The 72,089-nt window shown below is 40.3% G+C and overlaps 1 protein-coding gene across 7 annotated transcripts; it reads left to right on the plus strand.

The window, feature by feature from the left end:
• Positions 1-11,099: 11,099 nt before the first annotated feature.
• On the plus strand, positions 11,100-43,723 carry ZNF793 (zinc finger protein 793). 7 transcript variants are annotated; one of them, XM_057493497.1, is made up of 8 exons: positions 11,343-11,691; positions 12,266-12,407; positions 19,211-19,331; positions 20,195-20,310; positions 23,528-23,573; positions 35,264-35,393; positions 35,909-36,004; positions 39,104-43,723. In XM_057493497.1, the coding sequence occupies exons 5-8, from the start codon at positions 23,559-23,561 to the stop codon at positions 40,072-40,074; spliced, it is 1,212 nt and encodes a 403-aa protein (XP_057349480.1). In that variant the 5' UTR covers positions 11,343-11,691; positions 12,266-12,407; positions 19,211-19,331; positions 20,195-20,310; positions 23,528-23,558; the 3' UTR covers positions 40,075-43,723. The 7 variants fall into 7 exon arrangements, with proteins under 7 accessions (XP_036741711.1, XP_057349479.1, XP_036741716.1 ...); XM_036885816.2 differs by lacking the exons at positions 11,343-11,691; positions 19,211-19,331 and adding an exon at positions 11,100-11,207; XM_057493496.1 differs by lacking the exons at positions 11,343-11,691; positions 19,211-19,331 and adding an exon at positions 11,102-11,237.
• Positions 43,724-72,089: the final 28,366 nt, after the last annotated feature.

The raw sequence follows: 72,089 nt of genomic DNA on the forward strand, positions 1-72,089 counted from the left end.
GCTTGTATGAATGAAGACTTCCAGATCTGGGTGGGATGTAACTGTGCCCTGGATCAAAGTAGATCCAGTGAGTAGCCTGGAATGAGCAGAGGCCACACCCTCTCCTGGTGTGTATGTGTGTATGTGTGTGTGCGGTGTGAGCATGGGGGTCATGAGTGAAATTAAGTCTCAAAGTAATTCAACAAAGTCTCAACAAAATACTGACATGGCACTGACTGCAAGCATAAGACCAGACCTAGTTGGTTTTTATCTTTTAATGTAGAAAAAAATTTAAACATTCATAAAAATAGAGATTAATCACCATGTATTCATTACCCAGATTGAACAATTATCAACATCTTGTGAATTTTAAGAAAATTTATTAAAAACTAGGAAATAAGGAAACATTACTCTGTCATCTTGTACACCTCTTTGAGGTCATCCTAGACCACGGTGTAAAAGCCCGCCCAAGGTCTAACAAACCATTCTAGAGAAAGGTTTCCTAAATTCAGCACTGTTCACATTTTGGGCCAGATAATTCTTTATTACGGAAGGTTGTCCTCTCCATTGTAGAATGGTTGGAAGCATCCCTGGCCTCTACCCACCACATGCCAGTAGCATTCTGTTCTGTACCTTGCACCCCTTACACACATTGTGATAACCAAAATTTTCTCCACACATTGCCAAATATTCCCTGGGGATTAAAACTGCACCAGTTTGAGAACTCATTACTCTAGAAGAATGTACCTTTGTGAAATTGGCTTTTTATTACTAATTAGGATCCAGACTGATAGATGTTAAATTTGCAGACAACTGATCCATTTCATATATCTGTCTGTGGCAGATGCAAACCGATTCTGTACAAAAAAGATAACCTTAAAGGTTTTGATTATATTGCCTTATAGGACATTAGTTTTGTATCTAACTTTGTAATCTTATTCCAAGGTTCTTTTTTCCACTGACTATATACATCCTTGTTTATTTTGAATCAAATTTCCAAGCCTCCTAATTCCCCTCATTAATAAATTGATCTTTGAATATCATGTTTTACTTTTGAAAATTGTACTTTGTGACTTATTTCACTCATGACCCCCATGCTCACACCACACACACATGCATGCACCAGGAGGGGGTGTGGCCTTTGCTCATTCCAGATCTGGATCTACTTTGATCCAGGGCATAGTTACATACCACCCAGATCTGGAAGGCTTCATTCATACAAGGACAAAGCCCTATTACTACTCAGGTCAGGACAGAGTCCTTTCTGCTCCAAAGCAGGGAAGAGCTGTTAGACCAACTTGGGCCCTGCATTCCTTTAAATGACAGTGGCCAGGCCTACCACATCTTGTTATTGTCATCAGGCCAAGGGAGTAAATGAGAGCTGGCGGTCAGTGTAGGCTGGGTTAGCTCAGAGCTTTTAATTTGTCAAGCCATGAATCCTTGGAGGCTTTCTCTAATTCCTCTGCCTAGCAGAGACACTGTCATAAGCCACAGTGTAGATAATGGACTTGGCAGTCCCGTGTTTCCAAACTATGGTAAAGCTGTCACTTCTGTCACCCCTCTCTCTGTTCCCTGGCCCACATAACCACTCAATACTCTGAACACTGCTTTTTCTTTTTAAAATTAACATATAATTTACATATAATAAAAGCACAAATCCTAAGTGTTCACTCTGATGAGTCTTGACAATTATATAGACTCATGAGGCCACTACCCAAAACAAGATATAGAACATTTTCATAACCCCAAGAAACTCTCTTCAGTCCTAAGTCCCTAGCATCAATTGCTCTTTGATTTATAACTCAATAGATTTGTTTTGCCTGTTCTTGAGCCTCACATGAATTGAACCCTATAGTGTGTATTATTTTGTACATTTTTTTTACCCATTTCCTATTTCCATGTGTACTCTTTCCCCAACTAGACCTCAGCTCTGAGTATCCTCAATTTTTATTGGAAACCTCAGTTCCTTCTTTGTTCCCTAATTCAGTGCTTTAGATATACTCAAGTTCTAATATATTTTTAGTAAAATTTAGTAATGGTGATCCGTAGGTTGCCACCCATAGATGATTCTGTTTCTATGGGAATTGTTTGCCTTCCTTGTTGTCTGTGGTGCATGCCGCAGCTCACTAAATCTAAACCGAGATCTGTTTCTTGTTATCTCTACCCCCTCATTGCCTGGCGCCAGGGACGACTTGCCCCAGCGACCTGGAGGCAATTACATTCCTGGAGTAAAGCATGTTAATCATTGTGTCTAGAAACTTGTTAACCCGCTCAGGAATGTGATGCCTGATCAATAAATATGAGAGGCGCCTTTCCAGCACCACTCTTGAGCTGGTATGCCTTGAGTCCCCTGGCTGCCCTACTCAGTCTTTGATATCTCATCACATCGCCTCCTCTGTCTGTGGGTTGGAGACGGGGAGGAGGACAACAAGTGGCATCCGAACAGGGACCTGAAAAACTGACAAAACTCAGGGTGAGAACCTCTGCTCGGCGGCACTTGCAATTCAAGGGCGGGAAAAAGCTCCGAAGATCGTTGATCTGGTAAGATTCCCAGGAAAGTGTACATAGGGAACAGGATGGAGATGTCAGAGACACTATAATGGGCCAACATGAAACCAAAGCAGATAAACCGGAGGATTACTTAAAATTACTCTGTGCCCTCCTGAAAACACCAGGAGAGAAAACTTCTAAAAAGAACTTTGCTCAACCTTATAAATATATTAAAAGGTATTGTTATCAGTTGCCTCCACAGGGAACCCTCAGACAAGCTGATGGGAGTAATGCATTAAGAGATTTCAAAGAGGCTCACAGACAGGGAAACATTATCCCTGTGCCTGTTTGGGTGTGTAGAACCTGAAGAATCAAAAGTTAGCATAAGCACAGCCATTTTAAAAGCTCAAACACTATTTTCTAACCTAGAAGGAGAAAAATTACTAGAACTTTGAAAAACAAGTTAGTCAGCCAGTGTTAATTGTAGTGACCTTTAGTTAGCCAACTTCATTCAGTTAAGCTTATCTTGCTAGAACCACTCTAAACATTCCGAAAGTAATTTTATCTAATCAGACTCTCAGGATGAGGCGTCAGCCGAAAATTTATGTGTCTATGAAAAAAAACACTGTATTGTGACTGTAGAAAATACTGCCCCTTTGAAAATGCTATAAAAACTTCTGGCTTTGTGAGTTCGGGGTCCTCGCTGAGACCCACTGCGTCAGGCTAATGCATGGACCCCAGCTAGCTGGCCTCTGAATAAATTCCTCTTGCTTGTTGCATCAAGAGACGCCTTCCGTGAGTGATTTAGGGCGGCGTCCTCCTCTGGGAGAATCCAACAGGTGGATCAATAGCCCCTTAATAAAGAAAAAGTGGCATTCTTACACAAGTTAAAGAACAGCTTCAGCTAGATAGATCAGAATTTTCAAGCCCGTGGAATTCCCCTGTATTTGTTATAAAAAAGAAGTCAGGAAATTAGAGACTCTCACATGACTTAAGGCAAATTAATGCGGTTCTTAAACCTATGGGACCTTTACAACAAGGCCTCCCTTTTCCGGCAATGATTCCAAAAGACTGCACTACGGCTATCATTGACCTTAAAGATTGCTTTTTTACCTTGCTCCCCATTCAAAGCAGTCCTCTTAGGCCTGCATTACTTTCTCCTGTGTAATGTAAATAACAGTCTGTGAAGTAATCAAGCTGAACCCTCAGAACAACATGTAAATAGCTCTATTCTATTAACTGCTTCCCTTAGAGGCAGTCATCTTGGAGCTGAGCATTTCCTTGTCTGCAGCCCCAGGGAAGCAAAACAAGCTTGTAACTCAGATCAAGGCTCTAGTAGTGACAGTCCCTGCATTTATCAGACATGCAGGGGCCTCTCGAGGAATGACTAAAACTCGGGCAGAAAAAACTAGGAAAACTAACTGAGAGCAATTCAATCCCTAAACTCTAAAAAAGAAGTATCTTATCTTCTGCACACAAACCTGGCCCCAGTACAAACTCTCTGCTTAGAGAGGTTTGGCCCCTCAAAGAAGTATGCAATATAATGTTATGCAGCTAAATATATTTTGCCACAAGGAAAGAAAATAGTCAAAAGTCCCATGAACTACTACAATATGGAACTAGTTTTCTAAATTCTTTTAGTGAAAATCTATTCTACTTAACTTCATTGTTATCTTTGAAGATTGAGAAGCCTTAAACTAGACTCCCTGAGATAGAAGAAATTTATCTTCTGCAATACAGCCTGGCTTTAAATGACTGGAGCCAGAATTGTACTTGCATTTCATTTCCAGTCCCCTGGACACACACAGTGCCTATCATCAGTTCAGAGCCTTCATTGGCCCTGTTAGTCTGGGGCCATCTAAACCTTAACCCAGTTATGTAAACTGCTCGCCCTTAGAGTGTATTCTTGAAAACTGAAGTACTTTTAATCAAGTAAGCTAAAAGGAAAGAAGGCAATTAAATATTAGTAACTCAAATCTTTACATCAGTTTGTCTGTCTGTGTATATGTTTTTATATGAAAAGTGTTGCTAACTGTAGTCATTACGTCTCAATTTGTATGTTTGTGTGTCTAAGTGTGTAAATGAAAAATATTTTCCTACCTCCGGATGGTATTAATAAAAATTGATTTAAAAACAAGCGCTTGTGAAAATTGGGCATTCTAAAACTTTCAGAAAATCTAATAAAAAATATTAAGCATTAATGTTAATTTAAGTTTAACTGAAATGGACATATCCTTATAGTTATCAGCTGCCAAAGTTTACCTAAAGTCATTTAAGTTGATGTTACCTGTTAAACATTTCAAGAAGATGCTTAAAGAAAAGCTTGACTTTGTCTAATGTTTGGTAAAAGTTTTGAAAGTAATCTAGCATGGTTGCTAAAAATAAGTAAACAAGTGTAGCAAATAAACATCTTAATAATACTGTATTAATGTATAACAGTGTATGTATATGCAAACAGCCTGAGATTTTTTGTGGTAACCAAAGTTCTTAAAGTTTGCTAAGTTATATAGATATATTTTGTGCCTAATGAGAAATTGTGCTGTAAAGCACATTTCCAAAAATGATAATATATGTTCATAGATGTATCAATCTGAAGAATGCTAGTGTAACAGTTTACAGTGGCCTATTTTTCAGTGTTCACTGAAAGTTAAAGTATCAAATGGTTTTAAGTTCTAATGAAAACTACTTAATATAATAAGGAAAATAATTCGGTATGCTAAAGATGTGTGTTTTAATAAGAGAAAGTATAAAGAATGGAAATTCGTTTTGTTGAGGGTAAAAGAAGGTAACTGTTCTAAATTAAAGTATTTATTTAAAGGGGGAGAACACTGAAGGTAAAAAGAAAGTTGTAGAAAGCTTGTGGAAAAATTGATATAGTCATGCTATGTGAAATTAAAGCAAGTGGGTCTTGATATCAAGTACACAGCAAAATCAGAATTTTGTTTTCAGTTAAAAAAACAAAGTTTTCTTAAACTGTTAGTCTGCTCTTAATGTTGAAAGATTGCAAAAGGTTTTCTAATTGTTTTATCAAAAGTTTCTCATGCTTAGTCTCAATGAAGTGTTTGAGTATTTAAGAAAATGAGATTGTAATATTAAAAGACTAAAAGTTAAACTTTGCTAACAACTGTGTAAACTTCTGTATCTGCCTTTGAAGTATTTTGTTGTCATTCTAGTTAAATAGATAAGTATTACTTCATGGCAACCTATAATCTTATTTAAGCAAATGCCAAAGAAACTTTCTTTTGACAACTTTCCAAAATCAAATTCAAAAAGGTGCTTTTACCTCTAGTTAACTCTGATATTTTCCAGAGGGCCCCTGGAACATGTCAGAAGAATTTTTTCTCCTCATTGGGAAAATATTTGGCTAATTTGGCTTATTTATCTCATATATATTTACCTAGAAAGCACTGTCAAAAGGAATGATGCTAAACTTTGTTACTGAATGTTTTATGTTACAAAAATATCCAAATTTTCTTATGTCAACTATCTTATGTAAGTTCTCATCAAGTCTTTAACCATTGTCATTTGTAAGTCTTTTGTCATTTAAAGTAACTGTTTTATTACTCCTAAACTAGTAAAGAACTAGATTTCAGCAGAACAAGTATTGGTTACATAAGATTATGTAAACTAAAGAAGACGATTTTGTAGCTTTTTGTTTCAAATGTTGCTGACAAAATGTTTTAAGCTTTTTCTCTTAAGCTGACTGACAATGCTCCACTTTACCTCTCCTCTACACTAAAAAAATTTTTTTTCAGCTATATAATATCACTCATAAAACAGGTATTTCATACAATTCTACAGGCCAAGCTCTAATTGAACATTGCCATCCTACTCTTAAGCATTATTTTTTAAAACAAAAAGGGGGGTTACTGCCCTATATGATAAAATTAACTGCAAATCAATGATTAACACATGCTTTACATATCCTTCCTTAATTTTGGTCTTTCAAAGGGTGACAGACAATCAGCTATGGAAGTTCATTTTTCTAACTATTTTTTTTCGAAAGCAGCAGCAGTTCCTGTATGGTGGTCTCCAATAGGTTCTTCACAATGGTATGAAGGTCATATTAAGGTGTAGGGCAAAGGGTTTGTTTGTGTCATTACAGAGGACCAACGCTTGATCTGGCTGCCTAGAAAGCAGATCAAGATACGCTATAAAGAGGAACTCCCAGCAACATCGCCATCTGAGATGGCTGTCCCAGGTGATGTCCCTCAACCGGTTCCGTCACTGGAGGATCCCTACATGATAATGAAGTTTTTGATTCTAATCTTTATACACATATACATAACCCAGGCCTGTACTATTACTGCTAGTATTAGCAGTCCTCCGTACTTCAGCCGGGGAGTAGTACTTTATTGTATCTCCACTTGTTCAACTCCTGTAGGCCCAGTGATTTGGAAAAAAGATGGTAATGAAATATATAGACAGAAAGAGAGGGAAACTTGGTTGGGATAATGCTACTGATCAGTCTAAAAGAGACAATACCCGCTATGATATTTATAAGACAGTTTTAACCCGGAATGATATTGGCAATTAGTCTTGTGAAAAATTCCAGAAGGGAAGCCCTGATCAAATATATAAAAGTAGTTATGTTTATTTGGATATTTCACTAACTGCCGAGAATGAGTATTCTTCACCCAATATGTGGTTGCAATTGGCTAATCAAGGGCTTAACAAGACATCTTTTTGTGTAGCAGGTGATTCCTCTATTAGTGGAATCTTAAGGAAGAATTTGATAGGCAGAGGACTCCCCTTTTCAGGGTTTACTAATATTTCTGGAATAAATATTACTTTAGCCCCCAAGATTCTTATTCGAGAAATTCAACTGAATTTACCAGTTAGCACTACTATAGTTTCTAGTTGTATATGTATCGATGGCCATATGGATATAGACTCCCAAATGGCTGGGTGTTTTTGTGTGATAACAAAACCTATCAAGCCTTTTCCTCACATTATCAAGGCGTCTGTGGTATAGGACGTATTCTCCCAGCCCTTATAGATCATCCTGGATTTAAACACCGAAGAGTGACCCGAGTCCTGCCTCCAGATTGTGATGACAACTTGAAATTGTTGGACCCTGTTGCCGTTGCAGTCGCAGCTGCGTTTGTATTGCCTGTACCAGGACTCATTGTAAGAATGCAGAAGGAAATATCTACGCTGTCCTGTGCCTACAGCAAAACTACAAATCTGACTGCTTCCATACTGTCGGAACTTAATCAGGAACTTGGAGAAGTTCGAGTGGCAGTGCTTCAGAATCGTGCTACCATAGACTATTTGTTGTTGAAAGAACATTTGGACTGTGAACAATTTCCTGGAATGTGTTGTTTTAATATATCTGATTTTTCACAGACAATTCAAAACCAGTTGGATGATATTCACCATATTATTGATAAGTTTTCACAGTTACCTGGATTACCTGGTTGGTTCTCTTGGTTTCACTGGCTATGGCCAATACTTGTAGGCCTACTTCTTTTATGCATTTGCCTTCCCGTTTTGGTAGCATGGGTGCGCCATCTAATTGCTGGCTTAATAAAGCCAATTCATGCATATGCTATATTTCAAGAAGTCATGGCAAAAAATTAATAATTGCATGTTATCTTCTTGAGAGTCTGTGTGACAGATCACTGTATATTTTTAAATTCCGCAGCAATTAAGGAGATGACAAAGTGTTTGCATAAATCTTTTGTATGCCTCTTTGCTCTATCGCATTTATTCCCTGTAAGGCCCCAAGAGATGACTGGCTAGCCAGAGACGGGTAAGATTCCTCACGGGAGGAACAACCTAAGACAGGCACAGTCACGGGGTTCAACGGGTCGAGAGATGAGGGGGTCAACTTAGCACTTCACCCCCCCAGACGAGGCATTTCTTGTTGCCCCTTTACCAAGCTGCGGTCGAATAACGGACTTCTCTTCCTTTTTAATTTAAAAACGGGGGAAATGTAGGTTGCCATCCATAGATCATTCTGTTTCTATTGGAATTGTTTGCCTTCCTTGTTATCTGTGGTGCATGCCGCAGGTCACTAAATCTAAACCGAGATCTGTTTCTTGTTATCTCTACCCCCTCATTGCCTGGCGACAAGGATGACTTGCCCCAGTGACCTGGGGCCAATTACATTCCTGTAGTAAAGCATCTTAATCATTGTGTCTAGAAACTTGTTAACCCACTCAAAAATGTGATGCCTGATCAGTAAATATGAGAGGCGCCTTTCCAGCACCACTCTTGAGCTGGTATGCCTTGAGTCCCCTGGCTGGCCTACTCAGGTCTTCGGTATCTCATCACGTTGCCTCCTCTGTCTGCGGGTGGGAGATGGGGAGGAGGCCGACAGTGATAATCCTTTACCTTTGTACAAAACAGACATACCTGGCTGATTCCTTTTTTTTACTTACTGACTAAGAGACTATGGACAGGTCACCTCACCTCTGGGATGCAATTTCTGTAGGACAGTGATGATAACACTGTTCTCACAGTGTTTGTGGCCTTCTTTAATGTTGTTCCCTATATATTTCTAGCACTCCCCATTCCATGCTTACGGTAGGATTGTATTTCTGTCATGTGGTTGGGGGACTATTCAAAGAGTGAGAGGAAATGCCATCATGTATCACTTCTGAGGCAGAGCATTTAATCCCCAGCACAAATCCCTCTAAGGCTCTCTTTCCCTTTGCCTTTGTAGAATGAGAGCAGTTCTTGAAGGCAGCTGACCAGTAACAGACCAGGCATGTAACAGGCACTCTACAAATGGTCATTTTCATTAATCACTGTAATCACTTCAAATCACTGTCACATAAGCCACTTGTATTAATTCCAATGAAGCAAGACTCTTAAACTCTTTATTAAATGTTTAAAATCTAGCAGAGCCACAGGCATTTAATTTCTCCATCATGTAGGAGAGGAAACTGCTAATAATCCCAATTTGACAGAACAACCTCACAAGTTTAGGAAATTAAGGAATCTACGAGTATCAGTTACAGCATTTTTACCACAGCACTAAAGTTATCTATTGCTGCATAGCAAATTACTCCCAAGCTCAGAAGCTTAAAGCAAATATTTAGTATCTTACACAATTTCTATAGGTCAAGAATCTGGGAGCTGCTAGCTGCATAGTTGTAAATCCCTCATGTGGTTGCAGTCGATCTGTTAGTGGGGGCTGCAGAATCGGCTTCCAAGACAACCCACTTGGATATAGGAGGGCAGCAGTTCCTCCCTGGCTGTTGGGTCTCAGCTCCTTGCTACATGGGCCTCTCCATAGGCTGTCTCGGTGTCCTCATTGCACGGCAGTTAACTTCTCCCTGAGTACGTAGTTATTTGAGAGGGAGAGCAAGCACCTCCAAGGCAGAAGCCAAGATGTTATTTAGAACCTAAACTCGTAAGTAAAATGCCATTGCTTCTACTGTATTCTACTAGCCTCACAGACCAGCCCTGATGCAATATGGAAGAAGACTACCCAAGGTTGTGGTTACCAGGACAGGAGTCATTGGGAGCCATTTTGAAGGTCAACTGTTATACCAGTTGGTATGACAACCAACAGGAGTTGTGGTTTTTAAAAAGGTAGTTTCATAAGGCAACCATTTCTAGAGCTGTTCCAATGACTGTGATGTGTAGGGCATTGCTCTGATGGTATTAAACAAGCAGGACTGTTAAAGGCTGTCGATAGCCCGCCGCTTCCCTGGGCACTCACCATTCCCTTGTGCCGACAGCTGGCTTCTCCTTGCAGGCACCTACAGACGCTGCCTGAGGCCTGACCATGAGGCAGGCTGTAAGTGCTGGTGCTTTAAGGTCCCTTCAGTAGCGCTCAAAAGTGGGAAACAGGAAGATGATGTGTAAGTATCTAAGTTTCATCGGCCCACGTGTGGGACAACCTGGAGGTGGTTTCTGCACATCTACTATGGTTCCCCATCGGACTAAGAACCCATTGCTCACAGGGGTAATCTCATTGGTGCACTCTGTCCTGGTTTCCGTCCATCCCCTCGCACTTCCCCATCTCCTACCTGCGAAATAAACGGCCGGTATTCACATCCTTGTCTTAAATCGGCTAAAGTCACCTAACGTAAGTCCCCGCTTTCCGCAGCTCTTCCTCTCCGCTGTCTTTGTCCTTCCTCAGTGGGCCTCCGGCTCTCAAGGGAAGAGCCTCCCTCCTTTGCTGCTCTCCAGCCCCTACAACTGAACCAGAAAAAGAATTACCTGGCTTTACAGGAGCTCCTCTGAGAAGATGGCCGCGCCCATTTCCTGTAAAAACTGGTATACATGTACGCGGCCATCTTACCTCACTACTTGCGCTTCTGGAGACAAAGTTCAGCTTCGAGGTCCGTCATATTGGTCACAGGTTTGGGTTTCTGAGATGGAAAAGCAGCAGCAGCGGCTGTGTTAGGGACCCAGGAGCGCATGCTTCTCCCCGCCCTAAAACAGCCCAATCCTCCGGTTTAGGAAAGGCCCCGGTCATCCGCTGTACGGAACAGACGTAAGCAAGACCGCCCCTACAAACGCATCGCCAATAGGGCGGGGTCATCACGTCTCATTAAAATTCAGGAACCCAGAATCCTGTTCTCCGGAAGGTTGCCAGGTGGCGGCCGACGGCTTCGAAGTCGCGACTGAGTCTGCGCACCGGCCTTTCGCGCTAGGAAGTTTGTAGCGTCGTGAGGCGGCATGGTACGGAGAACAATTTGGGGTTACGGTCGCGCATCCAAGAAAAATGGGCAAAGTCACCGTGAGGAACAGTCAAAATTCAGGACCTCTGTAGGATGGTAATCGGTCGACTACGGTGGCCCGACTGGGTCAGTTATGGGTGCTCGTAAGAGTCAGAGACAAGGGGACTGAAGGGTTAAGTGGGCGTCTGAGCCTCGGTGGGGGTCGTCTGTGGTGGCGGGCAGAGGTTTGTGGGAGTCATTGGCAGTATCGTGAAGAAGATGGGTTGGGAGTATGTGGGAATCAATAAATAAGGGTTCTTGCTTTCTTGATTGGCAGAGTGCATGGGGTCAGTTTTTGGTCGTCTTCAGGGGTCCAGGGGCCAAGTGGGGTTCTTCAAAGACGCTGGCTTGAACGGCATTAGGGCTAAGTGTACAGAAGCCTGAAGGGGTCAGTGATTGGCGGTTCCAAGTTCTGTTTGGGTACCTGGAACTGGCGATTATGGAAACTTTGAGGTTTAGTGAGGGAACCAATGTTTGGAAAAGTGCTTTAGGCCGTCAGTGATGAAGACTTCCCTTAGGTCACCGATGGGAGGATCTGAAGGTATTAGCGATTGGACTTTTGTAGATCAAGGAATAGGGAATAGAGGAATCAATGGGGGTCAGCGATTGGGACTGTCAGTAGTTGTGGGGGACGTAGGCTTGTGGGGGTTAGGCTTGTGATGTTACTGGAGATATGTGTAGTCTACTGTTAGGCAATCAGAATGAATTAGTGAGCTTTGATACTTGGATATTTGGGGATATCAGGGACTAAAAGGACCCCGGGGGTTTGTAGACTGGGGACACCATGTATCTCTATGATGAGAAGGTTTAATGGTGTTGGTGTTCAGGTCCGGGATAGGGGAATCAAGGATTTGAAGCTGCAGCCCTGCGTAATGGGAACACACCTCACTCATGTGACGTACCTCAGCTGATGAGCAGCCAGTTTGGTCTAGTCCCTCAGGGCCAAAGACCATCTCAAAACTCGTTTTGAAACCTCTCTCCCCCTTTTTTATTTTTCCTCACATTAATCAAAGTGCATTGAAGGGATCAAATGTTAAACTTACCTAAAGTAACATGTTATTACTGTTGTTTTTGCCAAGGATTTAATGCATAATTCTTCTAATGTTTTCTTTAAGGTTCTTTCTGGCAAAGGTAATGACATGTCCATCTGTGACAGCATCCCGAGAGTAAGGCTGGTTTCTGCAAATCTATTCCGACTTCATGGCAGCTAGGATGGATGTGACCTTGCCTGTGGTTAGAAAACAAAGAGTTTACTGAGTAAGTATCTAAACTGATATTGTAAAAGATTTGGCTGAGGGAGCAAACTTTGAGAGCATTTGGAAAATACTTTTATCTAGGTTCAATTTAAAAACCATTCTCACCACACACACAAGAAAAGTAACCATGTGACATGGTGGAGGTGTTAACTAACCCTGTGGTGATAATCATTTTGCACTGTAAACTCATACAATGTTACATATCGCTTACATCTCTATAAGGCTGAAGGAAAAAAAAAGAAAGAAGGAAATCACATAGGGAAAAGAAACTGGATCTGGAAGTTACTGTGTTCTAATAATCTTTTTGCCTTATTCTGTATTTTTAGGCATAGCACATTTGACCTCCGAATCTGTTCCTTATAAAACCCTGGTAGAACAATTCAATAAAGATACCCCCTCCCCCCCACACACAAAATTAAAGCTCCTTTTAGAAACTACTCTTCACTGAAATTAAAGTCAAACTATTGGAGATTAAGATGAGCTGACAAATTATTACAAATAAAATCGAAATAAGATTTTGACCATTAGTTTAATGAAAGGGTGAAATGCCAAAATGATATTTTTTTTTCAAAATGATATTTTAATTATTTTTAAAGTATTATATTTGATCCTTATGTAGTCTTCAGACAAAACACAATGACTGTAACATTTTAAGAAAAAAAGGACACCAAGAGGTAAGCAGGTAACACTTTCAGAAGCTGTACATGTCAAGCTTTCATTTATAGAGCAGATGATAACCTGTTTTTCATTTGCACAGAATCAAAGACAGTTGTTTTGAAGCAGAAGTCATGAGCTTGAGTAAGGAGTTAGGGCATTTTTTTCCTCTAGCTATTTTCCTTCATCACCTACACTGCAGTCAGTGCCAGGCTTGGGAGCAAAGAATTTTTCTTTAAAAATTTTTTAACATAAACCTTTTATTGAGATATAAGATACATGCAAAAATGTACATAAATATACAGCTCAATAAATTGTCACAAGGGGAACACACCTGGGTAATGTGCTCGGATCAGAAAACAGAACATTGTAGCTCTGCAAAAGCCCTCATTATACACCCTCCCAGTCACTACCCAGCCAAGGGGAACCATTGTCTCAACTTCTAACACCACAGATTCATTTTGCCTGTTTTTGAACCTAAATTAAGTAGGACATTCATACATGATAGTGGGGTGCAGGGGAGGCAGTATGTGACTCTGTGTGAAAAAAATTTTTAAGTTTAAATTCGGATTATTTTATTTATACAACTAACATTCTTCCAGATCATTAAATATTCTTTTATGAGGGTATAACACACATATAGTCACATATGCTTATCTTAGGGGTATGTCTCAATGAATTTTTACATTGCAGAGAACCATGTAAACAAAACTTAAATCAAGGTGTGTATCATCTCTAGCATCCTGAAAGCTTCGTTATCAGCCAATACCCGCTGCCACCTCTGGGTCTAATACAATGGATTAGTTTTGTCTATTTTTTTGAACTTGAATTAAATAGAAATAATCTGAAGCCAAAACATTTATACCATGGAGAAGTTTTGTCAGAAATTCTGAAACCAGACAAACACCAGGTCAAAATTATGTAGCCTTGGCTTGGCTATTTGAGATAACTCTTTTGTGTTATTCCCTCTGGAAGTCCCAGGGTTTTGGGTGGACTTGGAGTCAGGGTCCTATTAATGACATCAACAAGTTGAGATGGCTCTTCTCTAGGTAGTTTGGAGGGATCTGGGCCCTCTGGTCGAAATATCTTATTCTTTGGAGACTGACCATTGGCAGCAGAGACGTGAATAAGGCCTCTTGAAAAAGAGCCTCTTTAGGGACTGCCTGCCCTGGGGCCTTGACACAGTGGCTCAGCAAATGGGTTTTCTGAGAGGAGTCTTTCTCTGGGAACCTGGAAGATCTGGTAGGTTTACTCTGGGGCAGAGAAGCCTCTGTCCCTCACATCCAACCTATCTCAGAAAGCTACTAACCTTTGACTCATAGCTCTTCCCATCTTCTCCTTTCTACAAACTTAGGGGTATTTGTTTTCAAATAATTTCAGACGTAGAAAAACAAGAATAGTACAAAAATTCCTATTACAGTCTCACCCAGATTCTGCATTGTTAAAATTTTCCTTTTATGTGCATATAACTTCATTTTCTTGCTATATATATATATATTAATTTTTTTTTTTTCTGAACCATTTGATAGTAAGTTGCAAACATGATGGCCCTTTACTCCTAATGTGAGTGTCCTGAGTGAAAGGACATTTTCTTATATGACTACAATGTAATTATCAAAGTAAGAAAGTTAACACTCAAATGGTATTACTATTTACAAGGTATAGTCTTTTCCTCCTACAAATATATATAACAATATTAATATTATACACAGCAGTAATAGTAGTATAATTCCATTCAGGTTCCCAGACCTGATTCCAGTGTATGTAAGCATATGGGAGGGGATCTTCCCACTAACACCAAGCAATTCTCAAACACCAGCAGTGTGTCCAAGAACTCAATTCTGATGCTACCTGCCCAGAGACAGCACCAGATTCCCCAGATTAGGGGCTCCATCCTTCAAGACTGCCCTTCATCCCCAAATCCTGACACTGGTCACAAGCCCCAGGCAGTTACCTGTGCTTCTGACCTACTGGCTATAGATTGGAGGTTCCCACAACTGCCTTGTTAGGATTATTACTGCTAAGGCAGCTCTCAGAACTCAGGAAAACACGTTTACCAGTTTAATAAAGGATACTGTAAAGGATACAAGTTGACAGATACAAAGGGCAAGGTCCAAAATAAAGGAGCTTCTGTCCTCGTGGAGCTTGGGGCCTAGCTCAGTGGCACGTGGAGGTGGTCTGGTTCCCCAAGCATAGATGCTCTCCCCAACTGAGATCCAGCCAAGCAGAGCAGGCAAAGCAAGAGAGCGGTAAGCTCCTCTTAGGGGTTTTTGTGAGGGCTTCATTGCATAGTCATGATTGACTAAATTATTGGCCATTGCCTGATGTAACCTTCATTCCTCGCCCTTGGATGGGGGTAGTCTCTCAATAACATGACAAACACTCGTTTCACCTTTAAGACTGCAGTGTTTTCAGGAACTGTGGACGAAGACCAGACATAAACTGGGAAATACATATGTGGTCATCTGAATGACCACATATGTATTTCTTATGACTCATTATATCACACTATTGAAAGAGTATTATTACTATAATAGTAGTAACATAATCCACAGACCTTATTTAGGTTTTTCCAGTTGTCCCAGTAATGTTCTTTAGAGGAATGTTTTTTCTGGTCCAAGATTCTCATCCAGGATTACATGTTGCTTTTAGTTGTCCTCTCTCTTTGGACTCTCAATTTGGAATACTTTTTCAGTCATTTTTTGCCTCTTGGACTTTGACATGTTGAGGTGTACAAGCCAGTTATTTTCATAGGGTGTCTTTCAGTTTGAGTTTTTCTGATTTTTCCTCATGATTAGAGTCATGTACATTTTTGACAGGAATACCACAGAAGTAACATTGTATTAATATAGTAACATTGTGTCAATATACTGTATCAGGAGAGGCATGGTGTTGGTTTGTCGTAATGCTGGTAATGTCAGTTTTGGTCACTTGATTAAAGTCATGTCCACCAAGGTATTCCACTATAAAGTTGTGTTAATAAGTATCTTACGGGAAAATAGTTTGAAGCTATGTAAATACCTCAGACTTTTATTCACGAGTGTTAATATCCATTAATGATTCTTGCCTGAATCAATTAGTACTGTTATGATTGCCAAATGGTGATTTTCTAATTCATCATTCTTTCTACATGTATTAGTTGGAACTTTCCTTTATCCCCCATGTAACTATCAGTACAAATATAATGGTGTGTCTTATTTACATATAAAATAGGAGCTGCACATTGGAAATGTAAAAGGCTGGTTAAAATGTCAAATTAGACCATGAGCCAGAGCTCAGACCTTCTAAATAGCACAGAGAACATCTTGGGAGATTGACTAGTTACAGATAAAGAGTTGTCAGATCATGTTGTTGAAAGGCTGTCCTGTCTGGGGAGGTCTCTCCTGCCGGCTAGGTGAAACTTCAGCCATAACAGGGGAGGGAGGGCTTTAGACTCTGTTTGGGAAAGAATTTGAGAACAGGTCCAAACAGCGCAAGCAAGAAAGGAGTCCATTCAAGTGAGCGTAGCAGCAAGTGTCAGAGTTGCATAGTGCCAGGAAAAATGGCCTTTTTATTTGTGCAGCCTTGTAGGTGGTAAACGGCAAGGAAGAACAGAGACAGAAGAGGAAAGTTCATTGAACTCCTGCTCAGCATCGGGTAAATCCCTTGCCAGTCCTAAAGCCAGAGTCACCTGACATTGTCCACTTGATCTGCACGGTGTGGGAACTACATCCCAACCACCACAGAACTTGGGGGACCCTTGGAGCACTAGATGGAGTGAGTTTATAATTTGAGAGCTTTCTAAAGGAAAGGAAAAGGAGACTTTCAGGCAGGCTGCGAAAGAACAAGATTGAACGGCTAAGGTTCCACGTGGGTCACCCGGGTGGCAGGAGAGTGCAAGCCCCTCCCTACTCTGAGGTTCCCGAGCCACTTCCCTACTTGTTGGAGAGAAAACAGAGAGAAAGACTTGCACTAAAGGCTTGTAGGCTGAATGAAATAGCAAAGTGAAAAAGACCCCACTGGTGGTGGATGTCAGTGAGTTCTTGTCTTTGCCTTGAAGAATTTAGATATAAAGTGCACTAGGCTTATGCAGCAAGAAAATATTTAAGCAGAGGATGCACTCAAAGGGGAAGTGTGGGCACCTCAGAGAGGAGGTGCGCTTTAAAGGTTTAGGGTTTGGGGCTTTGTGGGGTCTTCTGGATAGGGATCGGCATAAGGCATGGTGCATACAGATGGCTAATTATTCCTTTTAAGTTTTGTCTTAAGAGTAGGGTTATTTAGGTGACCGTGTTGATCCAGATCTTGGCATTTTCTACCCATGTAGGTTTGTTTACACTCCAGAGGTCTGTCTCTTGTCCTGGTTACAGTGTTCCTTAATTGATTAAGGTGACTGGTGAAGAGGGGGGAGAATAACATAAAGGTCATGTTAAAGAATAAGCTGGGTCTTTTTCACAGGCTAAGTAGATTTTATGATGGCATGACCCTTGTCCCATTTCCTTGCTCTACCTTAATGTGACAAAATGACCCACAGAGACAGGAGACCTGTAGTGGCCCACTCTGGGCCAGATAAATTTTTGCAGTGCTCTAGCAATGAAGGATTGGGAGCTGGAGAAGGAAAAGAAATAAGATATAGAAATGTGGTAGGACTATCAAAACTTGATGACATGGTACTTAAGTGTTAAGAACTTAAGTCGTGGTTTCATTTATTCTATGACAGTGAATCATATTGTTTATTTTAAAAATCAAAATGGAAAAAGCCAGATGAGATGTGGGATAGTGTCTCCAGCTCAGTAATACTGAACTGTGGGTAATTTTCTGTGGTTTAATTTTCTGTCATGATTAAATATTTAATTGAGGAAGCTAGAGAGTATATATGAAAAGCAGAAGAAATCAATAAATATAAAAGGAGAAATTAATGAGTTAAAAAAGCCAAAAAAGGAAAACAGAATAATCTGATTTTTTTTAAATCAATATATGTAGATTAAGCATTGTTAGCTAACATTATCAACAAGGATATTTCTGAAAAATAAGTAGTGAGACAACCTGCCAGAATTTCAAAACATGTTATGCAGTTTCAGGAGACAAAGGCTGTGACCCAAAGAAGAAGAACAGGATGAGGGAAGAGATACTAAGTTCAGTTCTGTGAGTGGCAAGAAGAAATACATGATCCATCTGGTTTTAAATTTGTGCCTGAGAGTTTCCAGATGATGGTATTTATGTGGTAACATAAGGCTTTTGAGTTAAAATGTTAGGGACTGGTGATAAAGATGTGTGAGTTACAATCACATGGGTAAAAAGGAGATGGTGGTCCTTCAGATGGCTGCTATTAGGGGCCTGACTGCATGGTGGTACCAAGACTGACTTTACCAAGAAAAATAATGGTTGACTTCATCCTTCATTAGATTCTCCCCAGAGGTGCTGTTTGGGGGAGAACTTGGGGCTGAGGGAGGAAGAGAACCTTGTTTTTTACATTTCCTTACTTAATCAGAGCATGTGGCACCATGACTTTGCTGTGTGCATATGGGCTCCTCTAGAAGAAAAATAATCTGCTTTTTAATGAAAACTACTAAACAGTTTTTACTTCATTGTTGAAGGAAACTGAAAAAAAATTCTCCATAGTTTCACCATATGCACCCAGTTACTGTTTTCTGCCCTTAATTTATTCTGTGTGATACTGTGATTTATAATAAATATATATTTGGTCTTCAGTCCCATTTCTGGCACAGAGTTTCTAAAGCCCTTGTAATTTCCTAAGTGATAAGAGAGATGAAGGTGTCTTTTGCTTCTCATAATTTAAGCCCTTTCAACCAAACCTGAGTATATGTTAAAAATGAGATAACTTTTGGAAAGCCTCTAAGGATGGGCTTTTAAAATTGTCTTTGTCATGTCATATAAGGTTTCTCTTTTTACAGGAACCTGAAGCCCAGGGAGGTAACTTGTCTGGCCTAGATTTCCTCAGTCAGTTAGAGGAATTACTTGGCTTTGAACTTCTGCCTGAATGACTCCCAGGCTCAGGTCTTTCTAGAAGTTCCTGTTGCACCAAACCCAGAGCAGTCATTACTCAACTATGTCTCAGGCAAAGTCCTCTGCAGGCTCCTTCCCCTTACACCCCAGAGAGTATTTGGTGAGGACTGTTGGATGACTTTCACCATGGGGTGTGCTTATCTTCAGGCTCCCTGAGTCTCCTGTACACCTTTGGGTCCCGCCACCTCACTGGACAGCAGGACTCTCTACAGGGCCATGGGACCTTCGTCACATGTATAGAAGGCCCTGCCTGGGACTGCAGCTGAGGGTGAGTTCCTGTTCAGAGATGGAGCTGTGAGGGTCTAGCAGGCCGGGTAAAACACCCTCTGATCCCAGAGAGGGGAACTTGGGACAAGAATCCCTTCTGATGGAGTCATCCAGGGTCCCAGACCTCTTGCCAGGGCAAAGACTCATAGGAACTGGAAATAGCATCATCCCTGAGCCAGAAGCTGAGCAAGACTCTTTCCAGGGACCCTCGATGGTTGCATGGTGGGAAAAGGGTTGGCCCCAAGATTCAGGGAGACAGACAGGAGTGAAGGGGCAGACAGGGAAGGCCAGTGTGACAGGCATGTTCTCTTAGGATAGGAGGGACATTGATCCAGCCTACTGCATTCTGCTGTTTTGTGTTATGGGACATGGACAACCCATTCCCTTATTCTTTCTGGACTCTTAGCTGCTCCTTTATAATTTTTGCCACCTTATCTGTCTTCTGGGAATACAGGGAGTTCACTCCATCCTGACCTAGGGGCAGAAAAATTCCTGGATTCTCAGGGTGGTGGTGGCAGGATCTGTAGACCTACTGAAGCTGTAGATTTTTTAAAAATTAAACTTTATTTGGTAAATTTGCAGGAATATTATTGTGGGCCCTTATCTATCCTTTATATAAGTTCACCCAGCCAAGACCACATTTACATCATCACTCTCTCTACATATTATAGGCATGTTGTTTCTTACCCCCAAAATACTTCAGTGTGTATTTCCTATGAATGAGAGCATTTTCCTATCTAATTATAATGTAATTTTCAAAATCAGGCAACTTACACTGATTTAATACTATTATCTAATCATAGTCCATATTCAGATGTCAACTAACAACGTTGTTTTATAGCACGTTTTCTTTCTTCATTCTAGGATCAAATTCAGGATCACATGCTGCCTTTGCTTGGCATATTCCTTTAGTGTCCTTTAATCGGGATTGGTTCCTCAGTCTTTGTCTTTCATGAAGTCAACATTTTTGAAGAGTACAGGTCAGTTATTTTCTCTAGTGTCACTCAATATGGTTTTGTCTGATGTTTCCTCATGATTAGATTCAGGTATGCGTTTTGGGCAGGATACCACAGAAGGATGTTGTGTCCTTCAGTACATCATATCAGAGGGCACGTGTTAATCTGTCTCATCACTTACAATGTTAACTAATCACTTGGTTAAGGTGATGTCTGCCAGGTTTCTCCAGTGTAGATTTACTGTTTTTCCTTTTTTAATTAATAAGTATCTTGAGGGTGGCTATTTAGGTTCTCTGTCAATATCCTGTTTTTCATCCAACTTTCACCAGTGGTTATAGCATCCAGTGATGCTGCCTTCTCATTTATAAGTGACTGGCTTTCCCAGACCACAGACCCACATGGTTACAGAGCCAGGACTGAACACAGGCCTCAGGGCACACATTTGTCAGCACATTGGCCACACCACCATTCAGTTGGAACCTTGCAGCCATGGGGACCAGGTGAGGTGGAGTAGCCATGTCAAGCAAGGTGAGGCAGGGAGTGCACTCTCTTAGAGGAGCCAGTAGTGAACCAAAGCAGGATTAACTTTCCCCACCCGCTGGGCCCCAAGCTTTTCCTGCCAGCTCAACTCCTAGTGGATAGTTCAGTTCTCTCAGAGAAACTCCTCCCTCTTTTCAGACCCTCCTATGGCTTTCATGATGAAAAAAGGCAGTAGACCAGGAATGAAATGTGTAAATAATGAAGTGTGTGTGTGTGTGTGTTGAAATTACAGTTAGAGGTAGAAACATTCTGCCACCCAAATTGAACCACCAATAACATTTTTCTACACATAGATTTTAAAAAATAATGGAATTGTGGTTTTTTTGTTTTTTAAAAACTTGTAACTTGCATAGAGAACAGTGAGTAGCTTAATGAATTTTTCAATTTGTTCACCCTCGTGTACTCACCACCCAGATCATGATACAGAATATTTCTTGCACCCCAAAGGCTTCCCCCATCCCTCCAGAACAGTGCCTGCCCAAAGCCATCACAGAGGTCGGAGTTGCCTGTTTCTGACCTTCATTCATATAAGTGAACTTCAAACAGTAGTAGCTCAGACCTTTTTAAAACTTTTTTGACTTACTTGTATAACTTGATTAATTTATTATTTAAGCAAAAATGTATCTGTTTTATTTAACATTCAATAATTTCACTTTTTAATTCTTCTGTAGAAGAGACAGGAATATAAATAGTTCATTTTAACTCCACTGAAACATTCATTACTATAGCTTGTGAACAGGGTGTTTCTTATCAAAAGGCACAAAGGGAAGGGGTTAAAGGAAGTTTCCAGGGTGATGGGAATATTCATATCCTGATTGTGTGGTGGTTACATGGGTGAATACATTTGTCAAAACTCAACAAATTATACCATTAAAATGATTCATTTATTATATGTAAACATTTTTTAAAAGAAACAATAAGCTCACTGCTCAGTCTTTTCCATTACTGATACCATAGTTAAATGCCTCTTTCACACTAATCATGCTTTTTGACCTGTACAGTATTTCAGAGCATTTTGATACAATAAAGAGATGAGATATTTATTGTCCATAAGAGAAAAGGAAATTATTAACTCATTTAGCTCTGTAGTGTATGAAATTTTCCATTATGTGTCCCCACCACCCAAATCATAATAGAGGATATTTCCAGCACTTTAAAATTATTATCCTTTTCAAAAGGTAATTTGTCAGTAGATTAGTGAGAAAGGACCTTTATAAAATAAAGCTAGGAAAATACTTATTTTGAAACAGGTTATTTCTCTAAAAACCAGTGTCTTCTGCTAATCACTAAACCAATCAGAAGCCCTTCTGCTTTGGTAAATATAGCCAGTTTTCCAAAATGGTTGAACCAAATTACAGTCCCATCAGCCATGTGTGGGAGCCCTCGTTGCTCCTAATTGTGGATTATCAGTTTCAGGCTGTTGCCAACACAAAGTATTTTCAGACCTCTATAAGGTTTCTTACCTCTGTGAGTGAAAAACTTGAACATTCTTTATTAATGTTTAGTACCAATTTAGTACCAAATAGTTCCATATTTCCTAATATGTGGATGTTTTGGAAATAGGAAGCCTCCTTGTTATAGAAGTTATAACTTTATATAACTATAACATTATATAAAATTATAGTACCTATTATTTTCAGAGAAAAAATTTAATAGTGTGATTGTCAAATATCATTACAAGTTCATAGTTTTTAAGAACAGACTGAAACTTTGTGAGCATATGAATTCATATTGAACTACTGGGCCATAATGTAAATGTATATTTAGCTTCAGATACAGCCAGTTTTCTCTCAGCACTTCTTCATGGGTGAAGCCCTTTGAGGCTGGCTCCTGTGCCCCCTTGCCAGGAGCCATTTACTAAGGAAGTGTCTTTGCTTTCTGATACTCAGGATTACAGAGGTGTATCTTGTGTTGTTTGCTCCAATGTGGACTCAATCATTTTTCCAAGGAGCTCTAGTTCTTTTTAATTAAAATTAGTGGTAGAGATAAGAATCTGGAGACCAGCAGGCTTTTCCAGTCTGATGACAACATCCCAGGTTATTTCAATGAAAACAGACATAAAAGATATAATTTTTAAAATTGTGAGTTATCTCCTTGACAATTTTAATATAGTTCTAAGATTAAATATGCAATTACATCATAAAATATTTACACTTTTAAACTATGGTTTTCCCTTTTTCTAATTTAAGCCATCCAGTTATTTCTTTTAACATCTTAATTAAAATAACAGTTGTTTGTTCTCATCTGTTGGATATTATTTTTTAATGACAACACTTTGTAAACTGCTGGATGAGTAACAAAGGTTTAGCCTTTCAGTGATTATTTGTACCACAGTTTAAGTACACATTAGCTTTACTAATGTTACACAGTTATTTACTTGGCTTTGAGTTCTTTATATTTTCCTAACAATTGTAGAAGCCCTTTTCCAGTAGATGTTTGGGCCCAGTTATTCAAGTTTTAGAGTTTTGTTTTTTAATAAGTTTCAGTTCTTACTTGGTTGTTACTTCCTGGGAAGTCTGTTTTATATGTCCATATTCTGAGTTGAATGGCACAATTTTTTTTTCTTTTACCACAGGGATTTAAAGCATAGGTTGTTGTACAAGACTTACATAGGGAATTTGCAGTTCTGAGACTGCTCTAGTCCCTCATGGCTCTGTCCTCTCTTTCTCCATCCTCCTCTTCCCAATCTCTGCCTTCACAGGTCTCAGATCTTTTTCCAAGAACAGCAGAAAATGATTGAGTACCAGGTAAGTAGGACATTAAGTAGCCCAGTTTCCCTTCTTGGAGAAACCATTCTAGAAAAAATGTATGCATTTCAAACATATATACTTTGTCATAGGCTGGGTTCTCAGGAAAATACTCAGGAATGAAGATTTGCACACCAGAGGCTTACTAGGGATTATTTGGGAACACGTGTAAGGCAGTGAAGGAAGCATGTTTGGGCAGAGGAAGTTGTTGAACAGAGGTGCCAGCTGATTTTTTATTTTTTTTATTTTGATATCGTTAATGTACAATTACTTGAACAACATTATGGTTACTAGACTCATCCTATTATCAAGTTCCCCCGACATACCCCATTACAGTCACTGTCCATCAGCATAGTAAGAGGCAATAGAATCATTACTTGGCTTCTCTGTATATACTGCCTTCCCCATGTTCCCAACCCCCTCCCTACATTATGTGTGCTAATCGTAATGCCCCATTTTCTCCCTTATCCCTTCCTCCCCACTCATCCTCCCCAGTCCCTTTCCCTTTGGTAACTGTTAGTCCATTCTTGGGTTCTGTGATTCTGCTGCTGTTTTCTTCCTTCAGTTTTTTCTTTGTTGTTATACTCCACAGATGAGTGAAATCATTTAATACTTGTCTTTCTCTGCCTGGCTTATTTCACTGAGCATAATACCCTCTAGCTCCATCCCTGTTGTTGCTAATGGTAGGATCTGTTTTCTTCTTATGACTGAATAATATTCCATTGTGTATATGTACCATATCTTCTTTATCCATTCATCTACTGATGGACACTTAGGTTGCTTCCATATCTTGCCTATTGTAAATAGTGCTACGATAAACATAGGAGCGCATCTGTCTTTTTCAAACTGGGCTGCTGCATTCTTTTTTTTTTTTTGGTATCATTAATCTACAATTACAGAAAGAACATAATGTTTACTAGGTTCCCCCCTTCACCAAGTCCCCCCCACATACCCCTTCACAGTCACTGTCCATCTGCGTAGTAAGATGCTGTAAAATCACTACTTGTCTTCTCTGGGTTGCATAGCCCTCTGCATACCCCCCCCCCACACTATACATGCTGATCATAATGCCCTCTTTCTTTTTCAACGCCCTTACCCCTCCCTTCCCACCCATCCTCCCCAGTCCCTTTCCCTTTGGTAACTATTAGTCCATTCTTGGGTTCTGTGATTCTGCTGATGTTTTGTTCCTTCAGTTTTCCTTTGTTCTTATACTCCACATATGAGTGAAATCATTTGGTACTTGTCCTTCTCCGCCTGGCTTATTTCACTGAGCACAATACCCTCTAGCTCCATCCATGTTGTTCTGAATGGGAGGATCTGTTTTTTTCTTATGGCTGTGTAATATTCCATTGTGTATATGTACCACATCTTCTTTATCCATTCATCTACTGATGGACATTTAGGTTGCTTACATATCTTGGCTATTGTAAAACAATGCAGCGATAAACATAGGGGTGCATCTGTCTTTTTCAAACTAGAGTGATGAATTCTTAGGGTAAATTCCTAGAAGTGGAATTCCTGGGTCAAATGGAATTTCTATTTTGAGCATTCTGAGGTACCTCCATACTGATTTCCACAATGGTTGAACTAGTTTACATTCCCACCAGCAGTGTAGGAGGGTTCCCCTTTCTCCACAACCTCGCCAACATTTGTTGTTGTTTGTCTTTTCAATGATGGCGATCCTTACTGGTGTGAGGTGATATCTCATTGTGGTTTTAGTTTGCATTTTCCTGATGATTAGCAATGTGGAGCATCTTTTCATGTGCCTGTTGGCCATCTGGATTTCTTCTTTAGAGAACTGTCTATTCAGCACCTCTCCACATTTTATAATTGGATTATTTGCTTTTTGATTGTTGAGGCGTGTCAGTTCATTATATATTTTGGATGTCAATCCTTTATCGGATCTGTCATTTATGAATATGTTCTCCCATACTATAGGATACCTTTTTGTCCTATTGATGGTGTCCTTACCTGTACAGAAGCTTTTTAGCTTGATATAGTCCCACTTGTTCATTTTTGCCTTTGTTTCCCTTGCCCAGGGAGATATATTCATGAAGAAGTCACTCATGTTTATGTCCATGAGATTTTTGCCTATGTTTTTTTCTAAGAGTTTTATGGTTTCATGACTTACATTCAGGTCTTTGATCCATTTGGAGTTTACTTTTGTGTATGGGGTTAGACAGTGATCCAGTTTCATTCTCTTACATGTAGCTGTCCAGTTTTGCCAGCACCATCTGTTGAAGAGACTGTCCTTTCCCAATTGTATGTCCATGGCTCCTTTATCATATATTAATTGACCATATATGTTTGGACTAATATCTGTGGTCTCTATTCTGTTCCACTGGTCTGTGGCTCTGTTCTTGTGCCAGTACCAAACTGTCTTGACTACTGTGGCTTTGTAGTAGAGCTTGAAGTTGGGGAGCGAGATCCCCCTGACTTTATTCTTCCTTCTCAGAATTGCGTAAGCTATTTGGGTCTTCGACGGTTCCATATGAATTTTTGAACTATTTGTTCCAGTTCATTGAAGAATGCTGTTGGTAATTTGATAGGGATTGCATTGAATCTGTATGTTGCTTTGGGCAGGATGGTCATTTTGACGATATTAATTCTTCCTAGCCAGGAGCACGGGATGAGTTTCCATTTGTTAGTGACCTCTTTAATTTCTCTTAACAGTGTCTTGTAGTTTTCAGGGTATAGGTCTTTCACTTCCTTGTTTAGGTTTATTCCTAGGTATTTTATTCTTTTTGATGCTATTGTGAGTGGTATTGTTTTCCTGATTTCTCTTTCTATTAGTTCATTGTTAGTGTATAGGAAAGCTACAGATTTCTGTGTGTTAATTTTGTATCCTGCAACTTTGCTGAATTCTGATATAAGTTCTAGTAGTTTTGGAGTGGAGTCTTTAGGGTTGTTTATGTACAATGTCATGTCATATGCAAATAGTGACAGTTTGACTTCTTCTTTACCAATCTGGATTCTTTGTATTTCTTTGTTTTGTCTGATTGCCGTGGCAAGGACCTCCAGTACCACGTTGAATAACAGTGGAGAGAGTGGGCATCCCTGTCTTGTTCCCAATCTCAGAGGAAGAGGTTTCAGCTTCTCACTGTTCTGTATGATGTTAGCTGTGGGTTGATATATATGGCCTTTATTATGTTGAGGTTCTTGCCCTCTATGCCCATTTTGTTGAGAGTTTTTATCATGAATGGATGTTGAATTTTGTCGAATGCTTTTTCAGCATCTATGGAGATGATCATGTGGTTTTTGTCCTTTGTTTTGTTGTGGTGGATGATTTTGATGGATTTTCGAATGTTGTACCATCCTTGCATCCCTGGAATGAATCCCACTTGGTCATGTTGTATGATCTTCTTGATGTATTTTTGAATTCGGTTTGCTAATATTTTGTGGAGTATTTTTGCATCTACATTCATCAGGGATATTGGTCTGTAATTTTCTTTTTTGGTGGGGTCTTTGCCTGGTTTTGGTATTAGGATGATGTTGGCTTCATAGAATGAGTTTGGGAGTATTCCCTCCTCTTCTATTTTTTGGAAAACTTTAAGGAGAATGGGTGTTATGTCTTCTCTGTATGTCTGATCAAATTCCAAGGTAAATCCATCTGGCCCGGGGGTTTTGTTCTTGGGTAGTTTTTTGATTACCATTTCAATTTCTTTGCTCGTAATTGGTTTGTTTAACTTTTGTGTTTCTTCCTTGGTCAGTCTTGGAAGGTTGTATTTTTCTAGGAAGTTGGCCATTTCTCCTAGGTTTTCCAGCTTGTTAGCATATAGGTTTTCATAGTAGTCTTTAATAATTCTTTGTATTTCTGTGGGGTCCGTCATGATTTTTCCTTTCTCATTTCTGATTCTGTTGATGTGTGTTGACTCTCTTTTTCTCTTAATAAATCTGGCTAGAGGCTTATCTATTTTGTTTATTTTCTCAAAGAACCATCTCTTGGTTTCATTGATTTTTTTCTATTGTTTTGTTCTTCTCAATTTTATTTATTTCTTCTCTGATCTTTATTATGTCCCTCCGTCTGCTGACCATAGGTCTCATTTGTTATTCTTTTTCCAATTTTTATAATTGTGACATTAGACCATTCATTTGGGATTGTTCTTCCTTCTTTAAATATGCCTGGATTACTATATACTTTCCTCTTAAGACTGCCTTTGCTGCATCCCACAGAAGTTGGGGCTTTGTGTTGTTGTTGTCATTTGTTTCCATATATTGCTGGATCTCCATTTTAATTTGGTCTTTGATCCATTGATTATTTAGGAGCATGTTGTTAAGCCTCCATGTGTTTGTGAGCCTTTTTGCTTTCTTTGTACAATTTATTTCTAGTTTTATACCTTTGTGGTCTGAAAAGTTGGCTGGTAGGATTTCAATCTTTTGGAATTTACTGAGGTTCTTTTTGTGGCCTAGTATGTGGTCTATTCTGGAGAATGTTCCATGTGCTCTTGAGAAGAATGTGTATCCTGTTGCTTTTGGATGTAGAGTTCTATAGATGTCTATTATGTCCATCTTTTCTAGCATGTTGTTCAGTGCCTCTTTGTCCTTACTTATTTTCTGTCTGGTGGATCTGTCCTTTGGAGTGACTGGTGTGTTAAAGTGTCCCAAAATGAATGCATTGCATTCTATTTCCTCCTTTAATTCTGTTAGTATTTGTTTCACATATATTGGTGCTCCTGTATTGGGTGCATATATGTTTATAATGGTTATATCCTCTTGTTGGACTGAGCCCTTTATCATTATGTAATGTCCTTCTTTATCTCTTGTTACTTTCTTTATTTTGAAGTCTGTTTTGTCTTATACTAGTATTACAACACCTGCTTTTTTCTCTCTGCTGTTTGCATGAAGTATCTTTCTCCATCCCTTGACTTTTAATTTGTGCATGTCTTTGGGTTTGAAGTGACTCTCTTGTAAGCAGCATACAGATGGGTCTTGCTTTTTTATCCATTCTATTATTCTGTGTCTTTTGATTGGTGCATTCAGTCCATTTACATTTAGGGTGATTATTGAAAGATATGTCCTTATTGCCATTGCAGGCTTTAGATTTGTGGTTACCAAAGGTTCAAGGTTAACTTGTTTACTACCTTACTGTCTGACCTCACTCGCTTATTGAGCTGTTATAAACACGGTCTGATGATTATTTCTTTCCCTTCTTTTTCCTCCTCCTCCATTCTTCATATGTTGGGCGTTTTGTTCTGTGCTCTTTTTAGGAGTGCTCCCATCTAGAGCAGTCCTTCTAAGACATCCTGTAGAGGTGGTTTGTGGGAGGCAAATTCCCTCAACTTTTGCATGTCTGGGAATTGTTTAATCCCTCCTTCATATTTGAATGATAATCGTGCTGGATACAGTATCCTTGGTTCAAGGCCCTTCTGTTTCATTGCATTAAATATATCATGCCATTCTCTTCTGGCCTGTAAGGTTTCTGTTGAGAAGTCTGATGATAGCCTGATAGGTTTTCCTTTGTAGGTCACCTTTTTACTCTCTCTGGCTACCTTTAATACTCTGTCCTTCTCCTTGATCTTTGTCATTTTAATTATTATGTGTCTTGGTGTTATCCTCTTTGAATCCCATCTCTTGGGAGTTCTGTGTGCCTCTGTAGTCTGAGCAACTATTTTCTCCCCCAGTTTGCGGAAGTTCTCAGCAATTATTTCTTCAAAGACACTTTCTATCCCTTTTTCTCTCTCTTCTTCCCTATATGCGGATATTGTTCCTTTTGGATTAGTCACAGAGTTCTCTTAATATTGTTTCATTTGTGGAGATCCTTTTATCTCTCTCTGCATCAGCTTCTATGCATTCCTGTTCTCTGGTTTCTATTCCATCAGTGGCCTCTTGCATCTTATTTATTCTGCTTATAAATCCTTCCAGAGTTTGTTTCACTTCTGTAATCTCCCTCCGGACGTCTGTAATCTCCCTCTGGACTTCATCCCTTAGCTCTTGCATATTTCTCTGCAGCTCTGTCATCATGTTTATGATTTTATTTTGAATTCTTTTTCAGGGAGACTGGTTAGGTCTGCCTCTGCAGATCCTTTCTCAGGTGTAACTATCTTGGACTGGACCAGATTTTTTGCCTTTTCATGGTGATAGCAGTGGCTGTAGGCAGGTTGCGGGTGTGTCAGCTGGGAGAAGAAAGTCCTTTCCTGCTTGCTGGATGCCTTTCCCTTCTCCTCTGGCTGTGACAGTTACCCACACTCTTGGAGCACCCACCAGGTTAGTCCCCTAAGCTGCTGTGGGCGGGGTGTCCATCAGAGCAGCGCGGAGCCCTGCGGGGAGTGGCAGGCATGCCAGGTGCGCTCCTACATGCTAGCAGTGCCCTGCCAGGCAGCTGTGTAGCAGCAGTGGCCTTTGGGTCTGGCCCGGGAGGCTGTATGTTGGGCTGGGATTCTGGTTGGCTGCTGGGAGCGTGCCTGCTCCCTACCGGGCTCCTCTGGCTTCATTGCTGCCGGTGCACGCGAGCCATGCCCAGGCTGTTTGGTCGCGCTGCTGCGGGCTAGCACAAGACTCTCCTTCGCCGCATGGATCTGCTCTCAGTCCCTTCTGGCACTGCCGTCCCCGGCACGTGCTGCCACTCTTCCGCTACTGGGCCCATGTGTCGGGGTCCACGCCAGTTGGAGGAACGACTGGCTGGCTGCTTAGTGCCGTGAGGGGCTTCAGAGCTTCACTGCCTCCATTTAGGGCGCCTAAGTTTCCCCGGTATTTCCAGCTGCCAGGACAACTTCATCCAGCTATGGGGTCCCGGTCTCTTTAAGACTTGCAGAAAGCACTTGCTTTTCTTTTGTCTCAGGGTCGCTGGTTGCGGGGACCTGCCCACAGGTTTTGCTTTTCCGTTTATCTAATATCCAGCACCCCGTGCACTTTGTGTCTGTGTTCCGGGTGAGGATTTCTAGAGCTGGTTGTTTAGCAGTCCTGGGCTTTCACTCTCTCCCTGTTCCGACTCCTTTCTTCCCGCCGGGTTTTGGGGTGGGGGAGCGTTCGGGTGCCACCTGACTGCGGCTTGTATCTTACCCACTTCGTGTGATGCTGAGTTCTCACAGATGTAGATGTATCCTGGCTGTTGTACTGCATCCACCAGTGTCTCTTTTAGGAATCATATTTATTGTATATTCATAAATATATATGTTTGAGGGAGGAGATTTCCTCTGAACTACTCACGCCGCCATCTTTCCGTGATTGGCTGCTGCATTCTTAGGGTAAATTCCTAAGAGTGGAATTCCTGGGTTAAATGGTATTTCTATTTTGAGTTTTTTGGGGAACCTCCATACTGCTTTCCACAATGGTTGAACTAGTTTACATTCCCACCAGCAATGCAGGAGGGTTCCCCTTTCTCCACATCCTCGCCAACATTTGTTGTTTGTCTTTTGGATGTTGGCCATCCTAACTGGTGTGAGGTGATATCTCATTGTGGTTTTAATTTGCATTTCCCTGATGATTAGCGATGTGGAGCATCTTTTCATGTGTCTGTGATGCCAGCTGATTTTAACAAGACACCCTGGAGCTGGGATGGCTCTTAGTGTTGTGTTGAACAGAGGCAAGGAAGCCTTTATATTCTGAAAAAAAAAAGTAAAATTACATGCCTCTCCTCTTCATCCCTATGTTTGGTGAACATGGCATGACCTTTTGGGTGCAGAATTACGTCTTTTCTATTTTGTTCTGTTCTGTTCCATTCCATTTTGTTCCATCCCATCTGATTCTGTTCCCATTAGTGCTGTTTGAGAAATACTGACCCAGAGCCTGTCTCCAAGCCAGGCCCTGTGTTCTATGATAAAGCCTAATTGGTGCTTTCCCACTACCACACAGGGTGTCTGGTTGGCATCTCCTCCAGCCATGGCCTTTGTGTCAGTCTTAGGGTCTCATGTGCCAGCCTCCATGGCCTTCAACCCTGGTTTTGGTCTTGCCAGGTCCATCTGCCTGGGCCATTGCTCAGGTGCAACTCTAAGGCCCAGCATTCTTTTCTTCTAAGAGAACTATAGCCTCCTGAGAGTGGAATGCAGATCTGGGCTGCCCTCTACCATTTCAGTCTCTATGGGATCTTGTCAATGCCAGCCATTCATAAGTTAGTGGGCTGTCACCCCTGGCACTGTGCAGTGTACTAGAGCTATCCACCCCACTAATGCCCAACACGCAGGCCCTGAGTCCCCAATACACACCTTTTTTTTCTTTTCGAATTATTTTCTCTTTCTTACAGATTTTACACTATTGATTTACAACAGTTGTCTCCTAAAATATACTAGGCACCTTTGTATAGTGCTGTTATGTGTCAGGCACAGTTTAAAGGCTTTACACCTATTAACTCATTTAAACATCATAATAACTAAGAGACGTCTACTATTATTATCTCCATTTAATAGAGGAGGAAACTGAGGCACAGAGAGGTTAAGTAGCTTTCCCAGGGTCACTCATTTAGTGGCTGAACTTGCATTTGAACTCAAGCAGTCCTACCCCCAAGTCCATGCCTTTAACCAATCTGTTGCATTGCGTCTCATGTCTGTCAGCCACTGCAAAGTTAGAGAGCAGTTCACAAGACCACCCTCACTTCTGACAGCAGTTGTAAGTTTGAAGGTTGCCAAGACCATGCTCGGGTTTAACAATTCAGTAGAAGGACTCATTGAATGTTGTACCTACAGTTACAGTTTATTATAGCAAAAAGATACAGATCAAAATCAGCCAAGGAAAGAGACATTGGGGCAGAATCCAGGAGAGTTCCACACACAGAACTTCCAGGTGTCTTTTCCCAGTGGAGCTGTGGACAGTGTTGAATTCTTCCAGTAATGATCTGTGACACAGCACACAGAGTACTGCCAACCAAGGAAGCTTACTTAAGCCTTGGTATTCCAGAGTTTTCTTTGGGTGTTGGTCATGTAGACATGACCGACCACTGACCTCAGTTTCCAGCCTCTGGAGGTTGAGCTGATACCTGCGGTCCAAAGCCCCCACCTAAAACCACATTGTTGGGATTATCTGGTGTGGCCCAAGGCTCCCAGGTAAACAAAGACACTCTTACCAAACAGGACATTCCAGGGGGTTAGAGATTAACTCTCAGGAGCTGAGGGGAAAGATCAGACCTGTCTTTGGGCAAGGTTAAGTTCTTACTATATAGTCCCTTGAAGATACAGTATTAAAGAAAAAACTTCCCTCTACTCACAGGAGTAGAGGAGTCCCGGGTCATTGTCCCCTCCCATTCTTCCTACCCCCACACTAAAGAGTTCTTTGATTCTCTGTGGAGGTGTGTCCTACAATTTAGTTCAATCAAGCTGGGTGTCCTACAATTTAGTTCAATCCGGAGTTAGTGCAGGCCGTACAAATTACGGATTCAGTCTCACATCACTGCCCGCAACTTCAGATGCCAATTGCAAATCTCAGGTTGTCACTTGAACTTTTGACCAACTAGCTATAAATTAGGGGTTCCTGTAACCTCAGATTCGATAATTAATTCTCAGTCTTGATAATTTGCTATAATGACTCAGAACTCAGGGAAACACTCTTACAGCTTTACTATAAAGGATACAAATGAACAGGCAGATGAAGAGATACATAGTGTGAGGCACAGAAGAGTCCCAGGAGAGTAGCCTCTGTCCCTATGGAACTTGTCATGAACATCCTCCTAGATGTGTTCGTCTGGAAGCTCTTCAGGGTTTTTATCAAGGTTCCATTATGTAGCGTGATTGGTTAAATCACTGGCCATTGGTGATTGGCTTAAACTCTAGTCCTCTGCTCCCCAGAGGTGGAGAGATAGGGGGGTGAAGCTGCCAATCCTGTAATCACTGGTTGACTCCTCTGGCAACCAGCCCTCATCCTCCAAGAGTCACATCATTAGCATAAACTCAGGTATGGTTGATGAGCCTGTTATGAATAACACAAGACACTCCTATTACCCCTTTCACTCAGGAAGTTAAAGTGTTTAAGAAGCTCTGTGCCAGGAACCAGGAATGAAGACCAAATACATATTTCTTGATATATCACAATATCACAGGTGCCCTCTTAGGTTAGGACCTGTGGGGTCTCCCTCAACAGCAGTCTGGTCCCAGGGCAGTGGGCTCTTTGGAGAATTTGTTCTCTTTGCCCTAAACCAGAGGACTGACTGGCCAGTATAATCTGAGGCTTTCCAGGCTGCAAAGCCTCCTTTCCAGACTGTATTCCTCTTCTGGGCCCCTAGCTGAACTCTTCTCTGCTGGCCTCTTAAATATTAATGTCACTTGAGCCCTGGCTTGGGCCCTTTGCTCATTATGTCTCCTTGCAGGGAGCTTCCGCATACTTTGACAACTAGCTACCACATGCGTATTGGTGGCTAACACAGTTTCACTCCATTCCTGATCTTGCTGTGACACAAGACTCTTACGACCATCCCACTGCCTGCCAAGCATCTCTACCCATGTGTGCCTCAGACGTGTCTGACACATGACATCCTCTTTGCTTCTGTTCTTTCTCTCACCTCTGATTACCACCACTATCACCCACTCGCCTTTGAGATACCTGGGTGCTTACTCTTCCTTCACCCACAACCAGTTAAGGTGCAATTCTCTTCTTCACAATGGCCCCTCAGTGTCTCCGTGTTACTGTTCTACTTGTGAACATTGTCTTCCATCTAGGTTTTTACAGTCTTTTCCTTTCACTTCCTTCCAGGTCACCCACCACATTTCTCTTCCCATTCATTTACTTTCAGGCTATCTGTGAGTGCTCTATCACTTGTGGGCAACATCACTTTTTTTATGCAGTGTGACAGTCTCTGCCTTTTTGGAGTATTTTCCTGTATATTAAATTACATTATAATTTAATATAATTTAAATATAAATATAATTGTTGGCATGGTTGGATTTATATCTGTCACTTAGTATTTAGTTTTTGTCTCATCTGCTTTTGTTGCTCTGTTTTCTCTTGTGTGTGTGTTTGTGTGGATTAATTGAATATTTCTTAGAATTCATTTACTTTATTTCAGAATACCTCTTTGCACTATGATTTTAGTAGTTGCTCTAGGGATGCCATACACATATTTAACTTTTCAATCAGCTTGGACTTATCAGTGTACCACTTGACACAGAATGCAAGAAACTCACCACATGCCTTCTGCAATGTGCTACATACACCTCTCCATTGGTATATTTCCCATTGTCTTGAAGTCCATCATCTCATCACTTAAGACCTCTGTGCACTCTTCTCTTACTAATGAGTGACTTGCTGCCCTTAAAGTCATGTTTTGCCCCCATGTCTTTGTTTATGCTGTTCCTTCCACAAGGAATGCAGTTTCTCCATTGTCCTACAGAGAAGACTATGCTCCATGTATCCCTTAGCTCTGAAAAGCCTGAAAAGTGAAATAGACCGTTCACTTCTCTGTCATACCCTAGATGGCCTGCCATCACAACTTTCATACTTGCACTACAATGGCTTTACATTATTGCTCTCTCTGCCAAGCTGAAAGCACCTTCAGGTCAGGAACCATCCATGAATGTGTCCCCAGCAACCAGCACTGGGTCAGACATACAGTGGGTCTTCGGTCAGTATATGTTGATTCAAAGTATAAATGACAATGGCCTCCAATGTGTTTGTCATTTTTCCCAACATATGTAGCCCAAGGTCAGGAATATAAAAGGCATCTGAGATAGATAAATGATCAGGATAAGCACCGACCTGTGAACATTATAAAAAAAGTCAGTGTTCTGCCTACATTTTTCCCACATGACTCATTGTTACTTCATCTTCAGCAGAGACCAGTGTCATTCAAGGACGTGGTAGTGGGCTTCACTCAAGAGGAGTGGCACAGGCTGAACCCGGCTCAGAGGGCCCTGTACCGGGATGTGATGCTGGAGACCTACAGCAATCTCGTCTCAGTGGGTAAGAACAGCTTTGCCACTCAATCTCAGTTGTGCTTGAATGTCCTTTTTCAGTTGCTGAAAGTACCTAGAGCTTCAGAAGTACCAAACACTTTCTATGTATTTAGCTTTCTTTTAAACATTTTCTCTATTTTAGCCACTTTAAAAATATTAAAATACAAGAGTCTTTATGAGGTAGGTACTTTTAGTACCACTATTTTGCACATTTGGAAACTGAGGCAGAGAAGTGAATTAACACCCAGTGTTACCCACCTCTTACATAGCAGAGCTGAAGTAGGATTTGAACCCCAGCAGTCTGGCTGCACAGTCTAGAGTCCTAATTGTTACGCTTTGCTGCCTGTGAGTTTGATCCAAGTTTCAGTGGTCTTGGATTACTAATTCCTTTTGGGTTCTGTACAAGGTGGGTGTACAGTCTCCTCCCAAGTACAATGACTGTTATGCAGCCTTTAATGCTGCCTGAATGGCCCTGAAGACCAAGGAGCTCAGCCCAAGGCCTGGATCATTTCCCTGGAACAGGTTATAAAGGCACCAAACCATATGTGATCCTCAAGCTGGAGCAGGAGGAAGCACCATGGATTTGTGAGGCAGCATGCTCAGGCTGCCACTGTCGGGGTAAGTATGATAAATACAGCAGAAGGGGCAGGCACTATGGGAGGCTGGCACCTTTGGAATTTTGTTCAGGGTCCAGCTCTTAAAAGCCTTCAGCCTTGATGCATCCCACCTACCTTATCCAGGTGTTCTTCCTCCCTCTACATTAACTGTTACCTCTCCCTGTGTACTTGTTCCATCTCCCTTTCTCCAGAATCCTTGGTCTGTCTCTTGAGGTCATCATTACACCTTCCCTTTCACATTCCAACATTCTTACAAATAAGCTATGATTCTCCTATTCCTGATGCTCCCTTCCTGTTCTGTGTTCTAATGGTTTCCAGGTAAAATGCCTCAGACCTGCCTGCCATAACCACAGTCTCACTTCCCATCCTTTCCCTATCCCTAAGCCCCTTAACTTCCTTAAGTCACAGAGGAAGAAGCAGTGAATTCCAGGAGGTGACCAGGGACAGCTGGGTGACGAGGGAGATGGCTTAGCTTGACCCATCTTCACTACTTCTCTAACATTCAGAATAACTGCCCCTCTCCCATCATCTCTGTAAAATATCCCAACAATACCCATGGTACCCTGAATGTTGTAGCCCACTCTTAAGGATGCCTCAGAACTTCTGTTTTTCCACAAGAGTCATGGGCTTAGTAAGAAGAGTCAGTACCATCTGTTCCCAGGTCTCTTTATGCCACTTCTACTTGGTGTTGTAATCACATAATTAGGTTAAATATTATATAAACCCCAAAACATGAAGTCATTTTAATGCATCTCCCCAAAATGATGTCATTGAAATTCCCATCATCCAGCTTTCACTGGTTGTATTAGTAGTAGCAACAGCATTAGAATTATTGGCCGACTCTTAGTGTGTGCTCACTGTGTGCCAGGGCTGTTCTCAGCCCTTTACATTTATCAACTCATTCAATCCTTACAACACCTGTGAGGTATCCAGTCTTTACTACTCCATTTACAAATGAGGAAACAATCACAGAATAGTTAGGAAACTTGTCTCAAAGCATATAGCAAAGTAAAGGACTGAATGGGGATTTGAACCCAGGTGGTCAGACTCCAGAACCAATGATCTTAACCATCACACTCTCGTGCCCTCTGGGGTATATTTTGCTTCATTAAAACTGTGCTTTATCAGCCTTCCTGAAACCATTGTAACCTGGCTGTCACTGCTTTTCTTTACCTTCTTTCAAGAATTTTATATAATTGAAAAAAAAAAAAGTGCAGTGTTCTAAGTGTTCTGTATCCTCTATTTCCCTGGTTGCAACCCAGCTTTTTCCTTTCATAGGGCTTCTACATTTTTCATTTTTCCAAATTTGGTTCCCTTCTCAATGGTGTAACTCCCTCAAAGAAGTAATTCTGAGATTACATCATGCTCACAACTGGTCTCTTTTTCATTTTGTGTCATTTTGTCCCCCTTGTACCACGTAGCCACCCATTTACCAGTCTAAGAATCATCTCCAGTTGTGTCCACTTACCCCTGCTTTATGTATGGCAAAACCTGACATCATCCTCATTCCTACTTGCTATCTCCTCTCCAACCACACACAAACCACACACACACACACACACACACACACACACACACACACACACACACACACCTCATTTTGTTCCAGAGCTTTGCTACCATGTGGTCATTTTGAATCTTCTGTCTCTGCCACCTTATTTGTTCTGTCCATATGTGCTGGTTTTGTTGATGGTTTTTCTTTGAGAAATGACTTAAATCTTCCTCCTCACTACTTTTCATTTTCCACTGACATCTACAATTGGACACAAATTACCTCATGCCTAAATGTTTAAAGGCATCCTTTTTGTGCCTTAGAACTCTAAGATATTCTGGTGAAGCCTAGTTAGACCCCTTTCTTACATATAAAAAATAAAATATCTAAGCTACAAAAGGAACAAATTACTAAAATATAGTAATTATTAAAATAAAGTTAGAAAATGTAATATCAAAATATTTTCAAAATGTCTGTATCTTCTATTTCCCTGGTTGCAACCCAGCTTTTTCCTTTCAAAGGGCTTCTACATTTTTCATTTTTCCAAATTTGGTTCCCTTCTCAATGGTGTAACTCCCTCAAAGAAGTCATTCTGAGATTACATGATGCTGGTAGTAGAAGTACTCCCTTATTTATATATTAAATAATAGGATCTAGCATCAGGTCTAATAACTGTCATGACCTGAAAGTAGAGGTGATTGTAAACATATTTCAACTATAATGTGACATGAAAATGCCATATTCACAAACTATTCCAAAGTCACAGGAACTAACACTACTGTTTGTTGCTTGCATTAACAATTGAAGGAAATGCTCAGTTGTAGTTAAAGCTTAGTAAAAATAAAGATATAATTTTTTTTCGCCATCGAAATTCACAACTCTCCTGATTTCTATCCACCAAGAGTGTCTGCTCCTTATCCAGTTCATCTTAGAGTCCTTGACATTTATATTGCAATAACTAGCTCAATTAATATGATAAGCTCTCTGGTGACTGCTATATCTTTGCTTGTCAGAAATCTTAATATGATAAAAGTGCCTGGGAAACTTGTTAAAAATGCAAGTTCTGATTCAGTAGGTCCAGGATGGGGCCCAGTATTCTACAAATCTATCAGCATATCAGTCCCCAGATGAGGCTGAAGTTGTCTACTGAGAACAATGCACTGAGTAGCAAGGTGCTGTATGACATTTAAATCCCTTTCCTCTGTAACAGTGGATAGTTTTATTAGAACATAGCCACACCCTTATGTTTACATGTTGTGTGTATTGCCGTGATACCATGGGAAAGTTGAGTAATTTGGCCAAACCATATGGCCCCAAAAGCCTGAAGTACTCTGTGGCCCTTTTAGGAACATGTTTGCTGATCACTATTCTATATCATCACATCTTCAAAATTATTTCTTTCTATATACTATGTGTTTATTTCATTTGTGCCAGTGTTCTGAATCTTCAATGCTCATACTCTTCCCTGCATGGTGCCTTTGGTTATGTCAGGCTTTCCATTCATATACTGTGCATCCTTTAAATTTTTAGGGCATTTCTTAAGTAGTTTTATTTCAAGTCATAATAATAGAAAGATTCATACAGAAAGGTTTGCTGTACTTTCTCCAGAAAACATTTGGCAAGTTAATGTCCAGAGGAAAAGACAGCAAGACATGCTTTTGAGGCAAGGTGCATTCATCAGCAAGAAAACAATACCCAAGGAAAGACGTCATGAATATAATAAGTTTGGGAAAATATCACGTTTGAGCACTGATCTTTTTCCTTCAATCCAGAACCCCATTAACTGTGGAAAGAGTATAAACCATAATTTAGACTCGATTGGTATTAAAAGAAGCTATTCAATAAAACAAGATGAGTGCTATGTATGCGGTAACTTGTTACAGCATACAAACCATGATAGAAGACCTAATGGAGAAAAACCCTGGGAATGTAGACACTGTGAGAAAGCTTTCAGTCATAACCCAGCACTTACGTCTAAACCAGCAGTAACCAATTCTCTTGTGTACAAACGTAAGAGGGTTCCACCTACAGAGAAACCCCATGTCTGTAGTGAGTGTGGAAAAGCCTTCTGCTACAAGTCTGAATTCATTAGGCATCAGAGAAGTCACACTGGGGAGAAACCATATGGATGCTCTGACTGTGGGAAAGCATTTTCACATAAGTCAACCCTCATTAAACACCAGAGAATTCACACTGGGGTAAGACCCTTTGAATGTTTTTTTTGTGGGAAAGCCTTCACCCAGAAGTCACATCGCAGAGAACACCAGAGAACACATACAGGAGAGCGACCCTTTGTCTGCAGTGACTGTGGGAAGTCATTTGGTGAGAAGTCATACCTCAATGTGCATCGAAAAATACATACAGGAGAAAGACCCTATCGTTGCAGAGAATGTGGAAAGTCCTTCAGCCAAAAGTCATGCCTCAATAAGCACTGGAGAACTCATACAGGAGAAAAACCCTATGGATGCAGTGAATGTGGCAAAGCTTTCTATCAGAAGCCAAACCTCAGTAGACATCAGAAAATTCATGCTAGGAAAAATGCCTATAGGAATGAAAACCTGATTGTGGGAAAGCCTTGAATAAGATCATCCTATTTCATTATATGTAGAGGAATTTATCCTTAGGAGAAATCTCATTGATTAAATGAATTTGGACAGTGTTTTACCATAAGGGATGTCATACTCTAATTGTGGTAGAAGGTTTTACACAAAAGGTTATAGAAAATACTCAATAAAACAAAAACATGGTCATGCTAGCTTATGAAAACTTAAAAATGTATTAAACAGAATCACAACGTGACACAAAATATATGTGAAAAGAATTAGAGGTATATGTTTCACACTGAGCCATATAATAACTACTATAGATATTTTGGAATTGTAAATGTGAAAGACATATGTCACATAGCATGTAGAATGCCATTCACCAAACTTTCCATTCTAAATATCATTATTGTCTTTGGTGTCTCTAACAATACAAAAAACAAAAATAACATGGCCAACTATTTTTTAAGAAACCTTAATATATTATACCAGCTACATTTTCCCATTTTTTTTACAATACACGTAAATGGCTATAATATTTGTTACTGGGCCCCCTTCTGAATAGTAAGGCAATGTTTTAATGTCTTTTGTTAAGTTAAGCAAAAACTTTATTAAACACTTTTAACATTAAAAAGGCACTTATCTTGCCTTCATTATTGTAATACATAAGTAATAAATATATTATTAGGTAAGTACACAATAAATTTATTTTGCCTTTATTAATAGTGAAAAGGAATAGTTTCACTATGGGCCATTTGGTGAACAAAATACTATAAACTTGATTACTCAGCACACTCATTATTTGACAGAAAGTGTGGCCCTGGCATATTGTACACTATTCCTATTTTCTTAGTCTTGCTCAAAATGTCTTTTAGCAGATTAGTAGGGGAGACATTCTAGCTTTTCATCATTCCAGTCTTTGAGAAAAGTACTTCCTTGAGCTGACATGTCATCCGTATAAGAAAACAAATGGCCACATTGTTCAAGATTTGACTCCCTGAAAGTATGCCTGATCCAGAATGAGAGAGGAAATGTATCACAGATAAATATATCATTTAAAAAATTATAAAAGATACTTCATGCAACTCTAGATCAACATTTTTAAAACAGAGGACATAGATGCTTTTCTAGCAAAATAATGTTATGCAAGTTGTAGTAAGTAGAAAACTTGATATAACAAGTACCAGTGAACAATTTGTAAAAGTGATTAGTGATTGAAAATTGCTCTAGGCCCAGATGATTTCATGATTAGTTCTAACTTTTAAAGAAAGAGTAATACTAATATTATTTAAAATATTTCAGCCCATATATTATGCTTCCCAATTTATCTTATGAAGTCAGAATAAGTTTAACACCAAAATCAAATAAAGGTAGTTAGGAAAAAGAAAACTCAAGACCAGTCTTACAAATATGGAAACAAAAACTACAAAAATAATAACAAATAGAATTCAGCAATATACCTAAAGAATGGTTTTATGATGACCATGATCTACTCCAAGAATGCACAGCCAATACAGTAATAGAAAATATATCAATAAAATTAACGGCTTGAACGGACATACTACTAATAGATGTATTTACTAGAATTTGCAAACATTTTTAATCGAATAAAATATAAATTAAGTTGTAACAATTTGTAACCACTTGAGTTCTTTACCAAAACCCCATAGCATATATTATTGCTGAAACCATTTTTTAAAAATAAAGAATTTAATAATATTAGTGATAAGGATGCCCTTTTCCTATTTTTACTGAATATTGAAGTTTCCAGTGAAGGCAATTAAATTTAAATAATATAAACAATGGAAAAGAAAAGATAAAACTCTTTGCTGATGATGTGATTATATACCAATAAAGTGACTAATATTTTTTTAAAGATAATTTTCTAAGAGGTAGGATAGAAAAATCGAGCATTTCTTTGTAGGTATCTAATAATTTAGATGCACTTCTTTTGGAATTACACTAAATCTCAAATCTTTTTATCTTCTCATGTGAAATGATCTTAAATTCCATGTGGAAAAGTAAATGCCTGAGACTCCAATAAGAAAAGTATGAAAAAAGTTTCATAGCTGATGTCAGAATATAACAATTGTTATTCTAATCAAATTAATACAGTATTGGCAACAGAAGAGATAATTAAATCAGTGGAACAGAATAGAAAATCCTGAAAAATATAGCTTAGTATATATGAGCTTTTCACGGATTGGAAATGTGGAATTTCAAGCCATAGGGAAAAAGAATAGTTTATTTTAAAAGAATTGTGGCTTTTAATCAGGGAGAAGGTAAAGTTGAACTAACAATGCAAATGGTATATATATATTTTAATTCCAGGTGAATTTAAGATTAAAAATTTTTTAATAATAAAATTCTTGAAAGAAAAAGACCACATGTACAACCTAGGAGCTGGGAGAGATTACCAACACAGGACACTCAAAAGCTATTAAGAAACAAATATTTTATTATATAAACAGTATAACCTTTGGCATGGCAAAAGTTGCCATTAAAGTCAGTAAATAAACAGTAATTCGGGTAACACATCTGCAGAGCCAATCAAACAAAGAGTGCTCTTCAGATTAACAGGGAAAAGGTAGCCCAAGAGGAAAACATGATAAAGAATGTTAATAGACAGTGTGACAAGAGCAAATCAAGTGGGCTGATGAGCCCATCAAGACATAGTTAGCTTCAGTAGTTGTGGAAGGACACAGATAAATTATAATGAGATAACAATGTGCAATCAAACTGACCAGCAGGACTGGTTTTTGCTGTCAGAACAAAGGGTGGGAACAAATTGTTACAGCTCTTTTAGAAAAACCTGGCAATATCGATTGTAACTTAAAATTCTTATGCCACTTTGGATACTTCTTAGAAGTAAAACTCTAATGCATAAAAGAGAGATGAACCTGGAAATTATTATAAAATTATTCCTAGTGGCAAAAAACACTAGAATTGAAATAAATGCTCTTTATTAGGGAAATTGGAAGAAAGAAAGCATATCCATTCCATAGCATGTGTTTATAGCCATTAAGATGGACAAATAAATCCACACTGGTGGACTTGAATGGAATCCCACAATGTTATCTTGAGCAAAGAAGGCAAGGTAAAAGTAATGTGTAAAATATGACCCTGTTTTTATAAGTCAGTGACAAAATACCTCTAGGTCTTTATGAATGATAAACTTGTGTTCATATATGTTTGTGTACAATTTTATATGCATGGAGAAAACTATAGAAGAGTATGCATTGGGTTGGGAGGGGAGTGGGTGATGCAGGTGGCCTATGGGGGCATTGGAGAGGGAAAATGAAAACCAAAAAGCAAAAATATATACATGACTGAACCAAGTATGATATCTCAAATGTGTGATTAATTAAAGAAATGTAAGGGGCAAGCTAGAACTCTACTCATTTGTGGAGATGTTCATGGTATATTGTTAAGTGAAAAGAGCAAATTGCAGAATTATGTATATGAACCTATTTTTAAAAATAAATGTGTATTTATGTGTATATATGCATGTATATGTTTATATGAACAAAGAAAACTGGAAAGATATACGAGGTGTTAATTAACATTGGTTACCTTGGTGAGGAAGGGAAATATAAGTGTTTATATATCTTTGTGTGGTTTTACTTGTTACGACATACTACTTTTGTAATTTGAAAAAATAAATGGGGAAAAGTTTCCAAATGCATGAAGCCATGCAAATGTTTCTATTTTCTGACAAGATGGCACCTTGGCCTGGTTTACTGCCTTTCTTGCAGCTCAATCCTTCGGATATCACCAGAGTAAAAGAAAGTGTGAATATCTGAAAAGCAAAAAGAAATACTTGGAGAAACCCCCAAGTACAGAAAGGCTTTCTTTTTGTTTTTATTTTGAAATAATTTTTGACTTCCAAAAAGTTGGAAAATAAAGTTCCCATATAGTTTTCACCCATCTACTCCAACATCTTATATAACCATAGCACAATTATCAAACCAGGAAATTAACATTGATACAATACTAGTAATTAAACTAGAGTTCTTCCCACTTCATTCTTTGTCTAGGCCAAGATCTTTAATGTTGTCTAGGCCAAAATCCAGTCCAGATCCCACACTGCATTTACTTGTTATTTCTCTTTAGTCTCCTCCAGTTCGTGACGGTTCTTCAGGCTTGTCTTTCAAACTTAGACACTCGTGAACAATACTGGTGTCGATAAAACTAATATTTCCAGAATATCTCACCTGGCTTTGGTGCATTTGCATATCCTCAGGGGTGGAGAGATGTTCAGCTCTGTGTCAGTGCGTAATTACCTGGGCAACCAAGGGCATGTCTGAACCTGATAGGTTAAGAGGAGGGGCTTGCTTGCTTGCGTGCTTCTTCTGGAGCAGGAGAGAGAGATGGTGCTGGACTGCAGTTTGTAAGCAATGAATGGGTTTTAAACTTTATTTCTCCCTTTGACTGATTTCGGTTTTTAGAGGTATTTTGCCCTGGGATTTCCTCTCCCCGGACTTTCATTCTGGCGGCAGTCAGCAGGGTTTCTCTGAACCCAAAATCTGTCATGATGTGACTTTGGGAGGGCTGCCCCTAGAAATGGTGGGGAAGTGCCCAGTAGCCACCCTGTGGATGACAGGGAGGCCTCAGTGGATGCATTGGCAAAGAGTGCAGCTTCACCTGTTATTATCCTCCCAGCTGTGGGGCTTCCAATTTGGGAACCCCTAGTGGGGAATTGGTCTAGGGTAAAGTGCCTCTTAGATGGGTGGGGCCTTCCCCGGGGTTGGGGAAGGGTGGAAACACCGGAAGCTGCAGAATTAGCCCTCTGTGAGTTTGAAGACTGCTTGGAGAACTTAGGGGTCCTGTAGTGGCTGGCATTGTAGGTTCGCTTTTCATCAAGATAGTGGAAAATGGTATACAGGAGAGAGAGGGACTTAGGTGGGAGAGAGACACACTTCAGCATCGCTTGGAGGAGCTGGGCAATAACCTATGGGATGCTATTAAAGAAGAGAGAGAGTTACTGAAAAGACAGGTCATGCTCCTATAAGACTCCTTAGTGGCAAGGGGGGAGACAGCAGGAAAAGCTGCATTACAGGAGGCCATGGGGGAGAGGGAGTAAAGAATAGTGCCTTTAGCCCTGGAAATGGTGGAGGAGGAGCTGTTGGTGGAGGAGCCCAAGGGAGAAGAGGAGGAGGTGGAGCGAGCCACTGACGGATCTGCTAACCAGGCCACCACTGGAGGTACCATCTTCTGTTTTAAAGGCCTGCCCAGCTGTAATTAAGAAAACAAAAATGAAACAACCATGGGCTCTTCAGGGGGGTGGAGCAGCCCCTTCCCCAGATTGTGGAGGGCTCCATGCTGCACCCCTATACCCAGGATGAGCCGGTGGACATAAGCATCCAGTATAGGAAGAGGCAATCAGAATCTCTGCCTCCATGGCTTTTATGTCTGTGGGATATGGAGGTGGAGAATATTGTTATGTCAGGTACTGAGATGGGTACAATGGCTTCCCTGATGACTCACCCTTCCCTCCATCAGCAGTTGCAAAATGCCTGTCACGCAGTGCTCAAAACAAGGCTGCTGAGAGGATTAAAGATGGTGGCATGAGAGGAGAAACAGAGGCTTCCTCCTAAAACTGGAGCCCAAGGGAGAGGAGTAGGTGGCATTTCCCCACCGTTTCTAAGGGCAGCCCTCCCAAAGGTCACATCCATTATGACAGATTTTGGGTTCAGAGAAACCCTGCTGACTGCTGCCAGAATGTAAGTCTGGGGAGAGGGAATCCTGGGATAAAATACTTATAAAAACCAAAATCAGTCAAAGGGAGAAATAAATTAGAAAATATAGTTGGTGCAACTAATCCTGAGAGAGCAACAGGAAAGAGGATGGCGCCAGACTGCATATACCTGTAGAAAAGAGCAGACCTCACTGAACAGGGTAATGTACCAGAGCTGTGGCTGGGTGGGACCCGAGCCCTTCCCCCACCCCAGCTCACTGGCAGGAGGAAGAGAAACTGAGTAGGGAGGGAGTGGAAGGCCTGGGACTGCTGAATACCTAGCTCCGGAGATCTGCTCTGGGAGCACAAACCTACATTCCAAGGTGCTTTCATGATACTCTTGTGATTATGGGGTTGGAAAGCTGGCACAGGTGGAGTTCCTGGGGAGACTGGGATTCCGGGCACTTGTGGAAAGCAGGGATCCATATCCAGCTGTCTGAGACAAAAGCTTATATCTGTGTGCTCCGCCCACTGGTTCCAGCAGTGGAGACAGGCACAGCAGCCGGGAAGCAGGAAACAGCTCTTCCCTCCCCACCAGGCACCAATACTGCTCCCCTGCGACCCCCGACATTGCTTCAGGGGCTGAGCAGCTGCAGAATAGAGCTTCTGGACACTAAAGGGTGCCATATAAAAACATGAAATGCCAAAGGAATGTGGTCCAGAGTAAAATTAATATAACTCCAGTGAAAGACTTAAATGACATGGAACTTATGACTCTTCCTGAAAGGGAGTTCAAAATAAAAATCATCAACATGCTAATGCAGGTACAGAAAGATATCCAAGAACTAAGGAATGAATTCAGGTCTGAGATCCAATTACTGAAGAGCACGATGGAGGGTATTAAAAGCAGGTTGGATATAGTGGAGGAGATGATACATGAAATAGAAACTAGAGAAGAGGAATAAAAAGAAGCTGAGGCACAGAGAGAAAAAACGATCTCTAAGAATGAAAGAATATCGAGAGAACTGTGTGACCAATCCAAACAGAACAATATTCACATTATAGGAATACCAGAAGAAGAAGAAGAGAGAGAGAGAAAGGGATAGAAAGTGTCTTTGAGGAGGTAGTTGCAGAAAACTTCCACAGTCTGGAGAAGGAGATACTCTCTGAGGCCATGGAGATCCACAGATCTCCCAACACAAGGGACCCAAGGAAGACAACACCAAGATATATAGTAAGAACATTGGCAAAGATCAAGGATATGGACAGACTATTAAAAGCAGCCAGAGAGAGAAATAAGGTCACATACAAAGGAAAGCCCATCAGGCTAACATCAGACTTCTCAGCAGAAACCTTACAGGCCAGAAGGGAGTGGCATGATATATTTAATGCCATGAAGCAGAAGGGCCTGGAACCAAGATCACTTTATCCAGCACAATTATCATGTAAATTTGAAGGAGGGATTAAACAATTTCCAGATAAACAAAAGCTGAGAGAATTTACCTCCCACAAACCAACTCTACAGTCTATTTTGGAGGGACTGCTATAGATGGAAGTGTTCCTAAGGTTGAATAGCTGTCACCAGAGGTAATAAAACCACAGTAAAGAAAGTAGAACAGGGTTCATGGGAAGATGGCGACATAAGTAGTTCAGTGGAAATCTCCTCGCCAAAACATATATATTTATGAAAATACAATGAATACTATTCCTAAAAGAGACACCAGTGGATGCAGTACAACAGCCAGGATACATCTATATCTGTGAGAACTAACCATCACATGAAGGGGGTAAGATACAAGCCGTGGCCAGCGGGATGCGCTGAACACTCCCCCACCCCAGAACCCAGTGGGAAGAAAGGAGTCGGAATGGGGAGGGAGTGAAAGCCCAGGACTGCTAAACAACCAGCTCTAGAAATCCACACCCGGAACGCAGAACAAGGTGCACAGGGTGCTGGATATTAGAGAAATGGAAAAACAAAACCTGTGGGCAGGTCCCCGCAACTGGCGCCCCTGAGACAGAACAGCGAGTGCTTTCTGCAAGTCTTAAAGAGACAGAGACCCCACAGCAGGACGAAGTCGTCCCAGCACACTTAGCCAGCAGCTGGGAATCCCAGGGAACTTTAGGCGCCCTAAACCCTGGAGTGGCAGCGCAGCTCTGAAGTCCCTCAGCACTAAGCAGCCTGCCAGTCGTTCCTACAATGGGCATGGGCCCCAACACACCGGCCCAGTAGTGGGAGAGGGGCCGTGCACACCGGGGGTGGCGGCACCAGAGGGGACTGGGAGCAGATCACGTCTGCCGGTGGAACCAGAGGGTATGGGGAGCACCTTGTCTGAGCCCGCCACAGTGGCAACCGAATAGCCCGGGTGCAGCTATGGTGTGCCAGCAGCACTGGTGCCATAGGAGCCTGGGAGTGGTCCATGAGGGAGAGGCCCTTGTGCACCTACAGCAGTGCCAGAGGGAGCAGCCACACTCCCAGCAGCCAACTGGAATCACAGCCCAATGCACAGCCGGCTAGGCCAAACCCGAAGGCCGCTGCTGGCACACAGTTGCCCAGCAGGGATGCCACTATCATGGACAAGCGCACCTGGTGTGCCTGCCACTCCCCGCAGGGCTCTGCAGTGCTCTGATGGAGACCCTGCCCACAGCAGCTTAGGGGATTAACCCGGTAGCTGCTCCAGGAGTGCGGGTAACTGACACAGGCAGCGGAGAAGGGCAAGGCATCCAAGCAGGAAAGGACTATCTTCTCCCAGCTGACACACCCGCAACCTGCCTACAGCCACTGCTATCACCATGAAAAGGCAAAAAAATTTACTCCAGTCCAAGATAGTTCAGACAACACCTGAGAGAGGATCTGTAGAGACAGACCTAACCAGCCTCCCTAAAAATGAATTCAAAATAAAAATCATAAATATGCTGACAGAGCTGAAGAGAAATATACAAGAGCTAAGGGATGACGTCCGGAGGGAGATAACAGAAGTGAAACAATCTCTGGAAGGATTTATAAGCAGAATGGATAAGATGCAAGAGGCCACTGATGGAATAGAAACCAGAGAACAGGAACGCATAGAAGCTGACGCAGAGAGAAATAAAAGAATCTCCAGGAATGAAACAGTATTAAGAGAAATGTGTGAACAATCCAAAAGGAACAATATCCGCATATAGGGAAGAAGAGAGAGAAAAAGGGATAGAAAGTGTCTTTGAATAAATAATTGCTGAGAACTTCCCCAAACTGAGGGAGGAACTAGTTGATCGGACTACGGAAGCACACAGAACTCCTGAGAGAAGGGACCCAAAGAGGACAACACCAAGACATAATAATTAAAATGGCAAAAATCAAGGACAAGGACAGACTATTAAAGGCAGCCAGAGAGAGAAAAAAGGTCACATACAAAGGAAAACCCATCAGACTTCTCAAAAAGAAAATTTGCAGCCCAGAAGAGAATGGCATGATATATTTAATGCAATGAAACAGAAGGGCCTTGAACCAAGGATATGTATCCAGTATGATTATCATTTAAATATGAAAGAAGAACTAATTCCTGGAGAAGCAAAAGTTGAGGGAATTTGCCTCCCACAAACCACCTCCACAGGGTATCTTACAGGGACTGCTCTAGATGGGAGCACTTCAAAAAAGAGCACAGAACAAAACACCCAACCTAAGAATGGAGGAAGAGGAATAAGAAGGGAGAGAAATAACTCAATAAGAAAGTTAAGTCAGACAGTAAGGTACTAAACAAGCGGACCTTGAACCTTTGGTAACCACGCATCTAAAGCATGCAATGGGAATAAGCACATATCTTTCAGTAATCACCCTAAATGTAAATAGACTTAATGCACCAATCAAAAGAAACAGATTACCAGAATGGATAAAAAAAGCAAGACCCATCTATATGCTGCTTATAAAAGACTCACCTCAAACCCAAAGCATGCACATATTAAAAGTGAAGAGATGGAAAAAGATATTTCATGCAATCAACAGGGAGAAAAAAAACAGGTGTTACAATACTAGTATCAGAGAAAATAGACTTCAAAATAAAGAAAGTAACAAGAGAAAAACAAGGACATTACATAATGATAAAGGGCTCAGTACAAAAAGAGCACATAACTATTATAACCATATATGCACCCAATACAGGAGCACCAATATATGTGAAACAAATACTAACAGAATTAAAGGAGGAAACGGAATGCAATGCATTCATTTTGGGAAACTATAACACACCACTCACTCCAAAGGACAGATCCACCAAACAGAAAATAAGTAAGGACACAGACAGAGGCAGTGAACAACACACTAGAACAGATGGACCTAATAGACATCTATAGAACACTACATCCGAAAGCAAAGGATACACATTTTTCTCAAGTGCACATGGAACATTCTCCAGAATAGACCACATACTAGGCCACAAAAACAGCCTCAGTAAATTCAAAAAGATTGAAATTCTACCAGCCAACTTTTCAGACCACAAAGATATAAAACTAGAACTCAATTGTACAAAGAAAGCAAAAAGGTCCACAAACACATGGAGGCTTAACAACATGCTCCTAAATAATCAATGGGTCAACGACCAAATTAAAATAGAGATCAAGGAATATATGGAAACAAATGACAACAACAACACAAAGCCCCAACTTCTGTGGGATGCAGCAAAAGCAGTCTTAAAAGGAAAGTATATAGCTATCCAGGCATATTTAAAGAAGTAAGAACAAACCCAAATAAATAGCGTAACGTCACAATTATCAAAATTGGAAAGAGAAGAACAAATGAGGCCTAAAGTCAGCAGAAGGAGGAACATAATAAACATAAGAGAAGAAGTAAATAAAACTAAGAAGAATAAAACAATAGAAAAAAATCAATGAAACCCAGAGTTGGTTCTTTGAGAAAATAAACAAAATAGATAAGCCTCTAGCCAGACTTATTAAGGAAAAAAGAGAGTCAACACACATCAACAGAATCAGAAATGAGAAAGGAAACATCACGAAGGACCCCACAGAAATACAAAGAATTACTAGAGAATACTATGAAAACCTATATTCTAACAAGATGGAAAATCTAGAAGAAATGGACAACTTCCTAGAAAAATACAACCTTCCAAACTGACCAAGAAAGAAACACAAAATTTAAACAAACCAATTACCAGCAAAGAAACTGAAGTGGTAATCACAAAACTACCCAAGAACAAAATCCCCGGGCCAGATGGACTTACCTCGGAATTTTATCAGACATACAGAGAAGACATAATACCCATTCTCCTTAAAGTTTTCCAAAAAATAGAAGAGGAGGGAATACTCCCAAACTCATTCGATGAAGCCAACATCACCTTAATACCAAAACCAGGCAAAGACCCCAGCAAAAAAGAAAATTACAGACCAATACCCCTGATGAACGTAGATGCAAAAATACTCAACAAAATATTAACAAACCGAATTCAAAAATACATCAAAAGGATCATACACAATGACCAAGTGGTATTCATCCCAGGGCTACAAGGACGGTACAACATTTGAAAATGAATCAACATCATCCACCACAAAAACAAAAAGAAGGACAAAAACCACATAATCATCTCCATAGGTGCTGAAAAGGCATTAGAAAAAATTGAACATCCATTCATGATAAAAACTCAACGAAATAGGTATAGAGGGCAAGTACCTCAACATAATAAACACCATATATGATAAATATACAGGCAACATCATATTGAATAGCAAGAGGCTGAAAGGATTTCCTCTGAGATCAGGAACAAGACAGGGATGCCCACTCTCCCCACTGTTGTTCAACATAGTACTGGAGGTCCTACCCATGGCAATTACACAAAACAAAGAAATGCAAGGAATCCAGATTGGTAAAGAAGAAGTCAAACTGTCCCTATTTGCAGAGGACACGATATTGCACATAAACAACCCTAAAGACTCCACTCCAAAATTACAAGAGCTAATATCGGAATTCAGCAAAGTTGCAGGATACAAAATTAACACACAGAAATCTGTGGCTTTCCTATACACTAACAATGAACTAATAGAGAAATCAGGAAAAAAATTCCATTCACAATTGCATCAAAAAGAATAAAATACTTAGGAATAAACCTAACCAAGGAAGTGAAAGACCTATACCCTTAAAACTATAAGACACTCAAGAGAAATTAAAGAGGACACTAGCAAATGGAAACTCATCCCATGCTCTTGGCTAGGAAGAATTAATATCGTCAAAATGGCCATGCTGCCCAAAGAAATACAGAGATTTGATGCAATCCCTATCAAATTACCAACATATTCTTCAAAGAACTGGAACAAATAGTTCAAAAATTCATATAGAAACACCAAAGACCCCGAATAGCCAAAGCAATCCTCAGAAAGAAGAATAAAGTGGTGGAGATCTCATTCCCCAAGTTCAAGCTCTACTACAAAGCCACAGTAATCAACACAATTTGGTAATGGCACAAGAACAGAGCCACAGACCAGTGGAACAGAATAGAGACTCCAGACATTAACCCAAACATATATGGTCAATTAATATACGATAAAGGAACCATGGACATACAATGGGGAAATGACAGTCTCTTCAACAGATGGTGCTGGCAGAACTGGACAGGTACATTTAAGAGAATGAAACTTGATCACTGTCTAACCCCACACACAAAAGTAAATTCAAAATGGATGAAAGACCTGAATGGAAGTCATGAAACCATAAAACTCTTGGAAAAAAACATAGGCAAAAATCTCTTGGTTGTGAACATAAGTGACTTCTTCATGAATATATCTTCCCAGGCAAGGAAAACAAAAGCAAAATTGAACAAGTGGGACTATATCAAGCTGAAAAGCATCTGTACAGCAAAGGACGCCATCAATAGAACAAAATGGCATCCTACAGTATGGGAGAATATATTCATAAATGACAGATCCGATAAAGGATTGACATCCAAAATATATGAAGAGCTCATGCTCCTCAACAAACAAAAATCAAATATTCCAATTAAAAAATGGGCAGAGGAGCTGAACAGACAGTTCTCCAAGGAAGAAATTCAGATGGCCAATAGACACATGAAAAGATGCTCCACATCGCTAGTTATCAGAGAAATGCAAGTTAAAACCACAGTGAGATATCACCTCACACCAGTAATGATGGCCACCATCCAAAAGACAAACAACAACAAATGTTGGCGAGGTTGCGGAGAAAGGGAACCCTCCTACACTGCTGGTGGGAATGTAAATTAGTTCAACCATTGTTGAAAGCAATACAGAGGTTCCTCAAAATTATCAAAATAGACTTACCATTTGACCAAGGAATTCCACTTCTAGGAATTTAACCTAAGGATGCAGCACTCCAGTTTGAAAAAGACAGATGCACCCCTATGTTTATTGCAGCACTTTTTACAATAGCCAAGAAGTGGAAGCAACCTGAGTGTCCATCAGTAGATGAATGGATAAAGAATATGTGGTACATATACACAATGGAATATTATTCAGCCATAAGAAGAAAACAAATCCTACCATTTGCAACAACATGGATGGAGCTACAGGGTATTACACTCAGTGAAATAAGCCAAGCAGAGAAAAACAAATACCAAATGATTTCACTCATCTGTGGAGTATAAGAACAAAAGAAAAACTGAAGGAAAAAAACAGCAGCAGAATCATAGAACCGAAGAATGGACTAACAGTTACCAAAGGGAAAGAGACTAGGGAGAATGGGAGGGTAGGGACGGATAAGGTGGGGGAAGAAGAAAGGGGGTATTATGATTAGCATGTATAATGTGTCGGTGGGGGAAAGAGGAGGGCTTTGCAACACAGAGAAAACTAGTGATTGTACAACATCTCACTATGCTGATGGACAGTGACTGTAATGGGTTTGTTGGGGGTGGTCTTGGGATAGGGGAGAGCCTAGTAAACATAAATAAAAATCAATTTTAAAAATCCCTAAAGACTCCACTCCAAAACTACTAGAACTAATATCGGAATTCAGCAAAGTTGCAGGATACAAAATTAACACACAGAAATCTGTGGCTTTCCTATACACTAACAATGAACTAATGGAAAGAGAAATCAGGAAAACAATTCCTGTCACAATTGCATCAAAAAGACTAAAATACCTACGAATCAACCTAACTAAGCAAGTGAAAGACCTATACCCTGAAAACTACAAGACACTCTTAAGAGAAATTAAAGAGGACACTAACAAATGGAAATTCATCCCATGCTCCTGGCTACAAAGAATTAATATTGTCAAATGGCCATCCTCCCCAAAGGAATATACAGATTTGATGCAATCCCTATCAAATTACCAACAGCATTCTTCAATGAACTGGAACAAATAGTTCAAAAATTCAAATGGAACCACCAAAGACACCGAATAGCCAAAGCAATCCTGAGAAGGAAGAATATAGTGGGGGGGGTGGTTGGAATCTTGCTTCCCAACATCAACTCTACTACAAAGCTACAGTAATCAAGACAATTTGGTACTGGCACAAGAACAGAGCCAAAGATCACTGGAACAGAATAGAGACTCCAAACATTAACCCAAACATATATGGTCAATTAAAATACGATAAATGAGCCATGGACATACAATGGGGAAATGACAGTCTCTTCAACAGATGGTCCTGGCAGAACGGTACAGCTACATGTAAGATACTGAAACTGGATCACTGTCTAACCCCATACACAAAAGTAAATTCAAAATCGATGAAAGACCTGAATGTAAGTCATGAAACCATAAAACTCTTAGAAAAAAACATAGGCAAAAATCTCTTGGACATCAACATGAGTGACCTCTTCATGAACATATCTCCCCAGGCAAGGGAAACAAAAGCATAAAGAATGAGGGGACTATATCAAGCTGTAAAACTTCTGTACAGCAAAGGACACCATCAATAGAACAAAAGAGTATCCTACAGTATGGGAGAATATGTTCATAAATGACAGATCCAATAAAGGATTGACATCCAAAATGTATAAAGAGCTCACACACCTCAACAAAGAAAAAGCAAATAATCCAATTAAAAAATGGGCAGAGGAGCTGAATAGACAGTTCTCTAAAGAAGAAACTCAGATGGCAAACAGGCACATGAAAAGATGCTCCACATTGCTTGTCATCAGAGAAATGCAAATTAAAACCACAATGAGATATCACCTCACACCAGTAAGGATCGCCATCATTGAAAAGACAAACAACAACAAATGTTGTCGAGGTTATAGATTAAGCGGAACCCTCCTACACTGCTGGTGGGAATGTAAATTAGTTCAACCATTGTGGAAAGCAGTATAGAGGTTCCTCAGAATGCTCAAAGTAGAAATACCATTTGACCCAGGAATTCCACTTCTAGGAATTTACCCTAAGAGTGCAGTACTGCAGTTTGAAAAAGACAGATGTTCCCCTATGTTTCTTGCCACACTGTTTACAGTAGCCAAGATATGGAAGCAATCTAAATGTCCATCAGTAGATGAATGGATAAAGAAGATGTGGTACATAAACACAATGGATTATTACACAGCCATAAGAGAAAAACAGATCGTATCATTTGCAACAACATGGATGGAGCTAGAGGGTATTATGCTCAGTGAAATAAGCCAGGCAGAGAAAGACAAGTACCAAATGATTTCACTCATCTGTGGAGTATAAGAACAAAGGAAAAACTGAAGGAACAAAACATCAGCAGAATCACAGAACCCAAGAATGGACTAACAGGTACCAAAGGGAAAGGGACTGGGGAGGATGGGTGGGTACAGAGGGAGAAGTGGGGGAAAGAAGAAAGGGGGTATTATGATTAGCATGCATAATGTGGGGGGTGGGTGGAAGGGGAGGTCTGTGAAACACAGAGAAGACAAGTAGTGATTCTACATTTTGCTATGCTGATGAACAGTGACTAATGGGGTTTGTGGGGGGAGACTTGGTATAGGGGAGAGCCTATTAAACATAATATTCTTCATGTAATTATAGAGTAATGATAACAAAAAAGAGAGAAAGTAAAGGGGGATTACTCCCTGATAGGATAAAACTAACTGCAAATCAATGATTAATGCATGCTTTACATATCCTTAATTTTGATCTTTTAAACGGTGTCAGAAAATTAGCTATGGAAGTACATTCTTCTGATAATATTCCTTTCTGTTAAAAAAAGAAAAAAAAGCAGTTCCTGTGTGGTGATCTCCAATAGGTTCTTCACAATGGTATAAGGGTCATATCAAAGTATGGGCAAAGGGTTTGTTTTTGTTTATACAGAGGATCAAAGCCTAATTTGGGTACCCAGAAAACGAATTTAGATATGATATGAAGAAGAACTTCCAACATCAACATCCTCTGGAAGAGTCATTCCAGAAGATGATCATCAAAAAGTTCAACAAAGATCGTGGCGCTGTTGCAGTTGTAGCTGCATTCATCCCACCAGTTCCTGGACTTGCCATTGGAATGAAAAGGAGATATCTAAGCTGGCCTCTGCATACAGTAAAACAACAAATTTGACTGGATCTAAACGGTCGGAACTCAACCAAGAATTAGGAGAAGTGCAAGTTGCAGTGCTCGAAAATTGTGCGACTATAGACTATCTACTGTTAAAAGAACATATGGGATGTGAACAGTTCCCAGAAATGTGTTGTTTTAATTTGTCTGATTGATAAGTTTTCACAAATGCCTAGGGTACCTAACTGGTTTTCTTGGTTTCACTGGATATGGCTGGTAATTGTAGGTCTGTTTTTGTTATGTAGCTGTATTCCTATTATGTTAATGTGCATACGCAATTTAATTAGTAGTTTCTTAAAACCTATTCATGCTTATGTAATACTACAAGAAGATATGTCAAAGAAATAATCAATCTTCCCATGTTTTCTTCCATCTGCTACTTCTATAGCTTTTCTTCTTCCTTCCTAATTACAACCCTGTAGTAGAATTCGTGCCTCATATCGAAAATTACCGAGTATCATAATTCTTCCAAGTGGTAAAGATACCTCAAGACAAATGCTGGGCATAGAAGCCACAGAGCATAAATCTGCAAAGAAGTAAAAAGCTAACCTTTTCAAACAATATTGCTTCTCTCTCACTTACCAACTTTACATTTCCCTGTATGGCCCCGGAAGATGACTGGTTAACCAGAGACAGGTAAGATTCCTCAAGGGAGGAACAACCTAAGCAGGCACAGTCGCAGGGGGGCCATCAGGTGAGAAATTGGGGATCAACAGAGGTGAGGCTTAGAACCTCACCCCCCCTGTTTTGAGAGAAATCTTCTGCATCTGTGGATGTTTTGTTGCCCCTGTCTACTTTAGATTAATACTTAGTCTGTAGGCACAGACCTGATCATCTACATTTGCCCTCTTACAGCACTAAATTATGTTTTCTACCTTTATCTTGCATCTACCTACCACTTCAGCATTTTATTTAAAATAATAATAATAATAAGGGAGAAATGTGGGATTCACATATAAATCAAGTATAAAAATCAAACAAATAATCATATCTGACTTGATTGTTTATAGTTCATGATGCGTGATCAAAACTGAAAGTTTCTGTGATATGACTGCCCTTGGACTGTTCACCATGTAAGAACTTGTTCACCATGTAAGAACTTGTTCGTTATGCTTCAGAAGATTGGAGACTGTTGAGAATTAGGCTTGGGATTGATTAATGATTGTGCATTGAGTTCCCTATGTAGAGTTTTATTGTTGTTAAGAATCATTTGATCAGTAAATATGAGAGATGCCCTCTCAAGAAAAAAAAAGATAGCTATCTTTTTAGTTGTTGCAAAATATTCAATTTTTTAGTAGATATATAAATTTGTCATACATTTTCTATACTTTCCTATATTTGAAATGCTTCCAGAATAAAAATTTTTTAATTAAAAATTAAAAACAACAACAAAAAATAAACAGATCTGACCATTTGCAACAACATGGATAGAGCTAGAGGGTATTATGCTCTGTGAAATAAGCCAGGCGGAGAAAGACAGGTACCAAATGATTTCATCATATGTGGTGTATAAGAGCAATGGAAAAACGGAAGGAACAAAACAGCAGCAGAATCACAGAACCCAAGAATGGCTAACAGTTACCAATGGGAAAGGGACTGGGGAGGATGGGTGGGAAGGGAGGAATAAGGGCGGGGAAAAAGAAAGGGGGCATTACGATTAGCATGTATACTGTGGGGCTGGGACACAGGGAGGGTTGTGCAACACAGATAAGACAAGTAGTGGTTTTACAGCGTCTTACTACACTGATGGACAGTGACTGTGAAAGGGTATGTGGAGGGGACTTGGTGTAGGGGGGAGCCTAGTAAACATAATGCTCTTCATGTAATTGTAGATTAATGATACGAAAAAAAAAATTAGAACAGCTAATTACTAAGCAAATGCAAAATTAAATTAACTATCCCCAAACTCAATCAAGGGATAGAGAAAAAGTCCAGAACATGATACCTAATATATAAAGAAAGGAGGAGAAACAGGAAAGAACCTTTAGGTTGTGTTTGTAACAGCGTACTAACTGAGTTAAGGTAGACTCTTAGATAGTAAGGAAATTAACCTTGAACCTTTGGTAAACATGAATCTAAAGCCTGCAATGGCAATAAGTACATAGTTATTGATAATCATCCTAAATGTAAATAGACTGAGTGCACAAATCAAAAGATATAGTCACTTAATACATAAAAAACAAGACCCATCTATATGCTGCTTACAAGAGACTCACCTCAAACCCAAAGACAAGCACAGAATAAAAGTCAAGGGATGGAAAAACATTTCATGCAAACAGCAGGGAGAGAAAAGCAGGTGTTGCAGTACTAGTGTCAGACAAAATAGACTACAAAACAAAGAAAGTCATGAGAGATAAAGAAGGACATTACAAAATGAAAAAGGGGTCCATCCAACAAGAGGATATAACCATTATAAATATATATGCACCCAACACAGGAGCACCAGCATATGTGAAACAAATACTAACAGAACTAAAGGAGGAAATAGAATGCAATGCATTCATTTTAGGAGACTTCAACACACTATTCACTCCAACAGACAGATCCAGCAGACAGAAAATAAGTAAGAACACAGAGGCACTGAACAACACACTAGAACAGATGGACCTAATAGACATCTATAGAACTCTACTTCCAAAAGCAACAGGATACACATTCTTCTCAAGTGCACATGGAACATTCTCCAGAATAGACCACATACTAGGCCACAAAAACAGCCTCAGTAAATTCAAAAAGATTGAAATTCTACCAGCCAACTTTTCAGACCACAAAGGTATTAAAGTAGAACTAAATTGTACAAAGAAAGCAAAAAGGCCCACAAACACATGGAAGCTTAACAACATGCTCCTAAATAATAAATGAGTCAATGACCAAATCAAAATAGAGATCAAGGAATATATGGAAACAAATGACAACAACAACACAAAGCCCTAACTTCTCTGGGATGCAGCAAAAGCAGTCTTAAGAGGAAAGTATATAGCAATCCAGGCATATTTAAAGAAGTAAGAACAAACCCACATGAATAGTCTAACATCACAATTATCGAAATTGGAAAAAGAAGAACAAATGAGGCCTAAAGTCAGCAGAAGGAGGAAGATAATAAAGATCAGAGAAGAAATAAATAAAATTAAGAAGAACAAAACAATAGAAAAAAATCAATGAAACCAAGAGCCGGTTCTTTGAGAAAATGAACAAAGTAGATAAGCCTCTAGCCAGACTTATTAAGGGAAAAAGAATCAACACACATCAACAGAATCAGAAATGAGAAAGGAAACATCATGAAGGACCCCACAGAAATGCAAAGAATTATTAGAGACTACTGTGAAAACCTATATGCTAACAAGCTGGAAAACCTAGAAGAAATGGACAACTTCCTAGAAAAATACAACCTTCCAAGACTGACCAAGGAAGAAACACAAAATTTAAGCAAACCAATTACCAGCAAAGAAATGGAAGTGGTAATCACAAAACTACCCAAGAACAAAACCCCCGGGCCAGATAGATTTACCTCGGAATTTTATCAGACAGACATAATACCCATTCTCCTTAAAGTTTTCCAAAGAATAGAAGAGGAGGGAATACTCCCAAAATCATTCTATGAAGCCAACATAACCTTAATACCAAAACAAGGCAAAGACCCCACCAAAAAAAAATTACAGACCAATACTCCTGATGAACATAGATGCAAAAATACTCAACAAAATATTAACAAACAGAATTCAAAAACACACCAAAAGGGTCATACACCATGACCAAGTGGGATTCATCCCAGGGATGGAAGGATGGTACAACATTTGAAAATCCAACATCATTCACCACATCAACAAAAAGAAGGAAAAAAAAAACACATGACCATCTCCACAGATGCTCAAAAAGCATTCGACAAAATTCAACATCCATTCATGATAAAAACTCTCTCAACAAAATGGGCATAGAGGGCAAGTACCTCAACATAATAAAGGCTATATATGATAAACCCACAGCTAACATCATGCTGAACACCGAGTGGCTGAAAAGTTTTCCTCTGAGATCGGGAACATGACAGGGATGCCCACTCTCCCCACTATTATTCAACATAGTACTGGAGGTCTTAGCCACGGCAATCATAAAAAACAAGGAAATACAAGGAATCCAGATTGGTAAAGAAGAAATCAAACTCACTATTTGCAGAGAACATTATATTCTATGTAAAAAACACTAAAGACTCTTCTGCAGAACTACTAGAATGATTATTAGAATTCAGCAAATTTTCAGGATACAAAATTAACACACAGAAATCTGTAGCCTTCCTATACCCTAACAAGGAACTAATACAAAGAGAAATCAGGAAAACAATTCCATTCACATTATCATAAAAAAGAATAAAATATCTAGGAATAAACCAAACCAAGAAGTGAAAGACCTATACCCTGAAAGCTACAAGACACTCAAGGGAAATTGAAGAGGTCACTAAGAAATGGAAAGTCATCCCATCCTCCTGGCTAGGAAGAATTAATATCGTCAACATGGCCATCCTCCCCAAAGCAATATACAGATTCAATGCAATCTCTATCAAATTACCAACAGCATTCTTCAATGACATGGAACAAATAGTTCAAAAATTTATATGGAACCGTGAAAGACCCCAAATAGCCAAAGCAATCCTGAGAAGGAAAAATAATGTGGGGGGGATCTCGCTCCCCAACTTTAATCTCTACTACAAAACCACAGTAATCAAGACTATTTGGTACTGGCACAAGAACAGAGCCACAGACCAGTGGAACAGAATAGAGACTCCAGACATTAACCCAAACACATATGGCCAATTAATATACGATAAAGAAGCCACGGACTCACAATGGGGAAATGACAGTCTTTTCAACCAGATGGTGCTGGCAACACTGGACAGCTACATGTAAGAGAATAAAACTGGATCACTCTCTGACCCCATACACAAAAGTAAATTTGAAATGGATCAAAGACCTGAATGTAAGTCATGAAACCATAAAACTCTTAGAAAAAAACATAGGCAAAAATCTCTTGGACATAAACATGAGTGACTTCTTCATAAATATATCTCCCTGGGCAAGGGAAACAAAGGCAAAAATGAACAAGTGAGACTCTATCAAGCTAAAAAGCTTCTGTTCAGCAAAGGACACCATCAATAGAACAAAAAGGTATCCTACAGTATGGGAGAATATATTCATAAATGACATATCTGATAAAGGATTGACATGCAAAATATATAGGGAGCTCACACAGCTCAACAAAGAAAAAGCAATAATCCAACTAAAAAATGGGCAGAGGAGCTGAATAGATAGTTCTCTAAAGAAAAAATCCAGATGGCCAACAGGCACATGAAAAGATGCTCTACATCGCTAATCATCAGAGAAATGCAATTTAAAACCACAATGAGATATCACCTCACAGCAGTAAGGATGGCTACCATCCAAAAGACAAACAACAACAAATGTTGGCCATGTTGTGGAGAAAGGGGAACCCTCCTACACTGCTGGTGGGAATGTACAGTAGTTCAACCATTGTGGAAAGCAGTATGGTGCTTCCTCAGAATGCTCAAAATAGAAATACCATTTGACCCAGGAATTCCACTTCTAGGAATTTACCCTAAGAATACAGCACTTCAGTTTGGAAAAGACAGGTGCACCCCTACTTTTATCACTGCACAATTTACAATAGCCAAGATATGGAAGCAACCTAAATGTTCATCAATAGATGAATGGATAAAGAAGATATGGTACATATACACAATGGAATATTACTCAGGTATAAGAAAAAAACAGATCCTACCATTCGCAACAACATGGATGGAGCTAGAGGGTATTATACTCAGTGAAATAAGCCAGGTGGAGAAAGACAAGTACCAAATGATTTCACTCATATGTGGAGTATAAGAACAAAGGAAAACGGAAGGAACAAAGCAGCAGCAGAATGACAGAAACCAAGAATGGATTAACAGTTACCAAAGGGAAAGGGACTTCTGAGGATCGGTGTCAGGTAGGGATAAGGGCTGGGAAAAAGAAAGAGGGCATTACGATTACCATGTATAGTGCATGGAGGGCACGGTGAGGGCTGTGCAACACAGAGAAGACAAGTAGTGATTTTACAGCATTTTGCTATGCAGATGGACAGTGACTGTGAAGGGGTATGTTGGGGGGGACTTGTTGAAGGGCAGAGCCAAGTAAACATGATGTTCTTCATGTACTTGTAGATTAATGATACCAAAAAAAAAAAGAAAATAGAACAGCTAATTACTAAGCAAATGCAAAATTAATTTAACTATCCCTAAAGTCAATCAAGGGATATACAAAATGTACAGAACATGATACCTAATATATTAAGAATGGAGGAGGAAGAAAAAGGAAGAGAAACAGAAAAGAACCTTTAGGTTGTGTTTGCAACAGCATTCTAACTGAGTTAAGTTAGACTCTTAGATACTAAGGAAATTAACCAAGAACCTTTGGTAACCATGAATCTAAAGCCTACAATGGCAATAAGTACATATTATTGATAATCACCCTAAATTGTAATGGACTGAATGCAGCAATCAAAAGACATAGAGTCACTGAATAGATAAAAAAACAAGACCCATCTATATGCTGCTTACAAGAGACTCACCTCAAACCCAAAGACATGCACAGACTAAAAGTCAAGGGATGGAAAAACATATTTCATGCAAACAACAGGGAGAGAAAAGCAGTTGTTGCACTGCAAGTATCAGACAAAATAGACTTCAAAACAAATAAATTCACAAGAGATAAAGGAGGTTACAGAATGATAAAGGGGTCCATCTAACACAAGGATATAACCATTGTAAATATATATGCTCCCAACACAGGAGCACCAGCATGTGTGAAACAAATACTAACAGAACTAAAGGGGGAAATAGAATGCAATGCATTCATTTTAGGAGACTTCAACACACTATTCACTCCAAAGCACAGATCCAGCAGATAGAAAATAAGAACACAGAGGCACTGAACAACACACTAGAACAGATGGACCTAATAGACATCTATAAAACTCTACATCCAAAAGCAACAGGATACACATTCTTCTCAAGTGCACATGGAACATTCTCCAGAATAGACCACATACTAGGCCACAAAAACAGCCTCAGTAAATTCAAAAAGATTGAAATTCTACCAACCAACTTTTCAGACCACAAAGGTATAAAAGTAGAACTCAATTGTACAAAGAAAGCAAAAATGCCCACAAACACATGGAGGCTTAACAACATGCTCCTAAATAATAAGTGGGTCAATGATCAAATCAAAATAGAGATCAAGGAATATATGGAAACAAATGACAACAACAACACAAAGCCCCAACTTCTGTGGGATGCAGCTAAAGCAGTCTTAAGAGGAAAGTATATAGCAATACAGGCATACTTAAAGAAGTAAGAACAAACCCACATGAATAGTCTAAAAACACAATTATCAAAATTGTAAAAAGAACAAATGAATCCTAATGTCAGCAGAAGGAGGAACATAATAAAGATTAGAGAAGAAATAAATAAAATTAAGAAGAACAAAACAACAGAAAAAATCAATGAAACGAAGTGGTTCTTTGAGAAAATAAACAAAATCGATAAGCCTCTAGCCAGACTTATTAAGGGAAAAAGAGAACACACATTAACAGAATCAGAAACGAGAAAGGAAACATCACGAAGGACCCCACAGAAATACAAAGAATTATTAGAGACTACTATGAAAACCTATATGCTAACAAGCTGGAAAACCTAGAAGAAATGGACAACTTCCTAGAAAAATACAACCTTCCAAGACTGACCAAGGAAGAAACACAAAATTTAAACAAACCAATTACCAGCAAAGAAACGGAAGTGGTAATCACAAAACTACCCAAGAACAAAACCCCCGGGCCAGATGGACTTACCTCGGAATTTTATCAGACATACAGAGAAGACATAATACCCATTCTCCTTAAAGTTTTCCAAAAAATAGAAGAGGAGGGAATACTCCCAAACTCATTGTATGAAGGCATCACCCTAATACCAAAGCAGGCAAATACCCAACCAAAAAAGAAAATTACAGACCAATATCCCTGATGAACGTAGATGCAAAAATACTCAACAAAATATTAACAAACTGAATTCAAAAATACGTCCAAAGTATCATACACCATCACCAAGTGGGATTCATCCCAGGAATGGAAGTACAGTACAACATTCGAAAATCCATCAATATCATCCACCACAGAAAAAGGACAAAAACCACATGATCATGTCCATAGGTGCTGAAAAAGCATTCGACAGAATTCAACATCCATTCATGATAAAAACTCGCAATGAAATCGGTATAGAGGGCAAGTACCTCAACATAATAAACACCATATATGACAAATCCACAGCCAACATCATATTGAACAGTGAGAAACTGAAAGCTTTTCCTCTGAGATCAGGAACATGACAGGGATGTCCACTCTCCCCACTGTTATTCAACATAGTACTGGAGGTCCTAGCCACGGCAATTAGACAAAATGAAGAAATACAAGGAATCCAAATTGGTAAAGAAGAATTAAAACTGTCACTATTTGCAGGTAACATGATATTGTACATAAAAAATCCTAAAGATTCCACTCCAAAAGTACTAGAACTGATATCGGAATACAGCAAAGTTGCAGGATAGAAAATTAACACAGAAATCTGTGGCTTTCCTATACAGTAACAACAAACTAATAGAGATATCAGGAAAACAATTCCACTCATAATTGCATCAAATAGAATAAAATACCTAGGAATAAACCTAACCAAGGAAGTGAAAGACCTATACCGTGTAAACTATAAGACACTCTTAAGAGAAATTAAAGAGAACACTAAAAAAGGGAAACATCCCATGCTCTTGGCTAGGAAGAATTAATATCGTCAAAATGGCCATCCTGCCCAAATCAATATACAGATATGAGGCAATCCCTGTCAAATTACCAAAAGCATTCTTCAACAAACTGGAACAAGTAGTTCAGAAATTCATAAGAAAACACCAAAGACTCTGAACAGCCAAAACAATCCTGAGAAGGAAGTATAAAGTTCTGGGGATCTTACTCCCCAACTTCAAGCCCTACTAGAAAACCACAGTAATCAAGACAATTTGGTACTGGCACGAGGACACAGCCACAGACCAGTGGAACAGAATAGAGACTCCAGACATTAGCCCAAATGTATATGGTCAATTAAAATACTATATAGGAGCCATGGACATACAATGGGGAAATGACAGTCTCTTCAACAAATGGTGCTGGCAGAACTGGACAACTACATGTAAAGATACTGAAACTGGATCACTGTATAACCCCATACACAAAAGTAAATTCAAAATTGATCAAAGATCTGAATGTAAGTCATGAAACCATAAAACTCTTAGAAAAAAACATAGGCAAAAATCTCTTGGACATAAACATGAGTTAGTTCTTCATGACCATATCTCACTGGGCAAGGGAAACAAAAGCAAAAATGAGCAAGTGGAACTATATCAAACTGAAAGGCTTCTGTACAGCAAAGGACACCACCAATAGAACAAAAATGTACCATACAGTGTGGGAGAATATGTTCATAAATGACAGAATCAATAAAGAGTTGACATCCAAATGATATAAAGAGCTTATGCACCTCAAAAAACAGAAAGTAAATAATCCAATTTAGAAAAGGGTAGAGGAGCTGAACAGACAGTTCTCCAAAGAAGAAATTCAGATGGCCAACAGACACTTGAAAAGATGCTCCACATCGCTAGTCATCAGAGAAATGCTTATTAAAACCACAATGAGATATCACCTCACAGCAGTAAGGATCGCCACCATCCGAAAGACAAACAACAACAAATGATGGCGAGGTTTTGGAGAAAGGGGAACCCTCCTACACTGCTGGTGGGAATGTAAAGTAGTTCAACCATTGTGGAAAGCAGTATGGAGGTTCCTCAGAATGCTCAAAATAGAAATACCATTTGACCCAGGAATTCCACTTCTAGGAATTTACCCTAAGAATGCAATAGCCCAGTTTGAAAAAGACAGATGCACCCCATGTTTATCACAGCACTTTTTACAATAGCCAAGAAATGGAAGCAACCTAAGTGTCCATCAGTGTATGAATGAATAAGGATGTGGTAGATATGTACAATGGAATATCATTCAGCCATAAGAAGAAAACAAATCCTACCATTTGCAGCAACATGGATGGAGCTAGAGGGTATCATGCTCCGTGAAATAAGCTAGGCGGAGAACAACAAGTACCCAATGATTTCACTCATATGTGGAGCATAAGAACAAAGAGAAACTGAAGGAACCAAACAGTAGCAGAATCACAGAACCCAAGAATAGGCTAACAGTTATCAATGGGAAAGGTACTGGGGAGGATCAGAGGGAAGTTAGGGATAAGGGTGGGAAAAAAGAAAGGGGGCCTTACGATTAGCATGTATAATGTGGGGGGGCATAGGGAGGGATGTGCAACCCAAGACAAGTAGTGATGCTACAGCATCTTACTACTCTGATGTACAGTGACTGTAATGGGGTTTGTGGTGGGGACTTGGTGAAGGGGGGAGTCTAGTAAATATAATGTTCTTCATCAAATTGTAGATTAATGATAACAAAATGAATTTTAAAAATGCCCATCACCCCTCAGGTAATCAGACACTCGTGGAGTGACTGACAGGTGCCATCAGGCTAGTTTGGCCTAATCAGGGTGATTTACCATATTTTTCCAGTAGTTGGAAAACATGCAGAACTCCATCAGGTACTGTGGGAATTGTGTATGAAAATATCATCTATCATATGGACCCACAGGGCTCTGATGAGGAGGTGTTCACTATAGGAAGGAGAAATCTGGTACTGCATACAGCGCCCACATCTCTCTTTGGGTCCCTAATGAATACTCTTGCCCCCACCTAGGGCAACCCATAAGTGAGGATGCTCGTACTTTAGCAGATCTGGGTAAGATTGAAACAATACAGGCCCAGAGGGAAGTAAGGGCCATGACTGAAAGGAGAAGTACAAAATGCCCCGTGAAGGTCTCGAGGACCCAGATGTGGGTTGATTTGATAAAGGCCGGGATAGTTAAAGAAAAACTTGATGGGCAGCCCAATAGAATATTGTTAGAACCGTGGCACCAATTAAAGCCAGAGCAGCAGTTCCAGCTGCTGAGGTCTAGGCCATGGAAACCAGAGTCAAGTCCTCATGCCCAGCCTCTGTCCCTGCAAAATTTCATGGGATACAGTACTCAGGATTCACCTGAGCCCTCACCCCCACAGGAGGATGATTGGGCATCACGGTTCGACTGGGGGGGGGTTAAAAACCTTACCTTGGGGGACATGGTGGGGGCCAGAGGCCACATGTAGAATTAGCAATTCATTGGTCCCCTGTGAATGTACAATGTGTCCTGGCACTGGTGGACACAGGAGCTAAGTGTTCTCTGATTCATGGCAACTCTGAGTGGTTTCCTCGGATCCCTGCTGTGATAGATGGTTAGGGGGGTAAGGCAGTTAGAGTGAAGAAAGCCCAAATCTCACTGGGGATAGGGCATTTAAGCCCAATGGAGTATACTGTGTATATTTCTTCCATCCCTGTATATATTTTGGGGGTAGATATCTTGCAGGGCCTGTGGTTACAGACCACTACAGGTGAGTTCAGATGGAGAGTACATGTGGTTAAAGGCAGTTCTGAGTGGCCATGCTAAGCATCCACCTGTAGCTCAGCCTGTACCTCAGCAGGTGACAAATATTAAGCAGTATAAATTGTCTCGGGGGCACAAGGAAATTGAGAAACTCTACAGGAGTTGGAGAGGGTGGGCATCATAAAGCCCACTCTTCCTTTTAATTCCCGTGTGGCCAGTGAGAAAGCCAGACAGCTCCTGGCTTATGACTGTGGACTACAGGGAATTGAATAAAGTCACACCTCCTTTCCATGCTGTTGTACCCTCTATCGCAGACATTCTGGACACCCTTAGCCATGAGCTGGGAACATATCATTATGTAGCACACCTTGCTAATGCTTTCTTCTCTACTGGCATAGCACAGGAAAGCCAGGAACAGTTTGGCTTCACATGGGAAGGCCGGCAGTGGACATTCACTGTCCTTCCACAGGGATACCTCCAGTTCCACCATCTTTCATGGGCTTGTAGCCCAGGATTGGCCACGTGGAAGAAACCTCAAACAGTGTGGTTGTATCACTACATTGGTGATATTATGCTCACATCTAATTCTCCTTCAGATTTAGAAGGTGCAGTTTCTAGACTGCTGTAACATCTACAGGAAAAAGGATGGGCTGTGAACAGCACCAAGGTTCAGGGACTTGGTTGTCTGTGAAATCTTGGGGGTTGTCTGGTCAGATAAGACTAAAGTTTTTCCTGGAGCAGTTATAGATAAGGTCCAGGCTTTCCTCACCCCTACAACTGTGGCAGTATTACAAGAGTTTTTGGGTATTTTGGGCTACTGGAGAGTGTTTATCCCACACTTGGCACAAATTCTGAAGCCATAAAAGACATCAGGTGGGACTGGGATGAGACGTGTGCAGCTGCTTTTACTGCTGCCAAGCGGGCAGTCAAGGCCGTACAGTCCTTGAATGTAATGGGCTCATCAAGGCCCTGTGAACTAGATGTTCATGTAACCAAAGATGGTTATGGATGGGGTCTTTGGTAGCAGCTTGAATGAACACACCAACCTATTGGATTCTCATCACAACTATGGAAAGGAGCAGAAGTCCGGTACACCTTGATAGAGAAGCAACTGGCTGCTGTGTACCATGCCTTGCTGGCTATAGAGCCCATTGCTGGAACAGCTGCAACCAAGGTAATAACCACCTATCCCATCGTGGGGTGGGTGCGAGACTGAACTCAAAGGCCATGGAGTGGCATGGAAGACACCTACACTGGCCAAATGGGGCGCATATTTACAGCAGCGCAGCGCCCTGTCTACTAGCCTCTTAAGTGGAGAACTCCAAAGCTTATTGGGGCCAGTGACCTATATAAGTGGAAAGCAGGAAGAACTTGCTTTTGAGCTATTGGTAGCTGAGACTCCTTATCAGTAGGGAAAAGCCCCTATACCTGAAGATGCTTGGTACACAGATGGCTCTAGTCATGGGCAGCCCCCAAATGGAGGGCTGTGGCTTTCCATCCTAAGACTGAGACAACATGGATGGAGGATGGAGAGGGGAAGAGCAGTCAATGGGCTGATTTGCAGGCAGTATGGCTTGTGATCACCCAGGAGGCTTCCCCCATAGTTGTCTACATTGACAGCTGGGCCATCTATCAGGGCTTGACCCTGTGCCTACCAACGTGGTATGCCAACTGGATGGTTGGTCACCAGTCCCTTTGGGGGCAAGAGTTGTGACAAGACCTATGGGCCTCTGGTCAGACTAAGACAGTTACTGTACATCATGTGACTGGCAAGTTGCCTTTGGCATCCCCAGGGAATGGTGAAGCAGACACAGTGGCCCAGGTGTGCTGGCTAGAAGGAAAGCTGCCTCTGATGTAGCCCAATGGCTACACCAGCATTTGGTGCACATGGGGCAAAAGACAATGTGGGCTGTAGGCCGTTGATGGGGCTTGCCATTGACATTTGAAGAAGTCAGCAGAGCCCAGAAGGAGTGCCTTGTGTGCTCTAAGAGGGACTTAGACCAAGTCCCACAGTAACATGGGACAATAGTAAGAGGACCAATACCCCTTGTCAGGTGGCAAATAGACTATATTGGGCCTCTGCCCATATCAGAAGGATATCGGTATGCCATGACTTGTGTGGACATGGCTACTGGACTATTGGTTGCTTTTCCTGCATGTCCTGCAGATCAACAAACCACCAAGAGGGGCCTGGAGTGTCTTTGCAGCCTATGGCTGGCCACAGGTGATTGAGAGCGATCAAGGCACCCACTTTACTGGACATGCATTACAAGAATGGTTGTAGCAATTAGAAATAAAGTGGAAATTTCATGTACCATATAATAATCCTACTGGGGAAGGCATGATAGAGAGATACAACAATTTGTTGAGAGAACACCAATAGTCTATGGGGTTGGTCAGTTCGCCTATGAATGGTGCTGCGGCATTTGAATAAGGAGCCACGTAAAGGAGCTTTGAGCCCTGTGGATATGCTCACAGACCTTGCTGCCTCTCCTATACAATTGTATGTCCAAACCAAAGAAAAGTTATTGAAGCCAGGATATGGTCAGCAGAGCAACATCCTGCTGCCAGCCCCTACTGCATTAAACCCTGGAGACACTGTTAAATGGCCCTGGCCCTGGACATTTTGACACATGGACCAGCAATGATTGGCCCTTCTGGCACCTTGAGGGAAAGGCCTGGAAGCTGGCCTCCTGTGTATTCCTGGAATAACAGCTGAATGGCCCCCAAAGGTCACAGTAGTGTACCCAGAACATCCAGGAGGTAAGAGTATCTTGCGGGGAAGTTTTGTTTTATCTTTATGGCCAGCACACGTACCTCCTGTAGCCCTATGTACTGACCCATCTGTAACTCCCACAGGGAGGGGGGTGAAAGTCTGGCATACTAGACCAGGATGAGACACCACTCCTGCCACTGTTTTCACAAGACCACTCTCTTGTATGTATCCTACGTGGTAGACAAGACTTGCCTATGCTGGTATCATTAAAACATGTATCTTATTGTCCTTAAGGTTATTTTCTCCTTCACTCCTTGTAGCCTGAATGTGCCCCCTGGCTGCAGCTGCCATGTGATGATTGTTATGAACCGTCAGCTACTGCCTGCCTATGGAATGGATGAGCCATGGACTTAATCTGCATAAGACTTTTATCCTAGCCGAATCCTCTGGCTTGAGGATTGTCATGATTTTTTTGCTGTTGCTATTGTTATGTCATTAGTCTGCTCACAATGCTACAGTTTTCTCTCCCAGGGACCATTGCAGAAGAAGGGGAGCAAGTAGATTGTAAGGCGAGATTTCTGGAGGGGTAGCCTGTGGGTAAAATTGTAATATTTTCAGAATATCTCACCTGGCTTTTGTCCATTTGTATATCCTCTGGGGTAGAGACAAGTTCGTCTCCATGTCAATGGGTAATTACCTCGGCAACCGAGGGCATGTCTGAACTTGAGAAGTTAAGGGGAGGGGCTTGCTTGCTTGAGTGCTTCCTCCAGAGCAGAGGAGAGAGAAGGCTCTGGACCGCTGTTTGCAAGCAATAAACGGGTTTTAAACTTTATTTCCCCATTTGACTGATTTTGGTTTTTAGAGATATTTTGCCCCAGGATTTCCTCTCCCCAGACTTAGAACTGGCTATTTTGTAGATTATCTGTCAATTTGGGTTTGATCCAGTGTTTACTCTGATTATAATGAAGTTATGTATTAATATTACAGAAATGATGTATCCTCACCTTACTGCATGGTAGCAGAAGGTACATCATGCTATGTCTTATTGGTGATATTAACCTTGATACTTGATTAAGGTACTCTGTCAGATTTCACCACTCTAAAGCTACTATAGGGATACTTGGGTGATACTGCAGGTTTGGCTCCAAACCGCTGCAATAAAGCAAATATTGGAATAAAGCGAGTCAAATGAATTTGTATATGCTGTTTCCTTGGGATATAAAAGTTATGTTTACACAATACTATATCATCTATTGAAAGTGTGTAACAGCATTATGTCTAAAATAATGCACATACCTTCATTTAAAAATATTGCTAAAAAATGCTATCAACCAAGCTTTCAATCACTGACCACAGATCATTTTTTTATTAGTGTCACTGAGAATCTTACATTAGTTTCAAATACACAATACAGTGGTTCAACAGTTACCCACATTATTAAATCCTCACCCCCTCTAGTGCAGTTACTATCTCTTAACATATTAAGATGTTACGGAATCACTGACTATATTCTACATGCTGTACTACCATCTCTGTGACCAACTTATATTGTGGTTGTGAATTATTGTGTCCTTTATCCCCTTCA

The sequence above is a fragment of the Manis pentadactyla genome, chromosome 15 (assembly GCF_030020395.1).
Source record: "Manis pentadactyla isolate mManPen7 chromosome 15, mManPen7.hap1, whole genome shotgun sequence".
Classification (NCBI taxonomy): Eukaryota; Metazoa; Chordata; class Mammalia; order Pholidota; family Manidae; genus Manis; species Manis pentadactyla.

What these genes read in the sequence shown, in the direction of transcription:
- ZNF793 (XM_036885816.2), top strand. An exon ending in CAGCAATCTCGTCTCAGTGG is followed by an intron (nt 35,394 to 35,908) that starts GTAAGAACAGCT and finishes TCCCTGGAACAG; the next exon opens with GTTATAAAGGCACCAAACCA. An exon ending in CTCAGGCTGCCACTGTCGGG is followed by an intron (nt 36,005 to 39,103) that starts GTAAGTATGATA and finishes TACTTTCTCCAG; the next exon opens with AAAACATTTGGCAAGTTAAT.